The sequence below is a fragment of the Canis lupus genome, chromosome 13 (assembly GCF_011100685.1).
Source record: "Canis lupus familiaris isolate Mischka breed German Shepherd chromosome 13, alternate assembly UU_Cfam_GSD_1.0, whole genome shotgun sequence".
In the NCBI taxonomy this organism is placed as follows: Eukaryota; Metazoa; Chordata; class Mammalia; order Carnivora; family Canidae; genus Canis; species Canis lupus.
Genome location: NC_049234.1, coordinates 60,516,636 through 60,588,724, shown reverse-complemented (window position 1 = coordinate 60,588,724; position 72,089 = coordinate 60,516,636). Strand labels below are relative to the sequence as shown.

Genomic DNA, 72,089 nt, shown 5'->3' with positions numbered 1-72,089 from the left:
TTAAAGTCAGAGCAAATGGAATCTAATAGATAAGGAGAAAGGTATCAGAAAGAAGAAGAGTTCAGTAATTACTCTAGATTTTTGGCTTAATCATGGGGAATAATTTAGTTACCATTTTCTGAGATGAAAAAGAAGGAGACAAGGGCTGGTTTGTGGGAAACACATCAGGAGCTTAGTTTCACAAAAAGTTGTTTCAGATACCAATCATAAATTTAAGTTGGAATATCGATTAAACAGTGTACAGTTATGTTTAATTCCCTAATGTGATTGATGAAAATTACTAAAGGACCTACTGAATACAAGGCCCCTCTCAGTGTCAACTCTTTGAGGTTTCAACCTTTGCTGATGCTAACGTATAGCTAATAGGAGAATGGAAAGAAATGGAAGCTTTTACCATCAGAAATAAAAAGCTTACACTAGAGAAATTCAGTAGAATATAAGTAAACAGAGAGAAAGGAAAGTCCTATAGTAGAGTAGGATGTGCTGTATTATTTCACTGGGCATGTTTATGTACCTGTAATCATATGTTTTTGTATTTTTTTAAAGATTTTATTTATTTATTCATGAGAGACACAGAAAGAGAGAAGCAGAGACATAGGCAGAAGGAGAAGCAGGCTCCACGCAGGGAGCCTGATGTGGGACTTGATCCCAGATCCCAGGATTGTGTCCTAAGCCAAAGGCAGACACCCAACCACTGAACCACCCAGGCGTCCCCATATGTTTAATACATTACAGTGATTATATCTATAGTTCATCAAGACACTTCTATACAGAACGTCCTCAAATATAAGAATCAGGTTGTCCAGAATGAAAATAATTTGTGGAGGAGTTTGTGCAAATCAGTAAGAATAAAAAGGTGGGTCATGAGCAAACAAGCATAAAGGCCAACAGTCCTTTGAGAATGGAAGCCAAACTCAAACACAGGTTAAAAAGAGCTAGGAATGATTTAAAAAATGTTAATTATCATTAAAAATGTTAGTAATTGGTTAGCAAACATTGACTCATTGGAAATGAGTTGAAAACTTTCATTAATTTCTAAGTCTGAGAAGAAGTGGTCTCTGGTAGAAAAAAAAACATTAAATTATGTGATCTGTGAAGAATAATTTATGAGAAATATATATAGTCATTTCTATTTGTGTAAATGTTTAATTCAATACATTTTTGGTATGTTTTGAGAAACCCATAAATGCAATGTTGATGCCAACTCAAAACATGCTCATTGTCTCTCATTTTAAAATCAAAATGTTGCTTTCATACACAGAAAAAAAAAAAACACTTTTAAACTAAACACCTACTGCTCACTCCAATAGCTACATGCATGTGTAGTAAAAGTATAAAATAATGCCAGGGAAGGAAACAAATTTCAGAATCAGGCTTACTGCCAGGGAGCTTAGTGGGAAATGGACTTGAGTGGGGAAAACAAAACTTCAGTTGTATTGACAGCGATCTCTTCACTAACTAAGAGCTTTATAAAAATTAAGGTATAGTTTATGTTTTGTGGAATACACATATTTTGAGTCTATCAGTCAGTGGATTACCAGAGTGGAGGTATGTATCATTTCCATCACCCCATCATTTCCCCCCTTCCTTCCCCTCTTGATCATTCCTCTCAGAAACAATCACCTGAACTGATTGATAATCAGTTTGTCCTGTTTTAGAACATTATTTATATGTAATCATAGAATGTATACTCTGTGGTGTGTAGCTTTTTCCATATGGCAAAATGCTTTTAAGGTTTATCCATGTTGTTGCAATTATTGCTAAGTAATCTATTACAAGAATCCACAGTTTGTTTATCCATCTCCTGATGAAGGGCATTTCTAGTTTGGGGTTATCATGAAAAAAGATGTCACAATATGGTTTGTGCAAGGATTGTTGGAGATGTGTCTTTTTATTTCTCTTGGATATGACAGAGGAACAGTGTTGTTGAGTCATATAGTAGATGAATATTTAATATTTTTATGAACTGCTAGACAGTTTTCCAACATACCATTTGCAATCATTTTACACTCCTACCGGCAATATGTGAACATTCCTATCACTCTATGTCCTAGTCCACATTTAGTTTTTTAGTCACTCGGACTTTAACCATTCTAGCATGTGTATGGTAGTATATATCATGTTGGTTTTAATTTGCATTTTCCTGATAATTACAGAGGTTGAGCACTAATCCCTACGTCCTTTAGAATTTATTTCTCGGAAGCCACATGCCTCTTATTCTTTAATTATATTATTTTTGGACAAAATTTTGCCTATTTTCTTTAGTGTAGTTATTTTTCATCTACTTAACATATCTATTTGTAAGAAACCATTTGAATAGTTTCTGTATTCATTTGAAAGGGAAAGAGAGTGCACAAGTGAGGGGAGGAGTAAGGGAGAAGGAGAAGCAGACTCACCACTGAGCAGGGAGCCCAACAGGGTGGGATCCCAGGACCCCAGGATCATGACCTGAGCCAAGGCAGAAGCTTAACCACCCCACCACAGTAAGAAGACCCTTTTGAAGCCTTAACATTGATTGCTACACCCTATCAAAGTGTTATGAAGTATCAAATCACGTTACTGGAAAAAGTTAAAAGAAATGAAATTTATTAATAACATTGCATTATATATCTTATTCATTACAGTCCACTTAAATAATCAAAAATGTAAAAATTATATAAAATCCTATAAAAATGCACACTAAAAATGTATAGTACCTCAAATGTCTTTACAATCCTCAATTAGGCATATACCATACATAATAATATCAAAATCTCAGAATTTCTTCAGATGAATCCATTTATTTTTCTTGAAAATGGTGGGATTTAAAAGGGATAAATAGCTCCCTCAAGTTGGCATTTTTACAATGCCTATGCTGAAGATAAAATAAACGCTAAGTATCTTAGTGCAACATTATATATTCTATTTTCTCAGAGAATTCTTACAATGTAGTATCTATTTTTTATAATGATTTTTCTGTTGAAGTAGAGCATAAATATTTGAAAAAATACAGTGTAAATAGTTCCTGTGAATAAAAGGATCCTACCTCTTCAGATGAATTGTTAACTTTTATAGGAAGACACGGAGAAAAAAGATACCTTAATTTTATAATGTGGTTGAATGTAAAATTACAACTGACCCTGGGTCACTATAATGATTAAATATAGAATTGATGCAGATCATTGGATAATTTGTATACCAAACTAGCTGTTTCTATTTAAAGACTTTGTATAAAACTAGTAGTAAATATAGATTAAAGTAAAGATGTTTTCCAAGTTCGAATAACAAGAGTTTTTAAAAGTTAAATATTTAAAAAAAAAAAAAAAAGTTAAATATTTGTTTTGGAGGCTCCTGGGTTGCTCCATCAGTTAAGTGTCTGCCTTCAGCTTAGGTCCTGATCCTGGGGTCCTGGATCCAGTCCCAAGTCAGGCTCCCTGCTCAGCAGGGAGTCTGCTTCTCCCTCTACTCCTTACCTTCCCCCTGCTCGTTCTCTCTTTCGCTGTCTCTCTCAAATAAATAAAATCTTAAAGAATATATATGTGTTTTGGTTATAGGTTCAGTGTTCTGGCTTTTCCCCATTCTTTTCTGCTATGTTCTCTTTCCTCTCTCTCTTCGTTTTCTAATGCCATGTGAGGTGCTAACCTTTGGTTTCATAACTCATTTGTAATTTTAAATTCAGAATAGAGCATATGTTAGTATTTGGAATATTGTCTCTAATTATGCATGACTTTCCCAGGAACTAGATACAAGGAATACCTGAGGTAGAAGTCTCTTCTAGTTTTATCAGAAGCAGAATTGAGATCCGGAGAAGACATGTGATGGGCTTAAGGACACCATTGGACTCAGGTCAAGAAATACTGACTTTTATTCCAATGATTTTTACATTTAAAAGCTCTTTGTCCCATATGCTGGCAAATTGAATTTAAATAAAATTAAAAAAAATAAAAGCACTCTGTTTATTGAGCAATCTTTCAGTTTTGATTTTCAGCCAAATATATCTGTGTGTGTGTGTATAAATATATTTGGTCTTCTTCAGGAAATTTTTAAGCTAATTTGAGGACAAATTTGTGAAAAATATAATTTAATAAACATAGATAAAAACATAGTCCAGATCACAAATATATTAGGTACTGTTAACGTGATTAGTAAGAATTTCTCCTCTAAGTTTTCTCATGTAGCTATAGACATTGTAACCACCAGAACAAGAATAAAGGTAATAAACAGACACTTGGTTTTATTTGTTTCCTAATAAGTAGTTGTGATAAAGTGCTAACTCACTCATTCCTTAAACATGTATTGATCATTCTGTGTCCCAAAATGTTGTGAAACTAGTGATACAAACAAAATTAAGATTATATTCCCTGATTTCAAGGAGCTGAATTTCTCATGAATTTATACAAGATAGGTGAGCCAAAATGCTGTGGAGAAAATATAGTTAAAATTAAAAATGTTATGAGATTTTGAAATGTTCCTATCACCTAAACTAGTAAAGCAGGGGACATCTAGGTAAAGATTGGAGGAAATATTGTGCCCCATCCTACAATACGAGGACAATTACAGAAACAAGGATGTGAGGAAATGGGAGGTATTGGAACTCTGACATAAAAATGAGGAGACTGTAGTGTGGGAGAAGAGCAAAGAGCTGAGTTTGAGAGAAAGATTGGTGGGAGCTGAGGTACAGGCCCACAGGAGCTAAGAGTCTATCTATATCTCATTTGGGGTCAGCAGGCAGCATGGAAGACTTTAAGCTAACATGTGACATGAGAAGAATTGCATTTTAAATTAATCACCATGGCATCAACATAGAAAAGGACTGAAGGAGGGGAAAATAGCAGATGAGATAGCCATTGAAGACTGTGTGAATAGATTGGTATTTAAGTGTAGGGCTCATTTGTGGAGATGGCACTGGGGTGATGATTAAGAAAGAGATTGAAGAAATGTTTAAAGGAAGAAGTGGCAGACTGTCACCCACTCTCTCTCTGTCTCTCACTCTCTCTAATGAATAAATTCTAAAAAATATTATGATCTGAGAAAAAATACATAGTACTACTTTTCTTTGATATTATGTTTAAATTAGAATCAAGAAGAAAGTGACCTTTTCCTACCAAAAAATCTTATCTGCTGGCTTTTAAAAAACCTATTCCAGGGTAAAATTTTAAACATTAAAAAAAAAAAAAAAAAGAAAATGTCCCTTTTAAACAGTTAAGATGTTAAATGCAGAGATTGAATAAAACAAGAATGAGTAGTTAGTGTGTGCTATTAATAATGCAAAATAAAGGAAACTTTTTAACGATGCAAATGAAAATATAAAAGAGAGGTAAAACTTAGACATAAGAAGAAAATAACTTAGAAAAGTTCATGTCAAACTTTAAAACAATAATTAATTTTTCAAAAAGACCATTTATGTAAGCGAAGAGATAACATATTTTGAGGTTAAAAGTATAATTAATTATAACAGAATATATGTTAGGCTTTTAGGCAATAAGTAAACTTACAAGTACTCACAACAATAAATTAGCTGCTTATTCTCCCTATTGAAAAATGTTCTTTTTTTGGACCATAAAAATTAAAATTGATATCTGTATCTAAGGCAGCTAAATAAAATAAATTATTTTGCATTTGATTTCTAAGTACTGAAGCCAGAGGCTCCCTCTAAATAACTATTAAATCAGACTGAGTTTTAAAATATATATTATTTCGGTGTCTGGGTGGTGCAGTTGGTTAAGTGTCTGACTCTTGATTTCTGCTCAGTTCTGTAAATATCTGTGAAATCCATCTGGTCCAGTGTATCATTTAAAGCTCTTGTTTCTTTGGAGATGTTGCTTAGAATACATGTCAATTGTAGAAAGCGCTATATTCAAGTCACCAAGTGTAAGTGTATTATTACCTAAGTATGTCTTAACTTCGGTTATTAGTTGATTGATATACTTGGCAGCTCCCACATTCGGGGCATAAATATTCATGATTGTTAGGTCCTCTTTTTGGATAGATCCTTTAAGTATGATATAGTGTCCCTCTTCATCTCTTACTACAGTCTTTGGGATAAACTTTAATTTATTATATAAGGATGGCGACCCCTGCTTTCCTTTGAGGACCATTCGAATGGTAAATGGTTCTCCAACCTTTTATTTCCAGGCTGTTGGTGTCTTTATGTCTAAAATGAGTCTCTTGTAGACAGCAAATAGATGGGTCCTTGCTGTCCTGGGCCCTCCCCGCCTCCGCCTGTCCTGGGGGGAGCGCAGGATCCTGGGCTGTGTCCCCAGCGCCCTGGGCACTCTCCCTGGGGCACAGGTGCTCTGTTAGTGCCCCCGGGAGCCTGAGGGCATCCCCGCCCTCCTGGGGTCCTGCTCCAACTCCCTGAGAGCCTCTCCCTCCAGGAAGTTTGGTGCAGCTCCTGCTTCTCTGGGACGGGGCTCTCCTGTCCTGGGGGCTCTCTCTGCAGCCTCAGCCTGGCTCCTCGCGGGGCCCCTCCCCCTTGAATGCTTTTTTCTTTCTTTCTTTCTTCTTTCTTTCTTTCTTTCTTTCTTTCTTTCTTTCTTTCTTTCTTCTTTCTCTTTCTTTCTTTCTTTCTTTCTTTCTTTCTTTTTTCTTTCTTTCTTTCTTCTTTCTTTCTTTCTTTCTTTCTTTCTTTCTTTCTTTCTTTCTTTCTTCTTTCTTTCTTTCTTTCTTTCTTTCTTTCTTTCTTTCTTTCTTTCTTTCTTTCTTTCTTCTTTCGTCTTCCTACCTTGATAAGAGCGCAAACTTCTCACTATAGCATTCCAGCTGTTCTTTCTTTAAATCTCAACCCAAATTCGTAAGTTTTCAGGATGATTTGAAAGTTATCTAGGTAAGTTGGTGGGGACAGGTGACCTAGGGACCCTACTCCTCCACCGTCTTGCCCCGCCTTGACCCATAGCCTAGTTTTATAATGCATTTTCCTGTTTTATGTTTTTTGAATCTCCTCCAATGATCTTTAATTATCAGTTTACTAATGAGAGAAACCCAAAGCTGCAGAGTCTCTGACAAATTCTTCAAGTATATATTTAAGTCCCAAATAAGTTAGGTGTCTCATTCTCCTATAATATAGAAATGTGAGATGACAAATTTGAAACAATCTTTGAGTGCAGCTACATATAAAATATAGTTTTGAGTACAGGGAATTCAAATGTAAAGTTACTGACACTGCCCTCAAGATGCTTACCTACTAATCTGGGACATAAACAAATATACAGAGAAGTTTAGGAGACGTTAAATATATTTTGGGATAGTTTATGTGGGTAAGATGATACAGGGAAAATGCAATCAGATCAGGAGACTGAGGTCAGAAACTTATAGAACATTAATGTTATGTATGAGAAAAAGATGAGTACAGGAAAATACCTCAGAGAAATAACCAAATGAAGAGATTTATGAGATGTTCCAAGAAAAACCACTAACAGAACTGAATAAAAGAGACTTTCAAGTGCAAATTAATCTCTTTCAGTGTCGATTTTCTCATTTGCAAGATCTTATAATAATAGTGTTGAGAAAAATGGTGAAAATGTTTATAAGTCACAATGCACAGTAAAGTTGGCCAGTAAATTTTATTTATTTTTTTATTTTTTACTTTTTTTATAATAAATTTATTTTTTTAACAGACTTTTTAAAAAATTTTTATTTATTTATGATAGTCACACAGAGAGAGAGAGAGAGAGGGGCAGAGACACAGGCAGAGGGAGAAGCAGGCTCCATGCACCGGGAGCCCAACGTGGGATTCGATCCCGGGTCTCCAGGATCACGCCCTGGGCCAAAGGCAGGCGCTAAACCGCTGCACCACCCAGGGATCCCAATAAATTTATTTTTTATTGGTGTTCAATTTACCAACATACAGAATAACACCCAGTGCTCATCCTGTTAAGTGCCCCCCTCAGTGCCCGTCACCCATTCACCCCAGCTCCTTCCCTCCTCCCCTTCCACCACCCCTAGTTCATTTCCCAGAGTTAGGAGTCTTCATGTTCTGTCTCCCTTTCTGATATTTCCTACCCCTTTCTTCTCCCTTCCCTTCTATTCCCTTTCACTATTATTTATATTCCCCAAATGAATGAGAACATACACTGTTTGTCCTTCTCCGATTGACTTCTTCATTCAGCATAATACCCTCCAGTTCCATCCATGTTGAAGCAAATGGTGGGTATTTGTCGTTTCTAATGGCTGAGGAATATTCCATTGTATACATAAACCACATCTTCTTTATCCATTCATCTTTCGATGGACACCGAGGCTCCTTCCACAGTTTGGCTATTGTGGACATTGCTGCTAGAAACATCGGGGTGTAGGTGTCCCGGCATTTCATTGCATCTGAATCTTTGGGGTAAATTCCCAGCACTGCAATTGCTGGGTCGTAGGGCAGGTCTATTTAAACTCTTTGAGGAGCCTCCACACAGTTTTCCAGAGTGGCTGCACCAGTTCACATTCCCACCAACAGTGTAAGAGGGTTCCCCTTTCTCCACGTCCTCTCCAACATTTGTGGTTTCCTGCCTTGTTAATTTTCCCCATTCTCACTGGTGTGAGGTGGGATCTCATTGTGGTTTGGATTTGTATTTCCCTGATGGCAAGTGATGCAGAGCATTTTCTCACGTGTGTGTTGGCCATGTCTATGTCTTCCTCTGTGAGATTTCTCTTCATGTCTTTTGCCCATTTCATGATGGGATTGTTTGTTTCTTTGGTGTTGAGTTTAATAAGTTCTTTACAGATCTTGGATACTAGCCCTTTATCTGATACGTCATTTGCAAATATCTTCTCCCATTCTGTAGGTTGTCTTTGAGTTTTGTTGACTGTATCCTTTGCTGTGCAAAAGCTTCTTATCTTGATGAAGTCCCAATAGTTCATTTTTGCTTTTGTTTCTCTTGCCTTCATGGATGTATCTTGCAAGAACTTGTTGTGGCCAAGTTCAAAAAGGGTGTTGCCTGTGTTCTCCTCTAGAATTTTGATGGAATCTTGTCTCACATTTAGATCTTTCATCCATTTTGAGTTTATCTTTGTGTATGGTGCAAGAGAGTGGTCTAGTTTCATTCTTCTGCATGTGGATGTCCAATTTTCCCAGCACCATGTATTGAAGAGACTGTCTTTCTTCCAGTGGATAGTCTTTCCTCCTTTATAGAATATTAGTTGACCATAAAGTTCAGGGTCCACTTCTGGGTTCTCTATTCTGTTCCACTGATCTATGCGTCTGTTTTTGTGCCAGTACCACACTGTCTTGATGACCACAGCTTTGTAGTACAATCTGAAATCTGGCATCGTGATGCCCCCAGCTATGGTTTTCTTTTTTAAAATTCCCCTGGCTATTCGGGGTCTTTTCTGATTCCACACAAATCTTAGAATAATTTGTTCTAACTCTCTGAAGAAAGTCCATGGTATTTTGATAGGGATTGCATTAAAGTGTACATTGCCCTGGGTAACATGGACATTTTCACAATATTAATTCTGCCAATCCATGAGCATGGAATATTTTTCCATCTCTTTGTGTCTTCCTCAATTTCCTTCAGAAGTGTTCTATAGTTTTTAGGGTATAGATCCTTTACCTCTTTGGTTAGGTTTATTCCTAGGTATCTTATGCTTTTGGGTGCAATTGTAAATGGGATTGACTCCTTAGTTTCTCTTTCTTCAGTCTCATTGTTAGTGTATAGAAATGCCACTGACTTCTGGGCATTGATTTGTATCCTGCCATGCTACCAAATTGCAGTATGAGTTCTAGCAATCTTGGGGTGGAGACTTCTGGGTTTTCTATGTAGAGTATCATGTCATCGGCAAAGAGGGAGAGTTTAACTTCTTCTTTGCCAATTTGAATGCCTTTAATATCTTTTTGTTGTCTGATTGCTGAGGCTAGGACTTCCAGTACTATGTTGAATAGCAGTGGTGAGAGTGGACATCCCTGTCTTGTTCTTGATCTTAGGGGAAAGACTCCCACTGCTTCCCCATTGAGAATGATATTTGCTGTGGGCTTTTCGTAGATGGCTTTTAAGATGCTGAGGAATGTTCCCTCCATCCCTACACTCTGAAGAGTTTTGATCAGGAATGGATGCTGTATTTTGTCAAATGCTTTCTCTGCATCTAATGAGAGGATCATATGGTTCTTGTTTTTTCTCTTGCTGATATGATGAATCACATTGATCGTTTTATGGGTGTTGAACCAGCTTTGTGTCCCAGGGATAAATCCTACTTGGTCATGGTGAATAATTTTCTTAATGTGCTGTTGGATCCTATTGGCTAGTATCTTGTTGAGAATTTTTGCATCCATGTTCATCAGGGATATTGGTCTGTAATTCTCCTTTTTGGTGTGGTCTTTTTTAAAATTATAATTGTCTTTCTTACTTTTATCAATGTTACCATCATTAAGAAAATAGGTTGAGTAGGAAACAAAAAGGCAGAGAAGTTCCCTTTGAAGTAGATAACTTTGAGACTGGAAGGAAAAGCTAATATTCAGATTCAGTTTGAGTTATATAGAAGGGTCTGACTAAGCATTTGATGATCTAATGGCCTCAATATTTTCCACAAAGGAGGTCAACGAGAAAAACAGTGTTAGAATAAAGCAAGTGTAGAAATGAGTTGAAATGCTATATGTGTTTCTATAAAATACTATCTTTTATATTTTAAAACTTAAAGTGCAAGGTAGACATCCTTGTATCAAAAGGAAAATTCAAAATTTTATTAATTCCATTTTCTCATATTTGAAAATAAACATTGAAATAAGATTGGAGCCTTGTTATTTATTTTAGCTATTGAAATTAATATTTGACTATTGACCATACTTTTTTTGATTTATTAAATCAATATTTATTTTCTACTATTTTGTTTTCTATCAGCATTTTTTTTTTTTCCGGTTGAAAAATTTATTTTATTTTTTATTTTTATTTATTTTTATTTTTTTTTTAAACACACATTTTTTTTTTTATTGGTGTTCAATTTACTAACATACAGAATAACCCCCAGTGCCCGTCACCCATTCACTCTCTATCAGCATTTTATAATAAAATAAATTTAGCTCCTACCAAAACCCAATGTCCCAATAGATTTGCTTTGATAAATTTGTCTTCAACAAAGTATATGCCTTAGGTCAGAAATTTATTCATGTCACACTTAAGTTGAATCCTACCATGTGAAATTTAATCCACTCAGTTTGGGTGTTAGAAGGCTCATGTCCTTCAAGTGAGGCTGGTGACATATTTACTTGTGATAGAAAAATATCTATCACACCTTTAAACAAATTCATTTCCTTAATTTAATTCCTTTGGTTGGATGATTGAGTGTAGTGAAAACAGAATATTATTGCCATTTGTCTTGGTTAAATATGTTAGACTCATAAATATGCTATTTGCCTATTGGTTTGAACTCAAAATTAAACTTGAAGTTTGATTTTGTATCACAGGTTTTAAGGAAATGTTTCCAGAGTCGGACCAGAAATTATATCCCTTAATTCCTTTTCAGCTAATATAGAGAAAAAGGTCTATGTTTGAAGGAGGCAACTAGATAATTTATATCAAAAATTTTCACAAGATATCCCTATATGTTATAGATATATGTTTATCCCAATGAGTGTAATCTTTATTATACCCTTCATAAGAATTCATTAACCCTTCATAAATACTTTTTAAAGAAAACTGCACCCTGGACTAGTAATTTTGAAGTGGATTATGGTATGTTTGACCAGATTTCCTTTTTTTCTCTTACTTTTTCTTTCTTTCTATCTCTATTTTCATTCTTGCTTTTTCATTTAATCATGTGTACAACAGTTAGTTGTAAAGGCACTGGCAATATATGAGTTATGTGACCCTTTGGAGAGTAATATAAAAATGAAGAGACTATATATTTAAATATATATAAGACATTTGGAAATTGACAAGTAACTATTGTCAGTTAAATGAAGAAGTGTAAAAACTAAAGCTAAATGTAACTATATCCCTATTTTACCTTGGAACATTGAAATGTATAGGCATTATTGATTCTTCTTTTTAATTTAATGATATAGAAAGTGCACAAATTATGCTTAGCAGAAATAAGAGGAAATGATAAACACAAAAATAGTATTTTTATGTTAACTATAATCTCATACTCCACAAACAGGAGATGGTTTTAGAAGACTGATGAGGAAGAACATGTCGTACAACTTGGTAATAAAGAGAGAAATAAAGTACTTTTGTCTCCATTACTCAATTCCATGTCCTTGCAAATGAAAGGGTGTTTCATTTAGAAGGCATGTACTCAATGAAGAGCCAATGCAATTTCATTAAGAACGGTGTCCTAAGGATGTAGTACTTGCTGAGGTTTTATATTACCTTTTTCCACTTTAATTTTTTTTTTTAACTACTCCAGTTAGTAGGAAAAAGTCTTTCAGAGTTACCTTATCCAACTGAGAAAAGTTAAGAGTCCGGTGAGTCACAGGGGAGAGCTCAAATCCTAGAAGCCTATATAGTTATCTGCAAAAGTAGCTACATTATATAATATGTCCCTGTTTCATCTTAATATGACAAAAAAATAGAAACCTGATAAATTTGGACAAAATGTGAGTTCCAATAGATGCATTCTGTGGATAAGAGATTCAAGTGAACACATATTCACAAAGTTTACATTGCAATTTGGGAAATATAAAAATACAGAGATGTCTAGCATACAATTGGGTATGTCAGTCTAAATTTGGAGGCTGAAATGCAGGATCGTGTCTGAACATGGGGCACCGTCAGACAATAGATGGGAATTAAGTCCTCAGAGTGGCAAGATAATAGAGGAAGAAGGTGTACAGAAGAAAAAGAGGCAGAGGTCTGAACCCTGGAGAATATCAGCATTGATTCTGAGAAAAGGGAGTGGGCGTAGAATATATAGAAGTAGTTCAAGAAAGAGAAACAAAGAGGCTTCTGATCAGGAAGATTTAATTAACAGGACCAAATGCCTTTGGTTTGAGAAGAACAAAAAAGAAATTACAGCTAACTAACGCCAACAAAGAAATGTTTGATGAACAGTTCTGAGTGTCTAGTAAAGAATAGAAAACATAAGCTAAAAGGGGACAATTACATAGTTGGGAGATTTTTTTTTTATCCTTTATAATGTAGCTGCCAGGGAAAGGAGTGGCAAAAGTAGATTTTTAAAAAACGATTTTATTTATTTATTCATGAGAGACACACACAGAGAGAGAGAGGCAGAGACACAGGCAGAGGCAGAAACAGGCTCCGTTTAGGGAACCCGATGTGTGACTTGATCCCAGAATCCCAGGATCATGCCCTGAGCTGAAGGCAGACGCTCAACTACTGAGCCACCCAGGGGTCCCAAGAAGTAGATTTTTAAAGATTTTCCGGGGTTAGGCTTTTCCAGGTTGGATTGTCAAAGGCAGGGAGTCAATGTGATATGAAGAGAAAATTTGAAATGATCCAAGGTGAAGCCTAGGTGAGTGCGAAAGGAAGGAGGCCAAGGGGAAATAAACAGAATGGAATACTACAAGGGAAACTGCAATGACAGGATTCTTTGCAGTCAAACAAAAAGTAGTGCATTTGACTGGTATCTTCATAAGAAGAGAGACACACAGAAGGAGAAGATTGCTTGCAGACAAGAGAGGCAGAGATTGAAATAACACATTTACAAACCAGGGAATTCCAGGATTGCCAATAAATTGCTAGAAACTAGGTAGAGGTGAAGATTGAACCCTAGAACTGTCAGAAAGAGCAAGCCTCTGCCAACAGAACCGTGAGAGCATACATTTCTGTTGATTTTAGCCACCAGTTTTGATAATCTGTAATGGCTACCCCAGAAACAAATACAATGGGAGAACTTGTATATGCTTGATAATCAGTTTATTATGCATAAGGTTTTTAAACATTTTTATGATGTTATTAACACAGAGGAGAAAAGGAGATTTTCCAATAGTTCAGAGACTACTATTACTATTTTCAAAATATTGATCATTAATCTCTGGTGTGTGTTGTCCATGTAACATTATTTGATTAGATTTCTTTTTTCTTACGGAAAATCTAGAAATTATGATGGATCCAATTATTTTTAAATTGTGATATAACGCATAATATAATGCAATTTAAAAAATTAAATTCCAAAACATAATTTTACAAATACTTTGGGTGTATGTGGTGTATTGGGGCTAATAAGTGTTACTAGATGATTAAAGGATTTTTCTTTAGGAAGAATCATTTTGAGTAAGAAAGCAAATAGGACTTTCCACCAAGCCTGTGGAGAAAGAGAAATATTATTTTTATTAAATTTGAATTAAATATCAAACATTGCTAACACTTCTTTTCAAACTGCATCTAGATATCCTCTGAGACTGACTAAGTGTTCACAGACGCCTATTTGCCAAATTAAATATTTATCAGGCTTCTCTCCTTCCTTGAGCTCTGCTTTCCCCCAAGCCTGAACAAGCACTAAAGATGGAGTGTGCCCTTTATCAGATGTTCCAGAGAATGGGCTAGCCACAGTAGGCGCTTTGTGTCACACCCTATTGGCCATCTCTCATTGCTTGCTTAAGTTCCCCTCAAAAGTTTCTGCTGATCTTTGCTAAATTCTCTCTAGCCTGTAAAAGAAAAGCCATTTCTATTGGATTTTGAGAAACTTGCAGATTTCTGAGATTTAAGTGTTCTCCCAAAGCAAAGGACTTTGTCTAACGAAATTCTCTCCTTATTTACCTTTGGGTTTGTTTTGATGACAAAGGATCCCTGACCAAAACCTGCCATGGTTAAAATTATTCACAGTAAATAGCTTCACCAGTATCATTCTACACAACTTGCACAATCAGACTCTGTATTGCAGTAAATTGCTGCTATCCCTATTCTTTTTTTCCTCAAACTTTTATTTCTCATCCTAAATTAATTTGGTAGTTTCTCAATGGCCTTCATCATTGTTTAGATCTTTCTGCCTCCAGGTGCCATGGACCTGCTGGTATTGATAGGCCTGAGGAACCCATCCACTCACAACACTTCTTTGTGAAATGATATTCTGACTGATGCTTGCTTGTTTTTACATCCATCTTTAAAACTAGATAATAAGCTGTAGAGTGCAGGGACTCTGGCTTGGTACTTGTATCTCTAGGGGCTGTCTCACTGAGTGCTCATGATGTGGTCAAGTAACAGCTCATGAACACAAATTTGTTTGACCCTTATTTCCTTAAATGCATACAAGGAACTGTATTTATTTCCCAATATTTCATTCCACTCTCTTAACAAATTCCTTTATTTCCATGTCTTCAAATCTCCTAGCCAAATTAGTTACATATCAAGGGATTACTTTTATTACTACCTTGGAGAATTAAAAAATACCGAATCATTATAGAAAAATGGATTGAATGAACTTCTATTGTCTTCTTTTTCTCCCCTGGTCACTTTTCAATTTAACTGCTATTGTCTTTCAAACTTAACATAGCCAGAGTATTTTTAACATCCCTACTGAAACCTAGCAAAACATGCACTAAGCCGAACTTCCTGAAGAATGACAACAGATCCAGCAAACAAATGGGCAACAACAGAGCACTGTCACATATTGCTCAGCACTTTTACTTGCTAATCCAATTCTGATAACTTGCATCTGTTTTTCCCCCCTCCTTCCCTGATTTAGTGTCTCATCCAACCCAGCATCAAATCTATTGATTGCCTTTTCGTAGGGTCTCTCTCTCATATTTCTCCAGAGTCTATCACCAAGACATCAGTTCCACCACTTCTCTGCTCAACTATACTCTATTCATTTCATCCAAATTAATTTTTGCCAAATAATAGTTTTAGTATATTCCTCCTCCTTGCTCTAATATACTCAGCGATACATAATGCTTATGGAATCAAGTTTAGATTCTTTGTTCTGTCATTAATGGCAACAGGGAATTCAAGGTGAATGAATTCTCCATGTGCAATTAAAAATAATGGAATCCTCTAGAACAGTTTCATCTCTGAATTGCAAGACAGTCTTCTTTTAGTTCCAAAAAAACTGCTTTAGTTTTCAGTGAAATAATGAAACTTGCATAGAATTTGGAACATCTAATATTGTTTTAGGTAAAATTGACATTTTAAAATCAAATTGGAAATACTTCCATTTCTTATTATTGGTATTATATTAGAGCAGCTGTCCCCATTCTCATTGCTTGTCGGAATCCCCTAGGAAGTTTCAAAGTTTATTGCGTTATGACCATACAGAGATCTTATTAAAATGTAGATTCTGATGTTGTGTAGGTCAAGGTGAGGTTTTAGACTCTACATTTCTGACAATTTCCCAGATATTATTGATGCAGTGGCTCCAAAGATTACATTTTTAGAAGATAAAGTTTTAAATAATATTGGGCACAGATTTAGAGGCAGGGCAGGCTGCAGCTGTAAATTACAGCAATTCCAACTAAGTTTTTTATGTAATATACCTTTTAATAGCTACAGATTCTATGAATTAATGAAGTGTCATCATATGCCTGTTTTGTCCATGAGAAAGAAGTTTTAAAAAAAAGAAGGAATAGTTCAAGGTCATGCGAAAGTAATCCTCAGAACCAGAACACAAACAAAAGTGTTCCCAGCCCAAATCCTTGCTCCTTCATCACACCAGGACATTTTCCTTTGGAAACATTGAGATAAATAACCACACTTTAGGAGAACTACACCAGGCTCCAATCCTAAACTGGGGCTGCTTTCATTCTTTCTTTCTTTTTTTTTTTTTTTTAAGATTTTATTTATTTATTCATGAGACACACACACACACACACACACACAGACACTCACACATACACACTCAGAGGCAGAGACACAGGCCAAGGGAGAAGCAGGCTCCCTGCAAGGGGCCCAGTGTGGATTCTATCCCCACCCTGCGATTATGCCCTGAGCAGAAGGCAGACTCTCAACCCCTGAGACACCCAGGCATCCCTGCTTTTGTTTTAATATCTTGTTTTTGTTTTCTCTAGTTTTAACACCACCATTGATACATCTGAAGAATAAAATGTCACTAGTTCCAGCTTACCGCCATAATCATGTCCTAGGGTTACTAATATTCAAAATGATGGCTAAGAAGAAGGAGGGTATTGTTCTGGGGCCTACAAACAAAAGGAAAGAGACAATGGATGAGAATTGAGACAATTGCTGTGCAAATATTTCACTTTAACTTCTATTAAGAATTTAGGTTGTTAAACTTGGTAGGAACTTACATATCGGCTACATGATTGTTTTTTCTAACTTTTGGTTATGTTTTCAGTTTTTTAAGAGAAATGTTTAAAAGAAGGTAAAATGATAAAGCATTTATGCTTTACTGTTTGTTGACAGTTTCATCATTTTATAATACATGAAGGATTAATTATAGCCAACCATTTATAAAAGATTTACGTATTCTTTATAATACCACCTCCAAGCTCCTACTTTGCCCATCCTTGAATATTCCAGGGAGAAGGAAAATTGCTAATTCCAGGTTAGGTGGAATTTCTACTTTGACTCTTGACTTATAATAAGCTTACTAACTCTTAGAAATCCCATATTCCTTAATATTAGCTTCTGTTAATCCAAATTTTCCTCCTCTTTCCTTCTGATTATTTGATGCCATTTTAAATCAATAATTTACTGTATGACTAGGAATTTTTTAGACCTTATCACACTGAAATAATAATAAAGGATATCAATGGTACATTTCATTAAGAAAAATGTTAAATAAATGAAGTTTCCCATCTTATTTAACATGATCAATAAACTTAGCCTAATGACTTCATCACCCTCCAAAAGAATCAGAAGGTGAAGACTTACCAACTCCTATGTGTTTTAGTAGCCTCTATGCTCCAATAGGCATATATTATACTTAATAGAATTGGAATTTCAACTATTCTTTTTGGCCAAGGCAATTATTTGCCAGACAGAGATACTTGAGTTTCAAGAGAATAGTTGGCTTCTTCAGGTTGGCCTTATGAATTTCCATATAATTGTTACTAGCGCTAAGACTTGGGGTCTTTTACTAGTGTATCATAATTAAGTACAATCAATCAAGGTGTCCTTTAACAATTACACATAGATGTGATTTAAATTTTTTTTAATTTTTTTTAAATTTTATTTATTCGTGATAGTCACACAGAGAGAGAGAGAGAGAGGCAGAGACACAAGCAGAGGGAGAAGCAGACTCCATGCACCGGGAGCCCAACGTGGGACTCGATCCCGGGTCTCCAGGATCGCGCCCTGGGCCAAAGGCAGGCGGTAAACCGCTGTGCCACCAAGGGTTCCCTAGATATGATTTAGAGATAAGTATTGATTCTTCTTATAGAATAAATACTCAGGGACAATATATGTTTGTACTATACCACAATATCAGGAGAACACTTACATTGTAAGGATAAACTGGTTGATATGGCTGCTAAAATAAGAACAGAATAAAATTTTAATACAGGCATCATTATCAAGTTTATCAGTGAATGAAAATGTCTTATCTCTCCAGATAAATAGCCTCCCTGGGGAAAAAAGTAAAAAATAATAATCAGCATCTTCATTTTATAGCTCCAAATTGAGTATAAAAATCCACCAAGCTGCCACAAATATGATTAAACAAAATGAAGACAAAGGCCTCATAACTGATATGCTGAACTAGTTTATTTTTGTTTATTGACATGTTTAAAATGAGTGAAGAGTAGGTTTTTGCTAAAAAGAATTTGCTACATTAAATTTTTTGTACGTGTGAAAGGAAGGAAAATCATATGTGAATGAGAGAGATACTAAAAAGCTAAGTTTTGGATTCCTTCAAAACAAACATTTTTTACATATTCAATCAAGTTCGTAGCCACCTTGACTCTTATAATAAGCTTACTGATCTCAAAAGCTCCATATTCTTTAGTATTAGCTTCTGTTAATCCAAATATCCCTCATTATTCCTATTGATCCTTCTTATTTGGTGCCATTTAAACTCATCAATTTACTATATGACTACGAATTTTGGAGGCCTATCTCTGATAGGACTTGTCAAAATAATAAGAGATATCATTGGTACATTTCACTAGGATAAATGTTATGAGCATTTAACAATTTAACACATAGATAAGATTCAGAGAGAAGTATTGATTCTTCTTATAGAATAAATACTCAGGGACAAAATATGTTTGTACTATACCACAATATCAGGAGAACACTTACAGGGTAAGGATAAACTGGTGGATATAGCTGTTAAAATAAGAACAGATTAAAATATTAATAAAGGCATCATTATCAAGTTTATCAGTGAATGAAAATGTATTATCTCTCTAGATAAATAGCCTCTCTGGAGAAAAAAGTAAAAAATAATAATCAGCACTTCATTTTATAACTCCAAATTGAGTATAAAAATGCACCCAGCTGCCATAATTATGATTAAACAAAATGAAGACAAAGTCTTCATAACTGATATGCTGAACTAGTTTATTTTTGTTTATTGACATGTTTAAAATGAAGAGTAGATTTTTGCTAAAAAGAATTTGCTACATTAAATTTTTTGTACGTGTGAAAGGAAGGAAAATCATAAGTGAATGGGAGACATACTGAAAAGCTAAGTTTGGATTCCTTCAAAACACATTTTTTTACATAGTCAAGGTCGTAGCTACCTTGACTCTTTTTTTTTTTTTTTTGACTCTTGACTTATAATAAGCTTACTGATTCTCAAAAATTCCATATTCTTTAGTATTAGCTTCTGTTAATCCAAATATCCCTCATCTATCCTACTGATCCTTCTTTATTGGTGCCATCTAAACTCATCAATTTACTATTCGACTAAGAATTCTGGAGGCCTTATCTCTGATTGGACTTGTCAACATAATAAGAGATATCATTGGTACATTTCATTAGAATAAATGTTATGAGCATTTAACAATTTAACACATAGATAAGATTCAGAGAGAAGTATTGATTCTTCTTGTAGAATAAATACTCAGGGACAAAATATGTTTGTACTATACCACAATATCAGGAGAACACTTACAGGGTAAGGATAAACTGGTGGATATGGCTGTTAAAATAAGAACAGATTAAAATATTAATAAAGGCATCATTATCAAGTTTATCAGTGAATGAAAATGTATTATCTCTCTAGATAAATAGCCTCTCTGGAGAAAAAAGTAAAAAATAATAATCAGCACTTCATTTTATAACTCCAAATTGAGTATAAAAATGCACCAAGCTGCCATAATTATGGCATATGGCATTATGGCATTATGGACATAATGATGTCTATAATTATGATTAAACAAAATGAAGACAAAGTCTTCACTACTGATATGCTGAACTAGTTTTTTTTTTCTTTGTTTACTGACATGTTAAAATGAGTGAGGAGTAGGTTGTTGCTAAAAAGAATTTGCTACATTAAATTTTTTGTACGTGTGAAAGGAAGGAAAATCATATGTGAATGAGAGAGATACTGAAAAGCTAAGTTTGGATTCCTTCAAAACAAGTTTTTATACATAGTCAAGGTCGTAGCTACCTTGACTCTTGACTTATAATAAGCTTACTGATTCTCAAAAGTTCCATATTCTTTAGTATTAGCTTCTGTTAATCCAAATATCCCTCATCTATCCTTCTGATTCTTCTTATTTGGTGCCATTTAAACTCATCAATTTACTATATGACTAAGAATTCTGGAGGCCTTATCTCTGATTGGACTTGTCAAAATAATAAGAGATATCATTGGTACATTTCACTAGGATAAATGTTTTGAGCATTTAACAATTTAATACATAGATATGATTCAGAGAGAAGTATTGATTTTTCTTATAGAGTAAATACTCAGGACAATATATGTTTGTACTATAGCACAATACCAAGAGAAAACTTACACGGTAAAGAAGATTCTGTGGATAAAATAAGAACAGATTAAAATATTAATACAGGCATCATTATCAAGTTTATCAGTGAATGAAAAGGTCTAATCTCTCCAGATAAATAGCCTCCCTGGGGAAAAAAGTAAAAAATAATAATCAGCATCTTCATTTTATAACTCCAAATTGAGTATAAACATGCACCAAGCTGCCATAATTATGATTAAACAAAATGAAGACAAAGTCTTCATAACTGATATGCTGAACTATTTTTTTTTGTTTACTAACATGTTTAAAATGAGTGAAGAGTAGGTTTTTGTCAAAAAGAATTTGCTACATTAAATTTTTTGTATGTATGAAAGGAAGGAAAATCATATGTGAATGGGAGAGATACTAAAAAGCTAAGTTTTGGATTCCTTCAAAATAAATTTTTTTTACATAGTCAAAGTCATAGCCATCTTTACTCTTGACTCATAATAAGCTTACTGATTCTCAAAAGTTCCATATTCTTTAGTATTAGCTTCTGTTAATCCAAATATCCCTCATCTATCCTACTGATCCTTCTTATTTGGTGCCATTTAAACTCATCAATTTACTATACGACTAAGAATTTTGGAGGCCTTATCTCTGATAGGATATGTCAAAATAATAAGAGATATCACTGGTGCATTTCATTCGGATAAATGTTATGAGTATTTAACAATTTAACACATAGATATGATTCAGAGAGAAGTATTGATTCTTCTTATAGAATAAATAGGAACAAAATATGTTTGTAGTATATGACCTTATCAGGGGAAAACTTTTATGGTAAGGAAAAAAATGTTTCTGTTAAAATAAAAACAGATTAAAATCTTAGTACAAGCTTCATTATCAAATGAAGTGAATGAAAATGCGCTATCTGTTCAGATGAATCAGCTCCCTGAAGTGAATGAAAATGTCTTACCTCTTCAGATGAATCAGCTCCCTGGGAAAAAAGTAAAAAATAATAATGAGCATCTTCATTTTATAACTTCAAATTGAGTACAAAAATGCACCAAGCTGCCATAATTATGATTAAACAGAATGAGGACAAATTCTTCATAACTGATATGCTAAATAGTTTTTATTGCTGTTGTTTAATGACATGTTTAAAATTAGCAAAGAGTAGGTTTTTGCTATAAATAATTTGCTACATTCCAGTATCAAATCACTCTGGTTCAATTTTTTTTGCATGTGTGAAAGGAAGGAAAATCTATCATGTGTGAACAGAGAGATACTGAAAAGCTAAGCTTTGGGTTTCTTCAAAACAAATTTTTTTTTAACATGGCTATGTTTTATATAGTTTAAGAGATACTGATGTTCAAATATTTTTTGTGCTAATAGAGTCTGGTATTATGTTTTTCTTTGTTCTTATATTTTTATTTTTTGCAATTCTGTTCTTTTATTAGAAAACTAAGTATTATACTGTGATATCATAAACAATTTGTTTTGATAACATCCACTAGAACTTGTTGGATTGATTGAAGAAGTATTATTTCTTGATGAATATGTCAGTAACTAGACACAAAGAATACCCAGAAAAGAACATTATTTGAACAGAATAAGAAACAAAGGTAGGAAGAGGCAACAAGAAGGAGGTGAAAGAAGAGGGGAGAATAAAGGGAAGGTTGAGGGGAAGGACAGAAGCAGGAAGTTGAGAGGGAGGACAGGAGAGGAGGGAAGAGATCAGGAAGTGGAGGAGAAAGAGAAGGAAGGTAAAAAGGAGAGGGAAGGAGGAAGTGGAATAGGAGAGGAGGAGGACGCAGAGGAAGAGGAGGATGAAGAGGAGAAGAAGGAGGTAAGAAGGTGGAGGAGGAGGAAGTGGAGGAGGAAGAAAGTTTCAGATAGGTCAAGTTTTACCTAGTGACATACAAGGAAATGATTTAATAGAGGCAGGAACTCCTGACATTTGGTTGGTCTAGACCTTGTAATATTTAAATGTCTTTTATTAGCTTCTTACCTGCACAGCTGCATGGAGCTCATTTAAAACTGTTGCTTTTATATTAAGCTAATTACACCTGAGTGTCCACGTGTATTTAACGTGTGTGTGTCTGTGCATGTGTATGTGAGTGTGTGCACCCAAGATTTATTCTAAACCCCTAATGAATGTCTAGCTTAATTCAAAGAAATGGCTAATAAAAAATATTAAAATCTATAAAGCTGTTATCAGGAAAATGCAAACAATGACCAGAACACAAGAAATAAGGAGACTCCTTGGAGAACTACTGAGAATATATTGTTCAAAATTTCCGGATATACTTACAATCATGGCAATCATGAGGGCCATGACAAAGGCAAAGACAAAGATCTTCATATTTGGCTGATTCCTGTGAAAGCATATGTGAAAATCAGTAGCATATTCACTCCTGCATTTGCAAGTCAAACATTTATTGACTGACTATTCTCCAAAGCCTTGGGAAACACACTGGAAACACAAAGACAGTGGAAGCACATTGCCTGACATGAGGGAACTTAGAGGTTGGCAGGGGACATTGCTAAATCAATATAGGTGCCACGATTTGGAAATAGGAACGTGCTATAGAAACACCCAAAAGGGACATCTTGAAGAGACCAAGAGGATGAGGACATTAAAATAAAGCAAAAGCTAGGCTTTTTTTGTGCTAGGCTATATAGAAGAAAGGAGAGGTGTTGGGAGCCAGCTGAAGAACACAAAAGAAGGAGAGGGTAGCATGCTAGAAGGGACATCATTCAGCATGTAAGGAGGACAATGATGGGATCAGGCCAAGCCCTTAGATTGTTGTGAGATTATGGTGGCCACAGAATGGCATGAGTGTAAAGAAATGTTTAGAAGACAGAATGACAAGCAACAGGGACTGGTTTCTTAACAGAGTGAGTGAAAAGGAACCAGGTTCCTGGCTGAGAAGGGTGTAGATGGTGTGACCCTGGTATTGGAAAATGAATGATACTTGGCAGAGAAACATCAAATTGAAAAGAATTTTCAGGGATTAGGATTCCTGGGTGGCTCAGTGGTTTAGTGCCTGACTTCAGCCCAGGGCGTGATCCTGGAGTCCTGGGATCAAGTCCCACATTGGGCTCCCTGCATGGAGCCTGCTTCTCCCTCTGCCTGTGTCTCTGCCTCTCTCTCCGTGTCTCTCATGAATAAATAAATAAAATCTTAAAAAAAAAAAGAATTTCCAGGGACAATATCTGTAGATACTTTGACAAATAGAATTGTTGAAAATAATGTATTCTCCATATTAACCACTTCAACTAAATTAACATGATATGGGATTAATTGACATGTATTTGTAATTCTCTATATGTAAGCGAATCCAATTTTATTGCTGTAGAAAAAGAAATTCTTTCTTTCTTTCTTTCTTTCTTTCTTTCTTTCTTTCTTTCTTTCTTCTCTTTCTTAGATTTTAGATTTTATTCATGAGTGATGCAGAGACCTAGGCAGAGGGGAAGCAGGCTCTCTGCGAGGAGCCCCATACAGGACTCAAACCCAGAACCCCTGGAATACTACCAGATCCAAAGGCAGATGCTCAACCAGTAGAACCACCCAGAAATCCTGATTATTTATTTCTTAATTGAAGACATATAAATAAAAATTTTTCAAAATATAAGATAAATAATAGGTCAAATCTTTTTTTCTCAACCACCAGTTTTGATAGAACATTAGAGTAACGACTTATGTCTATAGGGAGAAGCAACTGTTCTTCTGCTAATAACTCTAAATCTTTAACATACAAAGCAGACCTCGGGGCTAATGACATTTTCCTTGTTCTTTATCTGCTAATTTGCCCCAATAGTTTGAACTCAGATCTGTGGCATTAGACAATTAATGAGAATTAAATATTTCTTGGTGAAATTTTTCTATCATCTACTTGCTAAGCAAAATATTCAGTCATGTTATGATACAGAATAGGATGTTTCTAGCTGGCATTTTGTTAAAAGTAGAAGATTGGGAGAAATTAACAGAAAGTGATCATAGATAGATAGATAGATAAATGATAGATTATTAAGGGCTTTGAAATAATAGTTCCCAAGGAACAGAATGATAAAAGTCTGAGATACTACAAGTTTTTTTTTTCCCAGCCAAATTAAAATAAAATTAAAATGGGTTAAATGAAATGAATTATTAAAATGAAAAAGTGCCTTTATACATTATTAATTATGCAGAAACAAACTATTTAGAATGATGAAAAGAGCATGGAAAGATTATGGAAAATGATTAGTGCTGGGAATAAAGTAACTTTTTAAAAAGGTGACTTAAAACTTTTGAATACATGTGTTTCCTAAAAGAGATCTGATCTATTCAGATACCATTTTCTTCTAAATTTAAACTTTAAGTTAAAGGTAAAAATAATTCTTAACAAAGCTGATGTCACATACGTAATCAAGGAACTAAAAAAGCTTTTAGAAAATCCCACCAGCAGAGATGATGGAGCACATCTCCTCCATTTGACACATCCGTCTCTCTGTCCAATGATCACTGTCAATTCAGAGGCACTGAAATCCTGAACTCACCTTCAGATCCTCACATCAGGTCATTATGTCTTTAAATTGTTTCTTCATGAGAAATTACTAGGCAGTAATATACATTTTCTAAGTAGTTTTCAACTTATTCCAAAAAACACAAAGGATTAAAATATAACCTCATACTTGATTGTACATGAACATATTACCTGTTAGCAGAGAGAAGACTCAGGAGTCAGAGGCCAAAGTTCTGAAGCCCTAAGAGATGATGTGCTTTACCAGAGGACCGAGGTATTTAAATACACTGAAATCCTCCATTTGTTTTTCTAAATCATGTCAAATATGAGAACATATTATTAAACTGAAAATGATGCCCCAAACCTGTCCCCAGAAATCAAGATAAACTGAACATGGTGATTTTACAATAGGAGATTGTAAAGCAGATGACTAGGAAACAAATGGACCCATCAAATATTAATCCCAGTCTTAGTCTAGGCATCTGTGAATAAAACAAAGGGGAAAGAAAATTGCAAGAAACCAAGCATAGAAATAAATGATTGAAAGAGTAAAAATGTTTCTGAAACAAAGCATCTCCCTATTTCAACAAATGCATGTCCAAGACGGAAGTACTCTATGCCAAAAATGATACCATTTTATTAAAATTCTACTTGTGTCTAATAACTGGTGACAACTGTCATAACAAAATTGGAGTCTTCATTCATCTCGTGTGTTTCCTCCAAACTATTAAAATGTGTTTTCTTCAATTGGCTTTGGCATGCTTTAAGTCTTGATGTATATCCAAAATTGGCCAAAATTCAGTCATCTATTGAGTACTGTATGATAAAATAATTCTTATTTTCAAATCAAATGACCATAGATGCTTAGTCTACATACCTCACAAGTAACTGGAAACATATGTTTTGGAATTGAATTTACTTGAGCCTTTAAGGGGGCTCATGTTCCTCAGTGGAAGCCATGTGTACATTTTACACTAGAAAGGAGGAAATTTATTTTTGTTTAGTCTCCAGGTAAATTTGTATAAAAAGTCACTGCTTTGCTACTGGTTAAGTAATTCAAAGTGGTCAGAACTGAATATCAGAAAATCATTTTTAGAGGTTGTAAATGTTACATGATAGTCCACTGTTACTGAAAGTGATACATGAGACCATCAGAATCAGAATAACCTGAGAACTTCTGGAAATGGAAATTCATAGGCCCTCTTTCAAGATGCACTGCATCAGAAGCTTAGAGATGCACTAGGAATCTCATTTAAACAGTATCTTCAGGCAATTATGTGTGTAGCATAAAGACTGAGAAACCAAATGATAGACTCAATAATGTATTATTTATCTAGAAATTAGGTCCTGTAAATAAAACTGAAAGTTTAATTTTTTATCAGGTGTTTCAAGACAATATTTACCTAATGGTAAATAATCTATGATATATTTGAACCAGACATTAGAAATTATTTATATTAAGGAACATACTTCATTTATTTATAAGCCTAAAAGATATATAGTCTTTTCTCAAGTGCAAAGCAAAGCTAATCTTTAGTTTAGTAAGTATTGAAATAAACCTGATTTTTAAAAACAAGCCCTGCTTTTTCATTTAGAATTATCATATGACTTCCTTTCTTTTTAAGTAGTTTCTGTCTGTCTCCCTCCACCTCTCGCCTAATTTCTTCCTTCACTTAATTTTTGATTGATTTATGTAAGCAATGTTAGTAGGCACAATTGTAATAGATCTAGGAGATTCATAACCTCATGAAGAAGTGAACTAACTCTCTACGGGCAATACCGAACAGTATCTGCAACAAAACCAAACTGCCAGGTAATAAAAATAGAGAGACGTGAATATACACATTTACAATCTACAATTAAACTTCACTCACCCATATTTTACGTTGGACATCAAAATGTCAACTTGATTCCACTCATTACTTTCTGCTTTAACATAATAAAAGCATGGGGTTGGCCTGAGAGTATGGGAAACAAGGTGAAATCTAAGCAGTGGAATAACCTTCTTGTGTTTATTCTCTTGCCATCTTCCAGGACAATAGGTCATTATAGAATATTGACGGACCAGAACATGTCCTGATATTTTACTCTTAAGTAAAACAGATATCATTTCCTCTTTAACTAACCAGTGTTCTGTTTGAAAATGCGATTACAAGGGAAACATCAATAAAGTGCTATTGCTGTATCATAAGTCTGACATTACATTGTGGCATAAGTGTGCAAACAGTGAATGGGTATTTTTGTTGGATTTTCTTTCTTCTCTTCCTCCTCTTTTTCTTTTTTCTCCTTTCCTTATTTGTCTGACAATGAAATAGTTTATAGTCTGTGATAGGTTCTGCAATGATGATTTATTCAACTAAAAAACCATTTGGTGTCTAGTCTCCTGTGAATTACTAAAATGAAGTGGGAATCAACAGTAGACTGGGAGATGTTGAAGAATGTATCAATGATCTGGAAAACAGGCTAATGAAAAGTACCCAAGCTAACTAGCAAAAAGTGTAAAGAGTTTTTACAAAGGAAGATAGGTTAAGAGATCTCTTGGACAACATTAAGAAAATGAACATTTGCATTATAAATTTCCCAGAAGAGGAAGAGAAGGGCATTAAATAATTTGAAAAATTAGTACCTGTGAATATCCCTAACTTGGGGTAAGAAATGGACATCAGGTTTAACTGTACAGACTTCCAAATGAGACGAACCCATCCTGGTCCACACCAGGACACATAATAATTAAAATGTCAGATATTAAATATAAGAGAGAATTTTAAAAGCACCAAGAGAGAAGCAACTGTTACATACAAGAGAAACCCTAAAGGCTATTTTTCATCTGATTTTTCAGCAGAAACTTTGTAGACCACAAAGGAGTTACACGACACAAGTGATGAAAGGAGAAAACTTACAATCAACCCTACAAGGTTATCATTCACAATGAAGGAGAGATAGTTTCCGAAACAAGCATAAGGTAAAGAAGTTTATCAGCACTAAACTAACCTTACAAGAAGTATTAAAGGGACTTCTTTGGTGCAAAAGAAATGGCCATAATTAGATGTAAAAAAATATGAATCACAAATATGAAACATGCAAAATATGACAACATATACATAAAAAGCAGAGTAGGGAGCTAAAGTTTTTTACAATGAGTTTGAACTTAAATGATCATTAAGTTATTTTATTTTTTATTTTTGTTTATAGGAGCTTTGTTCATAACTGCTAAAATTTGTAAGTAAACAAGATGGCTTTCAATAGGTGGAGGATAAAGTGTGGTGCATCCATACAATGAAATATGATTTAGTGCTAAAAAGAAATAAGCTATCTAGATTGGAAGTCAGCAAAGTATAGTGTATCAGCTAAATCTGTCCCTCCCCGCCTGTTTTATAAAGCTCTAAGGACACTGTCATAAAAAAAAAAAAAAAAAGATGAAATTAGGTGTGAACCTCTAAAATCACATGAAGGAAACTTAAATGGATATTGCTAAGTGCAAGAAGCCAATCTGAAAACTCTACATTCTGTATGACTCCAACTATATAACTTCTGAAAAAGGCAAAATATTGTCTCTCCTGATTTCCTGAAATCAATCCAGAAAATAATACCACTTGTCCTACTTATAGTCATAAGCTCATCATTGAAACTGTCACAGGGGTCAGTAGAACAAGATATACGCTGGCCAAGTTTGAATACAGACCCACCACTGTGGCTTGGGGAGGGATAGGATTGGCATAGCTGGGTGCTCCATGCTGTAGCCTCCCCTGAGTCACCTATTGAGACCAAGAGCTCTATAAAAGGCGGGGGGGGGGACAGAAGGGAGTGGTGCTTTTATCAGGAGGAGGAGGAAAGGGTGCTAGGTAGAATAGCAGAACAATGGCTACTCTCTGTGTTACATATATTTTTAAAGTTCTCCTTTCATTGTTTTGTAAAAGAAAAGGATATTTATCCCTTAGCAGTTATAAAACGTGGTACCATTTCATTTTTTAAATATTTTATTGAAACTCAATTTCCCAATATATAGTATAAAACCCAGTATTCATCACATCACGTGCCCTTCTTAATGCCCATCACCCAGTTACCCCATCCTCCCCCCTTCCCTTCAGCAACCTTCAGTTTCTTTCCCAGAGTTCAGAGTCTCTCATGGTTTGTCTTCCTCTCTAATTTTTCCCCATTCTGTTTCCCCTCCTTCCCTTACGGTCCCTTTCACTATTTCTTATATTACACATATGAGTGAAACCATATAATTGTCTTTCTGCAATTGACTTCTTTCACTCAGCAAAATACTCCCCAGTTCCATCCTCATCGAAGTAAATGGTGGGTATTCATCCTTTCTGTTGGCTGAGTAATAGTCCATTGTATATATAGACTACTTCTGTATCCACTCATCTGTTGAAGGACAACGAGGCTCCTTCCACAGCTTGGCTATTGTGGATTTTGCTGCTGTGAACATTGGGGTACAGGTGTCCTGGCTTTTCACTACATCTGTATCTTTGGGGTAAATACCCAATAGCACATTAGCTGGGTCATAGGGTAGGTCTATTTTTAATTTCTTGAGGAAATGCCACACTGTTTTCCAGAGTGGCTCTGCCAGCTTGCATTCTCATTCCCACCATCAGTGCAAGAGGGTTCCCCTTTCTCCACATCCTCCCTAACACTTGTTGTTGCCTGTCTTCTCATTTTAACCATTCTCACTGATGTAAGTGGTATCTCCTTGTGGTTTTCATCTGTATTTCCCTGATGGCAAGTCATGTGGAGCATTTTTTGTTGTTGTTGACCATGTCTAAGTCTTCTTTGGAGAAATGTCTATTCATGTCTTTTGCCCATTTCATGACTAGATTGTTTTTTGGGTGTTGAGTTTGATAAGCTCCTTACAGATCTTCGATACTAGCCCTTTATCTGATATGTCATTTGCAAGTATCTTCTCCCATTCTGTAGGTTGTCGTTGAGTTTTGTTGACTGTTTCTTTGCTGTGCAAAAGCTTTTTATCTTTATGAAGTCCCAATAGTTCACTTTTCCTTTTGTTTCCCTTGCTGTTAGAGATGTGTCTTGCAAGAAGGTGCTGTGGCCAAGTTCAAAACGGTTGTTGCCTGTATCCTCCTCTAAGATTTTGATAGATTATTGTCTCACATTTAGATCTTTGAACCATTTTCGGTTTATCTTTGTGTATGGTATAACAGAATGGTCTAGTTTTATTCTTCTGCATGTATGTCCTATATTCCCAAATCCATTTCTTGAAGAGACTGCCTTTTTCTATTGTATATTATTTTCTACCTTGTCCAAGATGAGTTATTCATAGAGCTTAGGGTCCATTTCTGGGCTCTTATTCTATTCCATTGATCTATGTGTCTATTTTTGTGCCAATACCATACCATCTTAATGGTCACAGCTTTGTAATATAGCTTGAAATCTGGCATTGTGATGCCCCCAGATTTGTTTTTTTCCCACATTCCTCTGGCTATTTAGGATCTTTTCTGGTTTCATACAAATCTGATGATTATTTGTTCTAACTCTGTGAAGGAAGTCCATGGTATTTTGATAGAGATTTCATTGAATGTGTAAATTGCCCTGGGTAGCATAGACACTTTCACAATATATATTCTTTCAATCCAGGAGTATGGAATGTTTTTCCATATCTTTGTGTCTTCCTGGATTTAAAAAGTGTCCTTCGTCCTTAGAGTATAGGTCCTTTATCTCTTTGGTTAGGTTTATTCCTAGGTATCTTATGCTTTTGGGTGCAATTGTAGATGGGATTGATTCCTTAATTTCTCTTTCTTCAGTCTCATTGTTAGTGTATAGAAGTGCCGCTGATTTCTGGGTATTTGATTTTGTGGCAATCCTGCCACATTGCTGAATTGCTGTATGAGTTCTAGCAATCTTGGGGTGGATTCTTTTGGTTTTCTATATACAGTATCATGTCATCTGCGAAGAGGGAGAGTTTGACTTCTTGCCAAATTGAATGCCTTTTATTTCTTGTTGTTGTCTGATTGCTGAGGCTAGGACTTCTAGTACTCTGTTGAATAGCAGTGGTGAGAGTGGACATCTCTGTCATGTTCCTGATCTTAAGAGACAAGCTCTCAGTTTTTCCTAAGATTTTATTTATTTGAGAGATAGAGAGAGAGAGAGAGAGAATAATGGAGGTGGCAGAGGGAGAAGCAGACTCTCTGTGGGGCATGAAGCCCAATGTGGGGCTTGATCGCAGGGTCCTGGGATCATGAACTGAGTAGAAGGCAGACATTTACAGACCGAGCTACCCAGGAGCCCCCCCAAATTCCTTTTTAATAACTATTGGTAAGGACAGAAATATTGTGGGTCACAGACTGCTTTATCTTCAGAGTCCTAAAATGAGTCTGACATGTAATACATACGCGATAAATATTAGTTAGATACGTTTAGAAGACAATTTTAGGTAGTATATAAATAGAAGAATTAAAAAATTTTGTTTATATTCATGTGTATCAGAAAACTGTACATATAACTACAGGATAAAGCTGTGGCTGCGGTTATCATATAAAATTTCTTCTTAAACTAAAGTGTTAAGCAGTATAAATTAAAGATGTTCATTAAATATAGCCTGGATAAGAATTGTATTTGACAAATATTTGAAATACCATGTTGGGGAAACACAAGCTTATGGTAATGGAAGACACTCAATAGCAAGATCTCCGTTATTTAAAAATTTCAAGAAGTTTGATAGTAGTGTAGCTAAGCAAGAATAAATCTCCCTTAATTGATTCACTCAAAAAATAAAACTAACACAGATATTTTGTGCATAGCTAGAAAATGAACATGTTTTAAGTTTGTCCCTATTATTTAGACAGCAGACTAACTTTTCCAAATGTTAGAATAGTATTAGAACACAAGCCCTTACATATGTTAGACCTCTGTAGAGTTCTCATGAACATTGGTTTTTCTCCTAGGAAAAAATGCAGATTTTTTACATAGAATAAAATATCTAACTGTGTAAGACAACACATTTTGCCTAACAAGGAAGGATGTCCACATTCTTCAGCCATGCACATTTCTATAAAATAAATTATGTGTAATAAAATAACTCTAATGGTTTGGAAAAAATAATTTTCAATGCTTATGTAACATAAAAATGCTGTGACTTACTTCCTGAGAGATTCTGGCAGATTCCTTAGGTGAAAATAATATTTTTTGATGACTTACTTTTTCATTATTTTCCACATTTCCAAAAGAAATATAGAACCACAACCGTTATCTGAGTCTACAAATCCTCCAAGCCTATTCAGTTACCGGCAGAGCAACTAGAGTCAATAATATATTCCTGTTTCATTTTATTATAATAAAAAACAGACTTGACAAACTTAGAAGAAAAAATGAGCTCACATGGATGCATTCTATGGACAGGAGACCAAAGAGAAAACATACTCACCGTGCTTATATTGTAACTAAGGAAATACAAAAATAAGCAGAGAAGACCAGGAGACAACTGGGTATGTCAGTTTACATTGGAGGCAGAAATTCAGGATCGTATTGAAATATTTGGGCAATTATTGGGGTAATTAAGGTTCTTAAACTGGCAAGATGATAGAGGAAAGAATATAGTGAGGAAAGAGGTTGAGGTCGAAACCCTACTGATCATCGATGTTAAGTCTGAGAAAACGCAGTTGATGCAAAGAAGTAGTGAGAGGAAGGGAATCACACAGACACTTACAGAGCAGTAAGACTGAATCAACAGGACCAAATTCAGTAGTGCCTTTGGGAGCAAGCTCCAATTATCTCTGTGCAGTCATTAAACATTGTGAGATTGAGACAATGCATATAATCATATTGCGCATAATGGATGCTCAGTACATTTTTCATGTTATAGTCATTATTACTACTTCACCACAACCATTCCTATTGAAAACAAAAGCTTTGGTAGGGAGTAAAAAAGGAGAGAAAGAGAAATTGGCTCTGGAACACAAGATCAGCATACCTTTGAAACTAGAAGGGAAACGTCAGTGTCCAGATTAAGATCATGGTAGAAGGATACACTGGGAGGTGGGTGTTTATGACGAATTGGTTGGGTATTCAATTGATGGAGAAAGGAAAAGGCTCTTCTAAGAATGGAGGGGAGGAGGTAGAGATCATTGAAGCCTTGAGGAGAATAATGAAACTACTAAAAGTTTGAGGGGAACAAAAGGAAAATATAGCTAATTCTAACTCCAGAAGGAAGGTTTTGAAAGCAGTTTTATAATATAGAGTATAGAAAACATAAATTGACAAAAGGAAAAATTATATGGTCAGGAGTCATTTTTGGTTTTCTTTTTCTTTTTCTTTCTTTCTTTTTTTCTTATCCTTTGGAATTTAACTGCCAGGGTAAAAGTGTAGTAGAAGTAGATTTTCAGAGATTTTCCAGGATTAGGCTTTTCCAGGTAGGACTGTCAAAGGCAAGGAGTCAATGTGAACTTTAAGGAGAATATTTAAATGATCAAGAGTGAAGCCCAGGTGAGTGGGAAAGGAAGGAGGCCAAGGGGAAATAAAAGGAATGGAATACTACAAGGGAACCTTAAATGACAAGAGGATTCTTGGAAGTCAAACAAAAAGTCCCCTACATTTACTCATTCACCCTTCTCAAATATGCATCACATAGTGACTCTCTTAACATACATTGTAAGGCCATTATGGCCTTTGCTGGCCAGGACGTGCTCTCCCATTGCACAGGCACCTACATCAGTGCATTTGCTTTTACTGTCTCTTCTATGCAACTGGGTTCCTTCACTACTCTCACATTCTTTTTGTTTCAGGAGGTAAAAGTTGAACTTGCCAGAATGGCCTTCTTCTTCTGTAGTGCGCTTATCAGCACTTGGTGTAGATCCTATTGTTTCTTTTCTGGCTTGTTTTCTTCCTCTAATGATTAGAATGTGAGTGCCATAAGCCGGGAAATTTGTTTTCTGCCCTCTGACGACATCTAGAAAAAATATCTGGCATGACAAAAGTGCTTGACACTTGTTGGAAAAACTGTCTAGCCACTAATGGAAGGCCTTAGAATGTTTAGGTTCCCAATATTAGATTCTTATGAGGGTTATGTTCTGGGCTCTTCTCTGGGCCAGCAGGGACTGTGACTTGAGAATCTGGATGAGAGTTTTTTTCGGAGAGACACATGGGAACAGGAACAAATCACAGATTTGTTACAATGAGGTCAAAATTGTGCTGAGGGACAGCTGTAGTGAGGCCCATAGCCTGAAGCTTCCCAGACATTGGGTCTGAGAGGCACACTTGAGATTGAAGGCCCTATGTGTACACAGAGTTCCTTCAGTGACGTCCAGATGGCCTCACTTAGCTGTTAGAGAACTAGCTATTCTAGTCAACAGTGGCCTGGTCTCTACCTATGAGGGATGGAAATAAAAAGACCACACGGCTAGAAATGCATCTGAAATTTTAATGTTTTGCAAGAGATGTGTGATTCTGTGTCTCAGCAGTTGTGCTACAGAGACTTCAGCTGATCATCAATACAGTTAATGTGGTACTACAATCCCGATCTGACATGTCCAACACGATCAAAAGGAAGAGTACAAACTATACAGACAGTACTTCACACAATCTTGCTTTGGCTCAGGATTGTTGCCTTTTCAACAAACAGTCAAACATATATTAGGTGATGTGATAGACGTGGAAACTGTAGAAATGATTTTTCTAGTCAAATCTATGAATCAGGAGAAAATATTGGATTAGCAATAAAATTTATATTTCAAAATATACATATATATTTATGTACATATGCATGTATATGATGCATATGGGCATAATACGTATCAACAGGCAAATCTACATTCTGGCCTTGCAAAAATATAATTATATATATTTATTGCTAATTAATATCCTAGTGCTGACATAATAGGCTGTTAGCATGTATTTGTTGTGCAAATGACTAAAGGTTGGTTAGATAATAGCCAGATTCTGCAAGGTTCATCTTATTTATTTATTTATTTATTTATTTATTTATTTATTTAAAAGATTTATAATTTATTTATTCATGAGAGAGAGAGAGAGAGAGAGAGGCAGAGACACAGGCAGAGGCAGAAGCAGGCTCCCTGCAGGGAGCCCGACGTGGGACTCGATCCTGGCTCTCCAGGATCATGCCCTGGGTTGAAGGCGGCGCTAAACCGTTGAGCCACCCAGGCTGCCCTGCAAGGTTCTATTTAATCCTCCATTAAATGAGAAATATTTATATCTTTGACAACATTTCAAGAAATATTTTAATTTCCTAGTAGTTTATTAGCCATAAAATATATTACTACTTCTTAAATGACAATACCTTGTTTTAATTTGAATGTCTATTTTTCAAACACTTGTATTAAGTAAAATATCCCTTGAAAATTTGAGTGTCTTTAAAAACAACTCCCTCACAATTATTCTGCCAGATTTCATTTTTTTAAAAAGATTATTCTGGAGACAGAGTAGGGTGGGGAGCGGAGGGAGAGAATCTTCAAGGAGACTCCCAAATTAGCACAAAGCCCAACGTGAAGCAAGATCTCACAACCCATGAGATTAGGACCTGAGCCGAAACCAAGAGTTGGACACTTGACTGACTGAGCCACCCAGGGCCCCCGAGATGTATTTATTGTAGGTGTATTTTGTAAATATTCTGTCAATTTCATTTACTTCCACCTTAGTTGTCCTTTTGATATTTCTTGCTTTGTCTGAATTTCCTAGAGGTCATATGAGGCCTTTGTCTAGGTATCAATTGGCCTCTCCATACTACTCCTTCATTGTGCTTGGAATTCTAATTTAGCACTTAGTAAATGTCTCTATAAATTTGTTTCTCCTTCTAAAGATGAATTTCAGGATATGTGAGTCAGTAACTCATTTCTATCAAGTCTCTCAGTTAAGGGATTCAAGATCCGCAATTGCAAAACAGAGAACTAAGGAGTGACCACAAAGCGAATGGTCCTGTTCTGAAAACACAGCCCAGCTTTTATTCACACCAGTAATGTTATTCGTCTCACATAGAGTTAGTTGGGAATGTTGTCTGATCCTTTTCCATCACTCAGGACGACCAAACTGGAGAAGAAAACCAAGCTGTGGACCAATGCCATGAAAGGTAAAATCCCCTCCTCAACTTAATCTCCAAGTGGTATGTGTGTGCAGCGTAGCCTCAGACGTGGAATGTTTCAGAGGAAGGGTCCTAGGGCTTAACTCCTGGGTGGGATTTGTGCCTCTTTCATTATTACATGCACTGTGATCACCACGGGCAATTACTTAGCCTCCCTGTGCCTGTTGGTACCACCCATACAGGGGCTGATAATGTTAACAGCCTCACAGGTATATATGAACATGAACCTAGTTAACATTGAAGGTGTAGAACTGTGGCTGACACATGTCAATGCTCAGTAAATATCAGCAATTCTCTTGGATTCACTGTTGCATATTTTTCATTTTGACCCATTTATTATTTTAATAGATATAAAACATACATATATGGTTTTGACTAGAAATTCAATTTGAAGATGTAAATTAAGATAGTTGATCCTAACAGTTCTCATCAGAGGAAAATTTTCTTTTTATATTTTTGAATCTTTGTGTGATTTTGGATGCTAACCGAACTTTTTATGGATATTCCACTTCTTCTAGTTTCAGACTGTTTTGTAAATTAATCTGATATATATCTTCTCATCTCAAGGAATTGCTGCAGAAATGGAGCAATATTATATGCCAGTGTTTAGGAAATTAGAATCCAATATAAATGAAATTCTTATCACTATTATTATGATCTTATATTGCTATACTTAACTACATGTTTTGTTCTAATTACTGGCTTTGAGATTTTAATTTAAATTCGATTTAATTTCTATGTGTGACCTTGGGATTTTTTCTTTATTTGATATCTTTATATATATATATATATATATATATATTTTAACAAAAGGCCAATATACTTTTTTAAAATATCAAACATACCAAAGTGGGAATAAATGGGTAGGTGATTTCCTAAGGCTATACCAAGGGTTCATAGCTACCTGCTGAGAATGAACAGCCTGGAAATATTGGGGGAAGGTGAACTTCTGGTGAAATTGGTGGATTTTGACCTACAGAGAGACAAAATTATTAAAAAGTCCTTATGTAATCTCCTCCAGGTTCAAAAGAGAGAGTGATAGGAGTTATAACTTCACCTATTTAGATAATTTCTAAAGTATTCTAACTAGACCTGACAAAAGGAGAGTGAAATTATATGGCAATCACTGTAAACAATATTATAGCATGAACTGCAAAATTGAAGAAATCTTCTAATTAATTCAGTGACTCAGGCAAAAATATCTAAAAGAAAAAGAAAATTTGTACGTTATAAAGTAAAAGAAGAATTTTCAAGAAGAACCAAGATAAGTATCTCAGCTTATAATTTCTCTTTCCATTTCTGATCTTGAGAGTCCAATAAACTCAGTAGGATTTCTCATGATTTTATTCATTGAAATCTAGGATTCTGCAGTCAGACAAACATATCTGATGTTTCTATCAAAGAGCCCCAATGTACACTGTGGGGTTTATAGCCAGCTCTTAATATCCCCAAAACAACATTGAGTTTGGGAAAATGATTTCTCCATTGCTTACCCTATACATGCCTTTAACAAATTAAGACACACTTTGCTGGAAATCTGGTATTTCTCGATGAACTTGCTATTTGATGCTAAAAGAAAAGGTTTTTTACTTCACTAGATTACCTGCTAGAATATTCCTTGAAAAATAATAATAATAAAGATCAAAATCTAGCCACCATATGAAATCCTCAGTATTATTCTTGAATGTTAGTGGTTGGGGGATATTTCTCACATTACCTACGTAATCATTAGAAGGATTGAAATTACATCAATAAAACCAGGTTCTTGGCTGCTTATTATTAATCACCTTTAGAAAACAAGTAGAAGAGATAAAAATGATCTTGTAATTAAATGGAAGTGTCTCAGGAGAATATGGACCAATTTAGGTGGCTACTACTAAGGTGAATGGGGAAACATAGTCATTTTTATAAATCTTATAAATCTCTTTCCTCTTTACTAGAAGAGGAAACTTACAGATGTTCCCCTATCCCATTATTATTCTAATATTACAAATTGGTGATATGAATAAAAAATTGTTTAAATAAATACAATTTTCTCACCAATTCATCTATGTTCCTTGTGTTTTCCTTGAAGAGAGATGAACAAGAATTTTATCTTTTATCTCCACAGCATTGTTTATAAATATCTTCTCCTGAATGAAAGGGAGAAATCCTCTTCCATAAAGAGAAGTGTTAGAATAGATTCATTTTCATTCTATGGGTTTTGTTTGATTTATATTAGAATTTCCCATTTGGTGATAAACATACAATCAGTAATATTTATTATCATATTTATTGTATATATTGTTGTATCTGCAGAGACTGTTATATTTATTATTGTATCCCTAGAGACCAAGATAGTGTTTGGGACATACTTCTTAATAAATGTTTGCCAAATGAATGAATGAATACAAAAGATTAATTTAGGCAATGCATATATACACTTTTTCATTTTGGTAGTCACTATCCTATTGTGAATTATAAAAAATATACCACTTTGCCAACTAACATATGTTTTGGAAGTAAATATATATTGCTTCTAAGATAAATTGGCTTAAGTTTAAATGAATCAATTTTAAGAAAAATATTACAATAGAAAACAACTTTTAAACAAGAAAATGTTAAGTTTGAAGGATTTAGGAATGAAAATCACTAAAAGATACGTCTTCCATTCCTCAGATAATCTGGAAATCAGATGTATTAGCCGATTCATGCAAAATATATTTTCTCCAATTGAATTATTTATAGAATTAGGTTAAGAGGGTACAATTTCAGTGTCATTCTTTAAAAAAAGAAATCTTGATCTTCAAATTTGATTGACTTGGAATATGTTTTCCAAATCCAGATTAATTTCAATGTTTTTTTTCAAAGTAATATAATATATTAACTTCACATTTGTAGTAAAATGTGAAGGATGTGGGACCAATGTCCCCCCAAAAGAAAATAATACCAAGAGAGATTTGGCATTTATTGAAATGCAAATATAATATTCTTGGTCCTTAAAGAGATAGCACGGAAAATACGACTTTGTGAACAAAAGTGTACAGAACTAGGGAAGAAAAGTGAAGATGATAGACCATTAAAAAGAAACTCAAAGGTATTCTGCTTTAACAGCATGCCTTCAAAGTGTCTCGCAAATCTTTTCCCACAATCCCTTTTATGTTAGTCCACAGCATTTTGGCAAAGCAATGAAAGACTTCACTATTTTCATAATGTTAGCTAAAAATAATACATATTTTGAGTGAATGAGAAAATGACCTATGTTTGATAGAAAAAGATACCTCATCAATCAAGGATTAACACATTGAAAAGATTAACCTCTACCTTTCTGGGATAAATGACCACATTCTTTTCTTGCTTAAATTTCTATAGAACAAATATTTTCTTTTATAATCTTCATTAAATAAAAAGTTAAATTACAAGTAATTTAAGAAGTTAGGACTTACTTTTTGGGAGATGCTGACAGATTCCTTAGAAAAAAAAGAAAAACAAGATCACTTAATTGATTTTATTCATATTAGCAATCAAGTGTCCATCTACAACCATTATCCATTGTGTAGATAACATTTAGTCTCTGTCTGAGTTAAAGAACAAGGTTGAGGGATCCCTGAGTGCCTGCCTTCAGGCCCAGGTGGTGATCAAGTACATCCAGCTCCCTGCATGGAGCCTGCTTCTCCCTCTGCCTGTGTCTCTGCCTCTCTCCTTGTGTCTCTCATGAATAAATAAATAAAATCTTAAAAAAAAAAAGAACAAGGTTGATCAAAGTTTCACTCTCTTTATACAATTCACTTACTATATTCCAGTTAATGAACTCGTTCCACACTATTTTGAGTTATCAATAACTGGATCAAATAGTTTTCCCAAATATCATCCGCAGAGAATAGAGAAATTTTCTATTTCCGCTGAACCATTTCCAATTTTCTTTTATTTTCATTACTACCTGTTTCTGTTGGTATTTTTTTAAGAAGTGAAGTACACCACAGGAAGTATGAAAATCTTTCCCTAACATTGAAGATATCTTTGGGCAACTGTTATGCACCCATGGCCAGAAAGTCATTTGGAAATTAGCATTTAATTTGGATCCAGAAACACAGGAGTCCTTATTGCAGAAACATAGAATGGATTGACAAAATATATAGTGTTCATCATGACTTCTAATATCATTAATATTAAGAGATCTTTAGGAAAAAAAACCATACAAATTTAATCTTGGTAATTTGGATGCATTGGTCTTTATTTTTTTATAGTTGTACTTCTAATTTTTTTCTGATACTATAGTTCTAATCTTATTGGTGAAAAAAAACTATTGTAAAGACTCATTAGTCAAGCACATCTTATGTTTTTGCTAGATGAAAGGATTTTATGTTTTATTAAATTGTCTTATCTCACTGGAGGAGTGATATTTCACCTTCTGTATTTAAAAAAAAAAAAAAAAATTTCAGTTTTACCGGTTTTTAAAAATGCAAATCTGCCATGTTGTCATTGTTTTGGTGACATGGATCTTTTAGAAATCTGTTTCCGGGAATGTTTAGGGTTTAGCAGAGTGTTTCCCATAATATTCATATACAAATCATTCTATACTTCAAATAAATCCTTATTTGGCTTAATATTTTTACTTTTAGGAAGTGACTGGTTTCTTGGTTTTTAAGTATTAATCCTGCCATGGTTTAAAATATAAATGTAGGTGTGCTACAGAATCTTAAAATTTATAATACCATGGCATTATATTTTATTTAGCTTATGGTGATATTTGGATTTAATCTTAAAGGAAAGATTGAAGACAATTACTGATTTAGAGAGAAAAGGAGATGAGTGATTAATTCTGGTAGATTATATCAGGGTGTCTGAGTAGCTCAGTCAGTTAAGTGCCAACTCTTGATTTTACCTCAGGTCATGATCTCAGGTGTGAAACAGAGCCCTGCCTCTGGTTCCATGCTGAGAATGACTCTTGCTTAAGAGTTTCTTTTTCCCTTTCCCTCTGCTCTTTGCCCCAACCCCTTGGCCTTATTCTCTCTCTCTTAAAACAAAACAAAACAAAACAAAACAAAGCAACAACAACAAAAAACCTAGTAGATTATAAGCAAAAGAAACAAAGTTAGTGTAAAATTGATCACTAAAGTGTTTTTATGATTATTTTTTTCCATTTCTCTAAGTGGAATTCTTACTCTAGTTTTGCTTTTGAATTGACTCTACATTGAAGAAATAATAAACTTTTCAAGATTTATGTGCCAGATATGGAAACACAGAGAAAACAGAATTCTGATCACCTCAGGGATGTGGTGCAGTTGTGCGCAAGGAGATAGTGGATGTAGGTGAGGGACTGACAGTGAGAGCTGCAAGGAGAGGAAAAAAAATCAGTTACTTCTGAGGAAATTAGTAGATTATAGGTGTGTCTTTTCAAAGCACTTCACACGACCCATCTAGTCCACCTTATCATGTTGTGATGTAATATTTACTATAGTCTCACTAGAAGAATATGAAGCTATGGAAGTTAGGGGATTATTTTGCAATAAGTTATTTTGCAAAACATTTTTAAAGTTAACCACTCTTCATCACATTGTTTCCTGTGTAAACATCATGGATTCAGAGCTACCATCACCACTTCCAAAAGTAAATATATTTCTTACTTTTAGAAAGCGGTTCCTGGGATTAAAACAAAATTTCCCCGGTACATTCAAGCAGATATGGAAGGTAGTGTATGCCTTTTAACCTATAGCTAATGTCTCTTCAATCCTACAAGGAGAAAACTTTATAAAAAGTGTTTTTGTCAACTTTGTTATTTTATATAAGACAAGGCCAAAGATATCTGTAATTATAGGTTTTAAAGGTCATACACTTGTCTCTGTTCTTTGTTGCCTACCTCTGCCATCTATATAAAAGCTTTACTCATATTTAAATAAGAATAGATACTCATAAACATCTTATTAGACTTAGCTGCTTTGCAAGAGCAACAGCCAAAAGGCAGGTAAAAATTAAGAACTTCGTATTTACTTAGTCCTGTAATATAGGTATATAGCAAATTAATAATAGTTTCACTCTTCTTAAAAATCACACATTTTCCCGTTAATCACCTATTAATTTATCTTTGTTCCAGACAATTAGGAAAGTCCAATGAAAATTTTGATAAAAGCATATTCACTTGAGAGACACATGGATATGAATTTGACAAGTTCTTTGTAAGGAGGAGTTTTATTAATAGACTATAATGCAAAATCTTGGTTTCTAAAATGTGGAAGTTTTCAGGTATAGCAAGTTAGTTGGTTATCTGCCCTATATGTAACTGGTTAATTAATTTACTGGGCAGCCCCCATGACCTAGCGTTAGGCGTTGGCCCCCTGCATGGAGCCTGCTTCTCCCTCCTCCTGTGTCTCTGCCTCTCTCTTTCACTCTGTGTCTGTCATGAATAAATAAATAAAATTTTTAAAAAATTACTAATTTATGTGGGACCCAGGAAATTTGACAAAAATCCCCTACCCCTGGACAAGCAGAGCAGGACTGACTTCATTTTGCGCTGCACCCGCCTTGTGCAGACCTGCTTATTGCTTAGGGCGCTGCCCCACCCTAGTGGAGCCCCAGGGCACACCCTAATCGGAAATCGGCTCAGTGATAGGCCAGTTCAAATGGATACTATAGGTAAAATGTAATTCAGTGGGCCACCTGCGTGTGGACCGACATGACTGTGCAACTTTCTGCCTATCCCATTGGCCACTGGCCCCTATAAAGCTGCTGAGCCTCAGTCTCAGGTCCAAGTCCCAGCTCTGCTGCGTCGGGTGCACTTGGACCCAAGCTCCAGCTTGTAAATAAACCCTCGTGTGTTTGCATCGGTGTCGGCTCCTGGGTGGTTTCTCGGATTGCAATCTCGGGCACAACAATTTACTCATTCAATGAAGAGCTGTTATGACATATCAGGTACTATACCAGACGTGAAGATACAGTGATGAAACAACAAGTATACTCTATTAGGCCATTTATTTATGAGTCTTCTTCAATCTTTCAGACAATGACTATCAGAAATGCAAAATAGAGGAGAAACTCATTTTTAAAAAATGTTTTGTTTATTTATGTCACACACACACACACACACACACACACACACACACACACACAGTGAGCAAGAGAGTGGACGCCCATGCAGGGAGAAGGGCAGCCAGAGCCAGAGGCTGACTCCCCCCTGAGCAGGGAGCCCATCGGGGCTCCATCCCAGGACTCTGGATCACTACCTGAGATGAAGGCAGAAGCTTAACCAGCGGAGCCACCAGGCGCCCAAAGCTCATTTCTAAATCCGTATTAGTTGAACCCATACATGCAGTCTGACTCCCTCATGAAAAGCAGCAGGTGGAAATAGAACTGTTGGGTGCAAGGAGGTCTAAGGAGGTCTGGGTGCAGCTCAACCTGAGCCAGGCTGCTGAAGCTTGAGCAAGTCACTGAGCATCACTGCACCTCATCGCATATGTGTAGCAAAAGAAAGACTACTAAGGAGACAGAGTTCTAAAATCTTTTCCAGTTTAGTCTCTAATACTGTGACGGTGTATTAGTCCACAAGGTTTGCTGACTGTGTATCAACTTAACTTTCCCAGTGGTTAAACAAAGAACTGAAAAGTAAAATAGGTATTCTAATGCATTTTTGATCTATAACAGTGCCTTACCACCTGGATCCAGAAATATTAAATTCATTATTTTTAAAGGGTAAAATTTTGTTTTACTCCAATAGTATTAAATTTGCTGGTGATCCTTACCTACGCACTTCTGGGGAATGTGTACATATAGGCATTATTCTGTCTTAATATTTGCATGCCTACATTTGTTATTAATTTCTCATTTTTACCAAAAATCTCAGGTATATTTGTTTACTCTTATAGGACGATGCATAGGGTATTCATTTTAGGAGCATTTAATACTGACAATACTTTAAAGTACTATTATAAACATGTTATTGCATCTTAAAATATGAAATAAATGTATTATATATAGCAGTGTACCTCAATTTTACTTAGACAGTTTGTTCTCCTTGTATAAAAGAAACTGGAACATAGACAAATGTTAACTGAGTTAAAGAAATGGTTTTAGCCTGTTAATAAACAAGAATCAGAAATAGTTGCAGTTATTAAGCACCTGCTATACACCAAATATTGTGTCAGATATGTTATAAATATTATTTCATCTCCAGAACAATTGTTAGGTGAATATCTCAGTAATAGATGAAAGAAATGATCCAGGAGTCCACACCTTAAATACACAGTACCCTGGATTTCCAAAAACCTAATTATGGTGACTTAGCTCTTAAAATAAGACTTTGGCATTTCATAATAAAATAGAGTAGTAAAATAAACATTTTACAGTTTCTAAAACATTAATTGTATCCAGAAGTACTAAAAAGGAGATAAATCAGTAGCTTATGTTATAGAACAATTTCTAAAAGCACATTAAAGTATACAGACATTAGTTTCTTTAAAAATATTTTTAAAAGAATGCTATTAGGTTTTTCAATATTACAATGCATACAAAATAACAAAAGGATAAATAAAAATATTACCTTGCTTCTTAATTGAAAGGTAAGAATTCCAGGCAGTGGGAGGTCTGAGTTGGGTTATCATAGCATTATTTAAACTTAGTTCTTCCATAATATGGTAATTCTGTGGTTTAAAATACCTAAAAAGGATTTGAATTCTAAGAAGCCATGATGATTAGAAATAGTTTCTCCATTCCATTTTGTACCACATATTCCAAGGATTTAGGAACGTGATACTATAGGTTGATTTAGAACGTGATAACAGGAAATGAGGATGGTATCAGGTGGAGTGATTATCTATATTCTGAGTTTGTGTGGCTTCCCTCTGCCATATGTGGCTCACAATAAGGTTTTATTTTTTCCTAGAGGTACCTCAGTGTGTCTTCTAGTCTAAAACATCTTGAATAAATATTTAAAGTGACATTTTGGATATGTTAATTAAAATTTCATTAGTATATGAAAAATAATATTCCCCATATTCATTGCTTACCATTTGCCACCACTAAACATATGGTTATCCGAGGCAAGTTGAGGTGACATAGTGGTTACTGACTAGCAGTAACTTTCATAAGGATTGAAATTCTTAACTTCTCTTGATAGTTTCTCAATCTGTAAAATAATATGTCATATTTCATCTGATTTCTAAAATTTAATGATTAACCACAATTTATGCAAAGTGAGTTGGTATCTACAAGGCACCTACTTTTTCAGAAGTCACAAAATGAAAAGGCTATGGTAACCAGGCAGGTAGCACAAATGCTGAAAACAGCTCCAGGTTTAAGGAAAATAAGGTATTGTGGGGACCCTGGACTCCCTGAAAGTGCAAGCCTGGTCTGAAGGAAAAAGTTAAAACTCAGCCCCAGTCAATTTTGACATGTAATATATACGCTCCATTGTTACCACAGCTTCCTTTTTTTAAAGATAAGCTAAATGTGTCATTATTTATTCAGATCTTTTTGTGTATTGATTGTCAACGAATTAAAATTCTTTAAAAATATTGCATCTGCTGACAACTCAAGCATAACTGGATCTCGTTTCAAGGGCTGCCAATCTGAGATATCTGGAAAAATGCTCATTTCTAGGCTCACGTAATTGTTGGAAACCAAATTATTTGGAAAACCGGGTCTTCTGGTTAGCTGCAGCATTGATATTTATGCATCGAGTTGTTAAAATTCCTACTAATTTTGTGTAAAACTGTTTGTATAATTTTCCACACATGTGAATATACCCTCAATCCTAGGAAAGACCAATTGTTATACATGGTATTTAATCACTTAAATCAGTTTCCCCCTGCAAGATTATGTTTCATGCAATTGCTATCTTTTTCATGTTTCAGAATTTTATGACTCCTTTGCTGCTTCCTATCAACCATATATATATATATATATATATATATATTTTTTTTTTTTTTTTTAATCATTTAAGTAACTTTGTCCTCCGGAGGAGAAGAAATTGAATTTTACATTGTCGCTTATCTGCCACTTAGGTTGGCCTGACACTGGTTGATATTTAGTAAATGCTTTCATTTCACTTAACAGTCAAGACTACCTGCCTTTAGCAGCAACAGCTTCTGCTTTTACCTATTGCTTTTAATTTCTGAGAGCATGAAAACCAGATAGCTGTTGACTTCTGTGACTCCAGTTAATGTTCTATGGGTTACTTCTCTATAAGGAGTCCATCTGCACCTCTCCCACCACCTAAGAACTTACCTATATGTTTACCCCCTTTTCCTCGTACCGTTTTACTTACATTGTTTATACTGGGCTCCTTTTCTTTGTCTAGGGTGTCTTCAATTCTTCAGGCTACAGGTACCATACATCTAATCATTCTGCTCCACCACACTAGCTACGTTACACATTCCTCCTTTCACTCTTTTACCAAACTTCTTGGAGGACTTCATACTTGTGGCTTTTCCTTCTAATCTCTTCAATCCATTGCTTCTACACCAGTTTATCTTCCATTGGTTACATCATTGTAATGGGCTTCCTAATAGATCCTCTATTTTCTTGTTATCTCTAAAATGCATTTTCTACACCTTCTTCACAAATATTTTCTTTCTAAATGTTTCGGTTAGAAAGACATTTGTATGGTTTCTTATACTGTCTAGGGTAATGTTCAAGATACTGAACATAGAATTTAAGGTCATTCAGAATCTTCTCAGGAGACATTTCTGGTCCTACTTCGTGACACGTCTTATGCCTCATCACAATCTTTCCAGAGCATAGTATGAAATGTCCCACGATCCTTCCAACTGGGAATGCTTCTCCACCACATTTTCTGCCTTGTAATACCCATGTGTTTATGAAGCTCCAGTTAAAATTTGAACCATGTGTGAAAAGGTCTCCAAAATCTTTGATGTACTTTGAACTTTTCATATCTACTATGAACAAATTATCTGGATAGATACTGAAGTTGACTCACTATTTGGTGAAGAATTCTTGAGTACCTAGTACGTGCTGGATATTACCCTAGGCATCTGGAAGAAAGCTGTGAACAAAAGAAAACTTGTTTTTTGTACAGTTTGTATTTTAACCGGTTGAGATATTAATGCATGATAAATAATAAATCGTTGGTTCAATTACGATGCATGCTCTGGGGAAAGAAGAAAGAGGATAAGACATATTGGTAGGGATGAGGTGTTCACTATTTGGTGAGGGGTCAGGAAGTGCCGCCTTGAGCAGAGGAGTAAAAACTTGAAGGAAATAAGGAAGTAAACCTTGCGTATAGCTCAAGAGGAATTCAGCTGCAAATGCCCTGGTGTATGAGTATACCTGGCAAGTTTCAGAAATATTGACTAGACCAGTGTGGGTTAAAATTAGTGCATTTGGTGGAAATGAAGGCAAAGAGGAAATAAGGCCATAATTCATGGTGTTGCCAGGATTTCAGGAAAACAATTACACTGAATGGAAACTGATGTCAAGCACAAGATGACTTGGGGAAAAATAGACTGAAAAATTGAGAGAAGAGATAGGAGTTTAGAGGCTATTGTAATATTCCAGGCACATGATCATGGCAACAGTGGGGATGATGGGAAATTGTCATATTCTTAATATACTTTAAAGTCAGAGCAAATGGAATCTAATAGATAAGGAGAAAGGTATCAGAAAGAAGAAGAGTTCAGTAATTACTCTAGATTTTTGGCTTAATCATGGGGAATAATTTAGTTACCATTTTCTGAGATGAAAAAGAAGGAGACAAGGGCTGGTTTGTGGGAAACACATCAGGAGCTTAGTTTCACAAAAAGTTGTTTCAGATACCAATCATAAATATAAGTTGGAATATCGATTAAACAGTGTACAGTTATGTTTAATTCCCTAATGCGATTGATGAAAATTACTAAAGGACCTACTGAATACAAGGCCCCTCTCAGTGTCAACTCTTTGAGGTTTCAACCTTTGCTGATGCTAATGTATAGCTAATAGGAGAATGGAAAGAAATGGAAGCTTTTACCATCAGAAATAAAAAGCTTACAGTAGAGAAATTCAGTAGAATATAAGTAAACAGAGAGAAAGGAAAGTCCTATAGTAGAGTAGGATGTCCTGTATTATTTCACTGGGCATGTTTATGTACCTGTAATCATATGTTTTTGTATTTTTTTAAAGATTTTATTTATTTATTCATGAGAGACACAGGAAGAGAGAAGCAGAGACATAGGCAGAAGGAGAAGCAGGCTCCACGCAGGGAGCCTGATGTGGGACTTGATCCCAGATCCCAGGATTGTGTCCTGAGCCAAAGGCAGACACCCAACCACTGAACCACCCAGGCGTCCCCATTTGTTTAATACATTACAGTGATTATATCTATAGTTCATCAAGACACTTCTATACAGAACGTCCTCAAATATAAGAATCAGGTTGTCCAGAATGAAAATAATTTGTGGAGGAGTTTGTGCAAATCCGTAAGAATAAAAAGGTGGGTCATGAGCAAACAAGCATAAAGGCCAACAGTCCTTTGAGAATGGAAGCCAAACTCAAACACAGGTTAAAAAGAGCTAGGAATGATTTAAAAAATGTCAATTATCATTAAAAATGTTAGTAATTGGTTATCAAACATTGACTCATTGGAAATGAGTTGAAAACTTTCATTAATTTCTAAGTCTGAGAAGAAGTGGTCTCTGGTAGAAAAAAAAAGCATTAAATTATGTGATCTGTGAAGAATAATTTATGAGAAATATATATAATCATTTCTATTTGTGTAAATGTTTAATTCAATACATTTTTGGTATGTTTTGAGAAACCCATAAATGCAATGTTGATGCCAACTCAAACCATGCTCATTGTCTCTCATTTTAAAATCAAAATGTTGCTTTCATACACAAAAAAAAAAAAAAAAAACACTTTTAAACTAAACACCTACTGCTCACTCCAATAGCTACATGCATGTGTAGTAAAAGTATAAAATAATGCCAGGGAAGGAAACAAATTTCAGAATCAGGCTTACTGCCAGGGAGCTTAGTGGGAAATGGACTTGAGTGGGGAAAACAAAACTTCAGTTGTATTGACAGCGATCTCTTCACTAACTAAGAGCTTTATAAAAATTAAGGTATAGTTTATGTTTTGTGGAATACACATATTTTGAGTCTATCGGTCAGTGGATTACCAGAGTGGAGGTATGTATCATTTCCATCACCCCATCATTTCCCCCCTTCCTTCCCCTCTTGATCATTCCTCTCAGAAACAATCACCTGAATTGATTGATAATTAGTTTGTCCTGTTTTAGAACATTATTTATATGTAATCATAGAATGTATACTCTGTGGTGTGTAGCTTTTTCCATATGGCAAAATGCTTTTAAGGCTTATCCATGTTGTTGCAATTATTGCTAAGTAATCTATTACAAGAATCCACATAGTTTTTTTATCCATCTCCTGATGAAGGACATCCTAGCTATTTCTAGTTTGGGGTTATCATGAAAAAAGATGTCACAATATGGTTTGTGCAAGGATTGTTGGAGATGTGTCTTTTTATTTCTCTTGGATACGACAGAGGAACAGTATTGTTGAGTCATATAGTAGATGAATATTTAATATTTTTATGAACTGCTAGACAGTTTTTCAACATACCATTTGCAATCATTTTACACTCCTACCGGCAATATGTGAACATTCCTATCACTCTATGTCCTAGTCCACATTTAGTTTTTTAGTCACTCGGACTTTAACCATTATAGCATGTGTATGGTAGTATATATCATGTTGATTTTAATTTGCATTTTCCTGATAATTACAGAGGTTGAGCACTAATCCCTACGTCCTTTAGAATTTATTTCTCGGAAGCCACATGCCTCTTATTCTTTAATTATATTATTTTTGGACAAAATTTTGCCTATTTTCTTTAGCGTAGTTATTTTTCATCTACTTAACATATCTATTTGTAAGAAACCATTTGAAAAGATAGTTTCTGTATTCATTTGAGAGGGAAAGAGAGTGCACAAGTGAGGGGAGGAGTAAGGGAGAAGGAGAAGCAGACTCACCACTGAGCAGGGAGCCCAACAGGGTGGGATCCCAGGACCCCAGGATCATGACCTGAGCCAAGGCAGAAGCTTAACCACCCCACCACAGTAAGAAGACCCTTTTGAAGCCTTAACATTGATTGCTACACCCTATCAAAGTGTTATGAAGTATCAAATCACGTTACTGGAAAAAGTTATAAGAAATGAAATTTATTAATAACATTGCATTATATATCTTATTCATTACAGTCCACTTAAATAATCAAAAATGTAAAAATTATATAAAATCCTATAAAAATGCACACTAAAAATGTATAGTACCTCAAATGTCTTTACAATCCTCAATTAGGCATATACCATACATAATAATATCAAAATCTCAGAATTTCTTCAGATGAATCCATTTATTTTTCTTGAAAATGGTGGGATATAAAAGGGATAAATAGCTCCCTCAAGTTGGCATTTTTACAATGCCTATGCTGAAGATAAAATAAACGCTAAGTATCTTAGACAGTGCAAGATTATATATTCTATTTTCTCAGAGAATTCTTACAATGTAGTATCTATTTTTTATAATGATTTTTCTGTTGAAGTAGAGCATAAATATTTGAAAAAATAGACTGTAAATAGTTCCTGTGAATAAAAAGATCCTACCTCTTCAGATGAATTGTTAACTTTTATAGGAAGACAAGGAGAAAAACGATACCTTAATTTTACAATGTGGTTGAATGTAAAATTACAACTGACCCTGAGTCACTATAATGATTAAATATAGATTTGATGCAGATCATTGGATAATTTGTATACCAAACTAGCTGTTTCTATTTAAAGACTTTGTATAAAACTAGTAGTAAATATAGATTAAAGTAAAGATGTTTTCCAAGTTCGAATAACAAGAGTTATTCTCTCTCTCAAGAGGTAGAAGTCTCTTCTAGTTTTATCAGAAGCAGAATTGAGATCCGGAGAAGACATGTGATGGGCTTAAGGACACCATTGGACTCAGGTCAAGAAATACTGACTTTTATTCCAATGATTTTTACATTTAAAAGCTCTCTTTGTCCCATATGCTGGCAAATTGAATTTAAATAAAATTTTAAAAAATAAAAGTACTCTGTCTTTATTGAGCAATCTTTCAGTTTTGATTTTCAGCCAAATATATCTGTGTGTGTGTGTAAAAATATATTTGGTCTTCTTCAGGAAATTTTTAAGCTAATTTGAGGACAAATTTGTGAAAAATATAATTTAATAAACATAGATAAAAACATAGTCCAGATCACAAATATATTAGGTACTGTTAACGTGATTAGTAAGAATTTCTCCTCTAAGTTTTCTCATGTAGCTATAGACATTGTAACCACCAGAACAAGAATAAAGGTAATAAACAGACACTTGGTTTTATTTGCTTCCTAATAAGTAGCTGTGATAAAGTGCTAACTCACTCATTCCTTAAACATGTATTGATCATTCTGTGTCCCAAAATGTTGTGAAACTAGTGATACAAACAAAATTAAGATTATATTCCCTGATTTCAAGGAGCTGAATTTCTCATGAATTTATACAAGATAGGTGAGCCAAAATGCTGTGGAGAAAATATAGTTAAAATTAAAAATGTTATGAGATTTTGAAATGTTCCTATCACCTAAACTAGTAAAGCAGGGGACATCTAGGTAAAGATTGGAGGAAATGTTGTGCCCCATCCTACAATATGAGGATAATTACAGAAACAAGGATGTGAGGAAATGGGAGGTATTGGAACTCTGACATAAAAATGAGGGAGGCTGTAGTGTGGGAGAAGAGCAAAGAGCTGAGTTCGAGAGAAAGATTGGTGGGAGCTGAGGTACAGGCCCACAGGAGCTAAGAGTCTATCTATATCTCATTTTGGAGTCAGCAGGCAGCATGGAAGACATTAAGCTGAGAATAATTGTATTTTAAATTATTCACCATGGGATCAACATAGAAAAGGACTGAAGGAGGGGAAAATAGCAGATGGGATAGCCATTGAAGACTGTGTGAATAGATTGGTAGTAAGAGTAAGCGCTCATTTGTAGAGATGGCATGGGGTGATGATTGAGAAACAGATTGAAGGGCAGCCGGGAGGCTCAGCAGTTTAGTGTCTCCCTTCGGCCCAGGGCCTGATTCTGGACACCTGGGATCGAGTCCCACGTCAGGTCCCCTGCATGGAGCCTGCTTCTCCCTCTGCCTGTGTCTCTGCCTCTCTCTCTGTGTTTCTCATGAATGAATAAATAAATAAAATTATTTAAAAAAAACAGATTGAAGAAATATTTAAAGGAAGAAGTGGCAAACTATCACGCAATCAAAAATTGTAGAATAATGTTTCTCTACTGTGAGAAATAGGATTGGAGAAAATCGTTAACTTCTTTCTACTAGTTTATGAAAAAGAAGGTAAAACCTTAATATGGGATCATTTGCTATAGTTCTGTAGCTCAATTGTAAGCAAGTGAATTTAGATCTACTATCTGTGAAAATGAACCACATTTGAATTGGACACATGAAAATTAAAAAGATAATGTGAGGGATATTCTGTAATTATAAAACTTACAAAATTCTCATTATTTCTTCTAATTAAAAATGCCAGAGAATAAGAAATGGGTTTCTTCTGATATTGTTATGTCAATAATGATAAAAGAGTATAGAAACATAGTGCACCTAAAAATGGAAGTATTACATTTCTGCTAACAGGCTCCCGTCCTGCCATTTTTAAGAGATATTCATAAAGAGAAAAATGTATGTACCATTCACAGGTTTAAAATGGGAAAACTTTTATATATGTGTTTACCTGGGTAACCTCCACTTAGGTCAAGATACAGAACCTTTCCAGCACCTCCGAGGCTCACTTCTAACCCCTTTCAATAATCCATCCAAAAGATGACTACTGTCATAATTTCTAAATCATGGTAGTTTCACCTGATTTTGAACTTCACGCAAATGGTATTATACAGTATGTATTTTCTTTTGTACTTGGTTTCTTTCACTCATGTCTGTAAGAGTCATCCATGTTATTACATGAGGTGATAATTGCTTTATTTCCATTGTCTAAATAACCTATTGTTTGAGTAACTGTAAATCAGCTATTTTCCTGCAGATAGACATTTGTTTGTTTGCTTTTTTTTTCTTTTATGAATAGCACTGCTATGAACTTTCTTGAACATGTCTCTTGGTGGGCAATAGCACTTACTCCTTTTGGTTATTAAAAAATTTTAATCATCAAACACATGAAGAAATAATAATGACCCATCCATTATTTTAGTTTGTTCTTCTCTGCCAGTTTTCATCATTTACTTATATTAAGAGCATTGGGTACTATTCAGGATAGAAATATTAAGACTATCTTAATGAAGGGGCCCCTGGGTAGCTCAGTTGGTTAAGGATCTGACTCTTGATTTTAGCTCAGGTCATGATCTCAGGGTCATGAGATCAAGTCCCATGTCTAATGGTGTGCTGGGTGTGGAGCCTGCTTTTGATTCTCTCTCTCTCTCTCTCTCTGTCTCTCAAGTAAATAGGTCTTTTTAAAAAAGGAATATCGTAATGAAGTTTTCCAAAATACAGGCACTGTACAGAATCTTCAGCAATGTCATGATGTAAGAAAAAAATACAAACATAGTACTACTTTTCATTGATATTATATTTAAATTAGAATCAAGAAGAAAGTGATCTTTTCCTACCAAAAAATCTTATTTGCTGGCTTTCAAAAAACCTATTGCAGGATAAAATTTTAAACATAAAAAAAATGAAAATGCCCCTTTTAAACAATTAAATCAGTTAAATACAGTGATTGAATAAAACAAGAATGAGTAGCTAGTGTGTGCTATTAATAATGCAAAAAAGGAAACTATAATGCTGAAAATAAAAATATAGAGAAGAGGTAAAACTTAGATATAAGAATAAAATAATTTAGAAAAGTTCATGTCAAACTTTAAAACAATAGTTAGTTTTTCAAAAAGACCATTTATGTAAGCCAAGAGATAATATATTTTGAGGTTAAAAATATAATAATTATAACAGAATATATATTAGACTTTTTAGACAATAAATAAGCTTACAAGTACTCACAACAATACATTAGCAGCTTATTCTCCCTTTTGGCAAGTATCCTTTGTTTGGATCATAAAAAATAAAATCGATATCAATATCTAAGGCAGCTAAATAATTCAAATAAATTATTTTGCATTTGACTTCTAAGTACTGTAGCTAGATAGGCTCCCTCTAAATACCTATTAAATCAGACTGAGTTTTCAAATATATATTATTCGGGTGCCTGGCAGGTATAGTTGGTTAAGTGTCTGACTCTTGATTTCTACTCAGCTCATAATCTCAGGGTTGTAAGATCAAGCCCTGCCTTGGCTTCTCAGGCAGAGTCTACTTGAGTTTCTCTCTCCCTTTCCCTCTACCCTTCCCCACTTCTCTCTCTTTCTAAAATAAATAAATAAATGTGCATTACTAAGTCATGTTCAAGGTTTATTGCAATATGTTTGATTATATTCTTTTTCTTTTAAGTTTTTCTTCATTCTTTTCTCTCTCTCTTCCTTTTTGTATTTCTTCCTCTATTCTTTCAAACAACAGATATTAAGCACTGTTACAGACTCTGAGATCACATTACCGAGATCAGAAGGAACATATGAATAAAGTGAACATAAGGAATTTGGAATTAAAATTCAAATCCTACTTTCATATAAATAGAAATGTTTATAAACCACATTGAGATTTAACACATTCTACATTTTAGATTGGAATACTAAATTATAGTGTCATTATTCTGTAAGGTATACTTGAATTATATTTAACAAGATAGGAATTATGTGGATAATGTTTGACATTAAGAAATCATATCTGGCAATTGTAAGTAGAGAAATGGTGTTCTTATTTTATCTATGATCTTATGTGCCATGACCAGTGGATGATTTTATAAAAGTCATAGGTCAGAATTTGTGTTGCTATCCTCAAATAAAGAAGGGATGATTCATTTTCCTCTAAGACGAAATGCTATGCTCTTGAAAATGTCAAGGTGTTGCATTCAGAAAGCTCAACAAAGAGATGTTGATATCTCAAAGAAACCTTAAGGATGTAACCCATAGCCTAGTTTTATAATGCATTTTCCTGTTTTATGTTTTTTAAATCTCCTCCAATGATCTTTAATTATCAGTTCATACTAATGAGAGAAACCCAAAGCTGCAGAGTCTCTGACAAATTCTTCAAGTATATTTTTAAGCCCCAAATAAGTTAGGTGTCTCATTCTCCTACAATATAGAGATGTGAAATGACAAATTTGAAACAATCTTTGAGTGCAGCTAGATATAAAATATAGTTTAGAGTACAGGGAATTCAAATGGAAAGTTACTGACACTGCCCTCAAGATGCTTACCTACTATTCTGGGACATAAGCAAATATGCAGAGCTGTTTAGGAGACAGTTGAGTATATTTTGGGAGTCCTAAGATATACACGGTATTCATGTGGGTAAGATGATATAGGGAAAATGCAATCAGATCAAGAGACTGAGGTCAGAAACTTATAGAACATTAATGTTATGTATGAGAAAAAGAAGATGAGTACAGGAAAGTACCTCAGAGAAATAACTAAATGAAGAGATTTATGAGGAGAATTTCCAAGAAAAACCACTAACAGAACTGAATAAAAGAGACTTTCAAGTGCAAATTACTTAATCTCTTTCAGTGTCATTTTTCTCATTTGCAAGATCTTATAGTAATAGTGTTGAGAAAAAATGGTGAAAAATGCATATAAATCACACTGCACAGTAAAGTTGGCCAGTAAATTTTAGAATTTATAATTGTCTTTCTTACTTTTATCATTGTTACCATCATTAAGAAAAAAAATAGGTTGAGTAGGAAACAAAAAGGCAGAGAAGTTCCTTTTGAAGTAGAGGAAAATCCAGATATCTTTGAGACTGGAGGGAAGGCTAATATTCAGATTTAGGCTGAGTTATATAGAAGGGTCTAACTAAGCGTTTGATGATCTAATGGTCTCAATATTTTCCACAAAGGAGGTCAATGAGAGAAAACACTGTTAGAATAAAGCAAGTGTAGATATGAATTGAAATGCTATATGTGTTTCTATAAAATATTATCTTTAATATTTTAAAAACCTCATGTGCAAGGTGGACATCCTTGTATGAAAAGGAAAATCCAAACTTTTATTAACTCCATTTTCTCATATTTGGAGGTAAATATTGAAATAAGATTGGAGCCTTGTTACTTATTTTAGCTATTGAAATTAATATTTGACTATTGACCATATTTATTTTGACTTATTAAATTAATACTTATTTCCTGCTATTTCGTCTTTGTCTTAGCATTTTATAACAATAAAATAAATATAGCTCCTACCAAAATCTAATGTCTTGAGAGATTTGATTTGATAAATTTGTCTTCAACAAAATATATGCCTTGAGGTCAGAACTTTATTCATGTCACACTTAACAAATTGAATCCTACCATGTGAAATTTAATCCACTCAGTTTGGGTGTTGGAAGGCTCATGTCCTTCAAGGGAGGCTGGTGACATATTTGCTTGTGATAGAAAAATAACTCTTGTCACCACCTCTTTAAACAAATTCATTTCCTTAATTTAATTCCTTTTGGTTGGATGATTAAGTATAATGAAAACAGAATATTATTTCTACTTATTCTTGATTAAATATGCTAGACTCAATAATATGCTATTTGCCTATTGGTTTGAACTCAAAATTAAATTTGAAATTTGATTTTGTATCACATATTTTAAGGAAATGTTTCCAGAGTCGGACCAGAAATTATATCCCTTAGTCCCTTTTCAGCTAATAGAGAGAAAAGGGTCTATGTCTGAAGAGGGCAACTAGATAATTTATATCAATAATCTTCACAAGCTATTCCTAAACATTATAGATATATAGGTTTATCCCAATGAGCATAATCTTTATTACACCCTTCATAACTATTCATTAACCCTTCAAAAATACTTTTTAAAGAAAACTACACCCTGTACTAGTTATTTTGAAATGGATTATGGTATGTTTGACCAGATTTCCTTTTTTTTCTTTTACTTTTTCTTTCCTTCTATCTCTATTTCCTTTCTTTCTTTTTTTTTTTTTTCCATTTAACCATCTGAACAGCAGTTAGTTGTAAAGGCACTGGGAATATATGAGTTATGTGACCCTTTGGAGAGTAATATAGAAATGAAGAGACTATATCTTTAAATATATATAAGACATTTGGAAATTGACAAGTAGCTATTGTCAGTTAAATGAAGAAGTGTAAAAAATAAAGCTAAATGTAACTGTATCCCTATTTTACCTTGGAAAATTGAAATGTATAGGCATTATTGATTCTTCCTTTTAATTTAATGATATAGGAAGGGCACAAATTATGCTTAACAGAAGTAAGAAGAAATGATAAAAGCAAAAATAGTATTTTTATGTTAACTATATTCTCATACTCTACGAACAGGAGATGGTTTTAGAAGACTAATGAGCAAGAACATGTCCTACAACTTGGGAATAAAGAGAGAAATAAAGTACATTGTCTCCATTACTCAATTCCATGTCCTTGAAAATGAAAGGGTGTTTCATTTAGAAGGCATGTACTCAATGAAGAGCCAATGCAATTTCATTAAGAACGGTGTCCTAAGGATGTAGTACTTGCTGAGGTTTTATATTACCTTTTTCCACTTTAATTTTTTTTTTTTTAACTACTCCAGTTAGTAGGAAAAAGTCTCTAATAATTAACTTATCCAAATGAGAAAAGTTAGAGTCCGGTGAGTCCCAGGGGAGAGCTCAAATCCTAGAAGCCTATATAGTTACCTGCAAAAGCAGCTACATTAAATAATAATGTTCCTGTTTCATCTTAATATAACAAAAAAATAGAGACCTGATAAATTTGCTACAAAATGTGAGTTCCAAAGGATACATTCTGTGGATAAGAGATTCAAGTGAACACATATTCACAAAGTCTACATTGTAATTTGGGAAATATAAAAATACAGAGATGTCTAGCATACAATTGGGTATGTCAGTCTAAATTTGGAGGCTGAAATACAGGATCGTGTCTGACCATTGGGCACCATCAGACAATAGATGGGAATTAAGTCCTCAGAGTGGCAAGATAATAGAGGAAGAAGGTGTACAGAAGAAAAAGAGGCAGAGATCTGAACCCTGGAGAATATCAGCATTAATTCTGAGAAAAGGGAGTCAGTGTAGAATATATAGAAGTAGTTCAAGAAAGAGAAACAAAGAGGCTTCTGATCAGGAAGATTTAATTAACAGGACCAAATGCCTTTGGTTTGAGAAGAACAAAAAAGAAATTACAGCTAACTAACGCCAACAAAGAAATGTTTGATGAACAGTTCTGAGTGTCTAGTAAAGAATAGAAAACATAAGCTAAAAGGGGACAATTACATAGTTGGGAGATTTTTTTTTTATCCTTTATAATGTAGCTGCCAGGGAAAGGAGTGGCAAAAGTAGATTTTTTAAAAAACGATTTTATTTATTTATTCATGAGAGACACACACACAGAGAGAGAGGCAGAGACACAGGCAGAGGCAGAAACAGGCTCCGTTTAGGGAACCCGATGTGTGACTTGATCCCAGAATCCCAGGATCATGCCCTGAGCTGAAGGCAGACGCTCAACTACTGAGCCACCCAGGGGTCCCAAGAAGTAGATTTTTAAAGATTTTCCGGGGTTAGGCTTTTCCAGGTCGGATTGTCAAAGGCAGGGAGTCAATGTGATATGAAGAGAAAATTTGAAATGATCCAAGGTGAAGCCTAGGTGAGTGCGAAAGGAAGGAGGCCAAGGGGAAATAAACAGAATGGAATACTACAAGGGAAACTGCAATGACAGGATTCTTTGCAGTCAAACAAAAAGTAGTGCATTTGACTGGTATCTTCATAAGAAGAGAGACACACAGAAGGAGAAGATTGCTTGCAGACAAGAGAGGCAGAGATTGAAATAACACATTTACAAACCAGGGAATTCCAGGATTGCCAATAAATTGCTAGAAACTAGGTAGAGGTGAAGCTTGAACCCTAGAACTGTCAGAAAGAGCAAGCCTCTGCCAACAGAACCGTGAGAGCATACATTTCTGTTGATTTTAGCCACCAGTTTTGATAATCTGTAATGGCTACCCCAGAAACAAATACAATGGGAGAACTTGTATATGCTTGATAATCAATTTATTTTGCATAAAGTTTTTAAACATTTTTATGATGTTATTAACACAGAGGAGAAAAGGAGATTTTCCAATAGTTCAGAGACTACTATTACTATTTTCAAAATATTGATCATTAATCTCTGGTGTGTGTTGTCCATGTAACATTATTTGATTAGATTTCTTTTTTCTTACGGAAAATCTAGAAATTATGATCGATCCAATTATTTTTAAATTGTGATATAGCGCATAATATAATGCAATTTAAAAAATTAAATTCCAAAACATAATTTTACAAATACTTTGGGTGTATGTGGTGTATTGGGGCTAATAAGTGTTACTAGATGATTAAAGGATTTTTCTTTAGGAAGAATCATTTTGAGTAAGAAAGCAAATAGGACTTTCCACCAAGCCTGTGGAGAAAGAGAAATATTATTTTTATTAAATTTGAATTAAATATCAAACATTGCTAACACTTCTTTTCAAACTGCATCTAGATATCCTCTGAGACTGACTAAGTGTTCACAGACGCCTATTTGCCAAATTAAATATTTATCAGGCTTCTCTCCTTCCTTGAGCTCTGCTTTCCCCCAAGCCTGAACAAGCACTAAAGATGGAGTGTGCCCTTTATCAGATGTTCCAGAGAATGGGCTAGCCACAGTAGGCGCTTTGTGTCACACCCTATTGGCCATCTCTCATTGCTTGCTTAAGTTCCCCTCAAAAGTTTCTGCTGATCTTTGCTAAATTCTCTCTAGCCTGTAAAAGAAAAGCCATTTCTATTGGATTTTGAGAAACTTGCAGATTTCTGAGATTTAAGTGTTCTCCCAAAGCAATGGACTTTGTCTAACGAAATTCTCTCCTTATTTACCTTTGGGTTTGTTTTGATGACAAAGGATCCCTGACCAAAACCTGCCATGGTTAAAATCATTCACAGTAAATAGCTTCACCAGTATCATTCTATACAACTTGCACAATCAGACTCTGTATTGCAGTAAATTGCTGCTATCCCTATTCTTTTTTTCCTCAAACTTTTATTTCTCATCCTAAATTAATTTGGTAGTTCCTCAATGGCCTTCTTCATTGTTTAGATCCTTCTCCCTCCAGGTGCCATGGACCTGCTGGTATTGATAGGCCTGAGGAACCCATCCACTCACAACACTTCTTTGTGAAATGATATTCTGACTGATGCTTGCTTGTTTTTACATCCATCTTTAAAACTAGATAATAAGCTGTAGAGTGCAGGGACTCTGGCTTGGTACTTGTATCTCTAGGGGCTGTCTCACTGAGTGCTCATGATGTGGTCAAGTAACAGCTCATGAACACAAATTTGTTTGACCCTTATTTCCTTAAATGCATACAAGGAACTGTATTTATTTCCCAATATTTCATTCCACTCTCTTAACAAATTCCTTTATTTCCATGTCTTCAAATCTCCTAGCCAAATTAATTACATATCAAGGGATTACTTTTATTACTACTTTGGAGAATTAAAAAATACCGAATCATTATAGAAAAATGGATTGAATGAACTTCTATTGTCTTCTTTTTCTCCCCTGGTCACTTTTCAATTTAACTGCTATTGTCTTTCAAACTTAACATAGCTAGAGTATCTTTAACATCCCTACTGAAACCTAGCAAAACATGCACTAAGCCGAACTTCCTGAAGAATGACAACAGATCCAGCAAACAAATGGGCAACAACAGAGCACTGTCACATACTGCTCAGCACTTTTACTTGCTAATCCAATTCTGATAACTTGCATCTGTTTTCCCCCCTCCTTCCCTGATTTAGTGTCTCATCCAACCCAGCATCAAATCTATCGATTGCCTTTTCGTAGGGTCTCTCTCTCATATTTCTCCAGAGTCTATCACCAAGACATCAGTTCCACCACTTCTCTGCTTAACTATACTCTATTCATTTCATCCAAATTAATTTTTGCCAAATAATAGTTTTAGTATATTCCTCCTCCTTGCTCTAATATACTCAGCGATACATAATGCTTATGGAATCAAGTTTAGATTCTTTGTTCTGTCATTAATGGCAACAGGGAATTCAAGGTGAATGAATTCTCCATGTGCAATTAAAAATAATGGAATCCTCTAGAACAGTTTCATCTCTGAATTGCAAGACAGTCTTCTTTTAGTTCCAAAAAAACTGCTTTAGTTTTCAGTGAAATATTGAAACTTGCATAGAATTTAGAACATCTAATATTGTTTTAGGTAAAATTGACATTTTAAAATCAAATTGGAAATACTTCCATTTCTTATTATTGGTATTATATTAGAGCAGCTGTCCCCATTCTCATTGCTTGTCGGAATCCCCTAGGAAGTTTCAAAGTTTATTGCGTTATGACCATACAGAGATCTTATTAAAATGTAGATTCTGATGTTGTGTAGGTCAAGGTGAGGTTTTAGACTCTACATTTCTGACAATTTCCCAGATATTATTGATGCAGTGGCTCCAAAGATTACATTTTTAGAAGATAAAGTTTTAAATAATATTGGGCACAGATTTAGAGGCAGGGCAGGCTGCAGCTGTAAATTACAGCAATTTTAATTAATTTTTAATGTAATATATCTTTTAATAGCTCACAGATTCTATGAATTGATGAAGTGTCATCATATACCCGTTTTGTCCTTGAGAAAAAGAAGTTTAAAAAAATAAAAGAAGGAATAGTTCAAGGTCATGTGAATGTAATCCTCAGAACCAGAACACAAACAAAAGTGTTCCAAGCCAAATCCTTGCTCCCTTCATCATACCAGGACATTTTCCTTTTGGAAACATTGAGATAAATAACCACACTTTAGGAGAGTTACACCAGGCTCCAATCCTAAACTGGGGCTGCTTTCATTTTTTTTTTTTTTAAGATTTTATTTATTTATTTATGAGACACACACACACACACACACACACACACACACACACACACACATACACACAGAGGCAGAGACATAGGCCAAGGGAGAAGCAGGCTCCCTGCAAGGAGCCCAGTGCGACTCTATCCCTACTCTGGGATCGTGCCCTGAGCAGAAGGCAGACTCTCAACCCCTGAGACACCCAGGCATCCCTGCTTTTTTGTTTTAATATCTTGTTTTTGTTTTCTCTAGTTTTAACACCACCATTGATACCTCTGAAGACTATAAAATGTCACTAGTTCCAGCTTACCTCCATAATCATGTCCTAGGGTTCTTAATATTCAAAATGATGGCTATGAAGAAGGAGGGTATTGTGCTGGGGCCTACAAACAAAAGGAAAGAGACAATGGCTGACAATTGAGAAGATTGCTATGCAAATATTCACCTTAACTTCTATTAAGAATTTAGGTTGTTAAACTTGGTAGGAACTTACATATCAGCTACATGATTGTTTTTTCTAACTTTTGGTTATGTTTTCATTTTTTTTAGAGAAATGTTTAAAAGAAGGTAAAATGATAAAGCATTTATGCTCTACTGTTTGTTGACAGTTTCATCATTTTATAATACATGAGGGATTAATGATAGCCAACCATTTATAAAAGATTTACATATCCTTTATAATACTACCTCCAAGCTCCTACTTTGCCCATCCTTGAATATTCCAGGGAGAAGGAAAATTGCTACTTCCAGGTTAGGTGGAATTTCTACTTTGACTCTTGACTGATAATAAGCTTGCTATGTCTTAGAAATTCCATATTCCTTAATATTAGCTTCTGTTAATCCAAATTTTCCTCCTCTTTCCTTCTGATTCTTATTTGATGCCATTTTATTTTATTTTATTTTATTTTTTTTTTTTTTTTTTTTTTTTTAAATATTTTCTTTTTTTTTTTTTAATTTTTTATTTATTTATGATAGTCACAGAGAGAGAGAGAGAGAGGCAGAGACATAGGCAGAGGGAGAAGCAGGCTCCATGCACCGGGAGCCTGACGTGGGATTCGATCCCGGGTCTCCAGGATCGCGCCCTGGGCCAAAGGCAGGCGCTAAACCGCTGCGCCACCCAGGGATCCCTGATGCCATTTTAAATCATTAATTTGCTCTATGACTAAGAATTTTTTAGACCTTATCACACTGAAATAATAATAAAGGATATCAATGGTACATTTCATTAAGAAAAATGTTAAATAAATGAAGTTTCCTAACTTATTTAGCATGGTCAATTAACTTAGCCGATTAACTTCATCACCCTCCAAAAGAATCAGAAGGTGAAGACTTACCATCTCCTATGTGTTTTAGTAGCCTCTATACTGCATTAGTCATATATTATACTTAATAGAATTAGAATTTCAACTATTCTTTTTGGCCAAGGCAATTATTTGCCACACAGAGATACTTGAGTCTCAAGAGATTAGTTGGCTTCTTCAGGTTGGCCTTATGAATTTCCATATAATTGTTACTAGTGCCAAGACTTGGGTCTTTTACCAGTGTATCATAATTAAGTACAATCAATCAAGGTGTCCGTTAACCATTCAACACATAGATATGATTCAGAGAGAAGTATTGATTCTTCTTATAAAATAAATACTCAGGGACCAAATATGTTTGTACTATACCACAGTATCAGGAGAACACTTACAGGGTAAGGATAAACGGGTGGATATGGCTGTTAAAATAAGGAAAGATTAAAATTTTAATACAGGTATCATTATCAAGTTTATCAGTGAATGAAAATGTCTTATTGCTCCAGATAAATAGTCTCCCTGGAGAAAAAAGTAAAAAATAATAATCAGCATCTTCATTTTATAACCCCAAATTAAGTATAAAGGTGCACCAAGCTGCCATAATTATGATTTAACAAAATAAAGACAACGTCTTCATAACTGAGATGCTGAACTAGTTTTTGTTTACTGACATGTTTAAAATGAGTGAAGAGTAGGTTTTTGCTAAAAAGAATTTGCTACATTAAGTTTTTTGTACATGTGAAAGGAAGGAAAATCATATGTGAATGGGAGAGGTACTGAAAAGTTAAGTTTTGGATTCCTTCAAAACAAATTTTTTTTTTTTACGTCATCAAGGTCGTAGCCACCTTGACTCTTGACTTATAATAAGATTACTGATTCTCAAAAGTTCCATATTCTTTAGCTTGTGTTAATCCAAATATCCTTCATCTATCCTTCTGATCCTTCTTATTTGATGCCATCTAAACTCTTCAATTTACTATATGACTAAGAATTTTGGAGGCCTTATCTCTGATAGGACATGTCAAAATAATAAGAGATATCATTGGTACATTTCATTAGGATAAATGTTATGAGCATTTAACAATGTAACACATAGATATGATTCAGAGAGGAGTATTGATTCTTCTTAAAGAATAAATACGGACAAAATATATTTGTATTATACCACAATATCAGGGGAATACTTACAGGGAAGGGATAAAACCGTGGATATCGCTGTTAAAATAAGAACAGATAAAAATTTTAATACAGGCATCATTATCAAGTTTATCAGTGAATGAAAATGTCTTATCTTCCAGATAAATAGCCTCCCTGGAGAAAAAAAGTAAAAGCTAATTAATCAGCATCTTCATTTTATGAATGAGTAATAATTCTTAAGGCCTTATCTTTGATAGGACATGTCAAAATAATAAGAGATATCATTGGTACATTTCATTAGGATAAATGTTATGAGCATTTAACAATCTAACACATAGATATGATTCAGAGAGGAGTATTGATTCTTCTTAAAGAATAAATACGGACAAAATATATTTGTATTATACCACAATATCAGGGGAATACTTACAGGGTAGGGATAAAACCGTGGATATCGCTGTTAAAATAAGAACAGATAAAAATTTTAATACAGGCATCATTATCAAGTTTATCAGTGAATGAAAATGTCTTATCTCTCCAGATAAATAGCCTCCCTGGAGAAAAAAGTAAAAAATAATCATCAGCATCTTCATTTTATGAATGACTAATAATTTTTGAGGCCTTATCATTAATAGGACATGTCAAAATAATAAGAGATATCATTGGTACATTTCATTAAGATAAATGTTATGAGCATTTAACAATTTAACACATAGGTATGATTCAGAGAGAAGTTTTGATTCTTCTTATAGAGTAAATACTCAGGGACAAAATATGTTTGCACTATACCACCTTATCAGGGGAAAACTTATATGGTAAGGAAAAAACTATCTCCTTTAAAATAGAGACAGATTAAAATCTCATTACAGTCTTCATTATCAAATGAAGTGAATGAGAATGTCTTATCTCTTCAGATGAATCTGCTCCCTGAAGTGAATGAAAATGTTTACCTCTTCAGAGGAATCAGCTCCCTGGGAAAAAAGTAAAAAATACTAATCAGCATCTTCATTTTATAACTTCAAATTGAGTACAAAAATGCACCAAGCTGCCATAATTATGATTAAACAGAATGAGGACAAACTCTTTGTAACTAATATGCTAAATTAGTTTTTATTGTTGTTGTTTAATGACATGTTTAAAATGAGTAAGGAGTAGGTTTTTGCTATAAATAACTTGCTACATTCCAGTATCAAATCACTCTGGTGCAAGTTTTTTGCATGTGTGAAAGGAAGGAAAATCTATCATGTGTGAACAGAGAGATACTGAAAAGCTAAGCTTTGGGTTTCTTCAAAACAAATTTTTTTTAACATGGCTATGTTTTATATAGTTTAAGAGATACTGATGTTCAAATATTTTTTGTGCTAATAGAGTCTGGTATTATGTTTTTCTTTGTTCTTATATTTTTATTTTTTGCACTTCTGTTCTTTTATTAGAAAACTAAGTATTATATACTGTGATATCATAAACAATTTGTTTTGATAACATCCACTAGAACTTGTTGGATTGACTGAAGAAGTATTATTTCTTGATGAATATGTCAGTAACTAGACACAAAGAATACCCAGAAAAGAACATTATTTGAACAGAATAAGAAACAAAGGTAGGAAGAGTCAACAAGAAGGAGGTGAAAGAAGAGGGGAGAATAAAGGGAAGGTTGAGGGGAAGGACAGAAACAGGAAGTTGAGTGGGGGGACAGGAGAGGAGGGAAGAGATCAGGAAGTGGAGGAGAAAGAGAAGGAAGGTAAAAAGGAGAGGGAAGGAGGAAGTGGAATAGGAGAGGAGGAGGACGCAGAGGAAGAAGAGGATGAAGAAGAGGAGAAGAAGGAGGTAAGAAGGTGGAGGAGGAGGAAGTGGAGGAGGAAGAAAGTTTCAGATAGGTCAAGTTTTACCTAGTGACATACAAGTAAATGACAATACAGGCAGGAACTCCTGACATTTGGTTGGTCTAGACCTTGTAATATTTAGCTTCTTACCTGCACAGCTGCATGGAGCTCATTTAAAAATGTTGCTTTTATGTTAAGCTAATTACACTTGTGTGTCCATGTGTATTTAACGTGTGTGTGTGTGCATGTGTATGTGAGTGTGTGCACCCAAGATTTATTCTAAACCCCTAATGAATGTCTAGGTTAATTCAAAGAAATGGCTAATAAAAATATTAAAATCTATAAAGCTGTTATCAGGAAAATACAAACAATGACCAGAACACAAGAAATAAGGAGACTCCTTGGAGAACTACTGAGAATATATTGTTCAAAATTTCCGGATATACTTACAATCATGGCAATCATGAGGGCCATGACAAAGGCAAAGACAAAGATCTTCATATTTGGCTGATTCCTGTGAAAGCATATGTGAAAATCAGTAGCATATTCACTCCTGCATTTGCAAGTCAAACATTTATTGACTGACTATTCTCCAAAGCCTTGGGAAACACACTGGAAAGACAAAGACAATGGAAGCACATTGCCTGACATGAGGGAACTTAGAGATTGGCAGGGGACATTGCTAAATCAAGATAGGTGCCACGATTTGGAAATAGAAACGTGCTATAGAAACACCCAAAAGGGACATCTTGAAGAGACCAAGAGGATGAGGACATTAAAATAAAGCAAAAGCTACAGTTGTACTAGGCTATATAGAAGAAAGAGGTGTTGGGAGCCAGCTGAAGAACACAAAGGAAGGAGAGGGTAGCATGCTAGAAGGGACATCATTCAGCATGTAAAGACAATGATGGGATCAGGCCAGCCCTTAGATTGTTGTGAGATTATGGTGGCCACAGAATGGCATGAGGAGAATCAAGGCAGAGTGAAATGTTTAGAAGATAGAATGACAAGCAACAGGGACTGGTTTCCTAACAAAGTGAGTGAAAGGAACCAGATTCCTGGCTTGAGAAGAGTGTAGATGGTGTGACCTTGGTATTGGATAATGAATGATACTTGGCAGAGAAGCATCAAATTGAAAAGAATTTTCAGGGACTGGGATCCCTGGGTGGCTCAGTGGTTTAGTGCCTGACTTCAGCCCAGGGCATGATCCTGGAGTCCTGGGATCGAGTCCCACATTGGGCTCCCTGCATGGAGCCTGCTTCTTCCTCTGCCTGTGTCTCTGTCTGTCTCTGTGTGTCTCTCATGAATAAATAAATAAAACCTTAAAAAAAAATTCCAGGGACAATATCTATAGATACTTTGGCAAACTGAATGCGTGAAAATAATGTATTCTCCATATTAATTGCTTCAACTAAATTGACATGATCTGGGATTAATTGACATGTATTTGTAATTCTCTATATGTAAGTGAATCCAATTTTATTGTAGAAAAATAGTTTCTTTCTTTCTTTCTTTCTTTCTTTCTTTCTTTCTTTCTTTCTTTCTTTCTTTCTTTCTTCTTCCTTCCTTTCTTTCTTTCTTTCCTTCAATTTTAGTTTTTTATTCATGAGTGACACAGAGACCGAGGCAGAGGGGAAGCAGGCTCCCTGCTGGGAGCCTCATACAGGACTCAATCCCAGAACCCCTGGAATACTACCGGATCCAAAGGCAGATGCTCAACAAATAGAACCACCCAGAAACCCTGATTTATTATTTCTTAATTGAAGACATATAAATAAAAATTTTTCTTTTTTTTTTTTTTAAATTTATTTATTCATGATAGTCACATAGAGAGAGAGAGAGAGAGAGAGGCAGAGACACAGGCAGAGGGAGAAGCAGGCTCCATGCACAGGGAGCCCGATGTGGGATTCGATCCCGGGTCTCCAGGATCGCACCCTGGGCCAAAGGCAGGCACCTAACCACTGCGCCACCCAGGGATCCCAAATTTTTCAAATATAAGATAAATAATAGGTCAAATCTTTTTTCTCTTAACCCCTGGTTTTGATAGAACATTAGAGTAACGACTACAGGGAGAAGCAACTGTTCTTCTGCTAATAACTCTAAATCTTTAACATATAAAGCAGACCTCAGGGCTAATGGCACTTTCCTTGTTCTTTATCTGTTATTTTGCCCCATTAGTTTAAACTCAGGACTGTGGCATTTGACAATTCATAAGAATTAAATATTTCTTGGTGAAATTTTTCTATCATCTACTTGTGAAATCCAATATTCAGTCATGTTACGATACAAAATAGGAAGTTTCTAGCTGGCATTTTGTTGAAAGTAGAAGATTGGGAGAAATTCACAGGAAGTGATCATAGATAGATAGACAGATAGATAGATGATACATTATTAAGGGCTTTGAAATAATAGTTCCCAAGGAACAGAATGATAAAAGTCTGAAACACTACAGGTTTTTTTTTTTTCCCAGCCAAATTAAATTAAAATTAAAATGGGTTAAATGAAATGAATTATTAAAATGAAAAAGTCCCTTATACATTATTATTATGCAGAAAAACAAACTATTTCGAATGATGAAAAGAGCATGGAAAGATTATGGAAAATGATTAGTTCTGGGAATAAAGTAACTTTTTATAAAGGTGACTTAATACTATTGAATACACGTGTTTGCCAAAAGGGATCTGATCTATTCAGATACCATTTTCTTTTAAACTTAAACTTTAAAATAAAGGTAGAAGTAATTCTTAACAAAGCCGATGTCACATACTTAATCAAGAAACTAAAAAAGCTTTTAGAAAATCCCACCAGCAGAGATGATGGAGCACATCTCCTCCATTTGACATATCCATCTCTCTGTCCAATGATCACTGTCAATTCAGAGGCACTGAAATCCTGAACTCACCTTCAGATCCTCACATCAGGTCATTATGTCTTTAAATTGTTTTTTCATTAGAAAACACTAGGCAGTAATATACGTTTTCTAAATAGTTTTCAACTTATTCCAAAAAACACAAAGGATTAAAATATAACCTCATACTTGATTGTACATGAACATATTACCTGTTAGCAGAGAGAAGACTCAGGAGTCAGAGGCCAAAGTTCTGAAGCCCTAAGAGATGATGTGCTTTCCCAGAGGACCGAGGTATTTAAATACACTGAAATCCTCCATTTGTTTTTCTAAATCATGTCAAATATGAGAACATATTATTAAACTGAAAATGATGCCCAAACCTGTCCCCAGAAATCAAGATAAACTGAACATGGTGATTTTACAATAGGAGATTGTAAAGCAGATGACTAGGAAACAAATGGACCCATCAAATATTAATCCCAGTCTTAGTCTAGGCATCTGTGAATAAAACAAAGGGGAAAGAAAATCGCAGGAAACCAAGCATAGAAATAAATGATTGAAAGAGTAAAAATGTTTCTGAAGCAAAGCATCTCCCTATTTCAACAAATGCATGTCCAAGACGGAAGTACTCTATGCCAAAAATGATACCATTTTATTAAAATTCTACTTGTGTCTAATAACTGGTGACAACTGTCATAACAAAATTGGAGTCTTCATTCATCTCGTGTGTTTCCTCCAAACTATTAAAATGTGTTTTCTTCAATTGGCTTTGGCATGCTTTAAGTCTTGATGTATATCCAAATTTGGCCAAAATTCAGTCATCTATTGAGTACTGTATGATAAAATAATTCTTATTTTCAAATCAAATGACCATAGATGCTTAGTCTACATACCTCACAAGTAACTGGAAACATATGTTTTGGAATTGAATTTACTTGAGCCTTTAAGGGGGCTCATGTTCCTCAGTGGAAGCCATGTGTACATTTTACACTAGAAAGGAGGAAATTTATTTTTGTTTAGTCTCCAGGTAAATTTGTATAAAAAGTCACTGCTTTGCTACTGGTTAAGTAATTCAAAGTGGTCAGAACTGAATATCAGAAAATCATTTTTAGAGGTTGTAAATGTTACATGATAGTCCACTGTTACTGAAAGTGATACATGAGACCATCAGAATCAGAATAACCTGAGAACTTCTGGAAATGGAAATTCATAGGCCCTCTTTCAAGATGCACTGCATCAGAAGCTTAGAGATGCACTAGGAATCTCATTTTAACAGTGTCTTCAGGCAATTATGTGTGTAGCATAAAGACTGAGAAACCAAATGATAGACTCAATAATGTATTATTTGTCTAGAAATTAGGTCCTATAAATAAACTGAAGGTTTAATTTTTATCAGGTGTTTCAAGACAATATTTACCTAATGGTAAATAATCTATGATATATTTGAACCAGACATTAGAAATTATTTAAATTATTGAACATAACTTCATTGATTTCTAAGCCTTGAAGATATATAGTCTTTTCTCAAGTGCAAAGCAAAATTAATCTTTAGTATATTGTCAATGGACAAAAGATATGAAGGGTTTAGTAGGTATTGAAATAAGCCTGAGTTTTAAAAACCAGCCCTGCTTTTTCATTTAGAATTATCATATGACTTCCTTTCTTTTTAAGTAGTTTCTATCTATCTCCCTCTACCTCTCACCTAATTTCTTCCCTCCCTTAATTTTTCATTGATTTATGTAAGCAATGTTAGTAGGCACACTTGTAATAGATCTATGAGATTCATAACCTCATGAAGAAGTGAACTAACTCTCTACGGGCAATACCGAACAGTATCTGCAACAAAACCAAACTGCCAGGTAATAAAAATAGAGAGACGTGAATATACACATTTACAATCTACAATTAAACTTCACTCACCCATATTTTAGGTTGGACACCAAAATGTCAACATGATCCCACTCATTACTTTCTGCTTTAACATGATAAAAGCATGGGGATGGCCTGAGAGTATGGGAAACAAGAAGGTGAAATCTAAGCACTGGAATAACCTTCTTGTGTTTATTCTCTTGCCATCTTCCAGGGACAGTAGGTCATTTTAGAATATTGATGGACCAGAACATGTCCTGATATTTTACACTTAAGTAAAACAGATATCATTTCCTCTTTAACTAACCAGTGTTCTGTTTGAAAATGCAATTACAAGGGAAACATCAATAAAGTGCTATTGCTGTATCATAAGTCTGACATTACATTGTGGCATAAGTGTGCAAACAGTGAATGGGTATTTCTGTTGGTATTTTTGCTGGATTTTCTTTCTTCTCTTCCTCCTCTTTTTCTTTTTTCTCCTTTCCTTATTTGTCTCACAATGAAATAGTTTATAGTCTGTGATAGGTTCTGCAATGATGATTATTTTAACTAAAAAACTATTTGGTGTCTATTCTCCTGTGAATTACTAAAATGAAGTGGGAATCAACAGTAGACTGGGAGATGTTGAAGAATGTATCAATGATCTGGAAAACAGGCTAATGAAAAGTACCCAAACTATCTAGCAAAAGTGTAAAGAGTTTTTACAAAGGAAGATAGGTTAAGAGATCTCTTGGACAACATTAAGGAAATGAACATTTACTTGCATTATAAATTTCCCAGAAGAAGAGAGGGGCATTAAACTAATTTGAAAAATTAGTACCTGTGAACATCCCTAACCTGGGGTAAGAAATGGACATCAGGTTTAACTGTACAGACTTCCAAATGAGACTAACCCATCCTGGTCCACACCAGGACACATAATAATTAAAATGT

The 72,089-nt window shown here is 34.8% G+C and overlaps 1 long non-coding RNA gene and 1 other non-coding gene across 3 annotated transcripts; one reads left to right on the top strand and one right to left on the bottom strand.

The window, feature by feature from the left end:
• Positions 1-13,758: 13,758 nt before the first annotated feature.
• On the bottom strand, positions 13,759-25,453 carry LOC607475. The gene is made up of 9 exons (XR_005369075.1): positions 25,375-25,453; positions 22,989-23,052; positions 21,651-21,671; positions 20,723-20,737; positions 19,873-19,899; positions 19,056-19,082; positions 18,256-18,285; positions 16,918-16,990; positions 13,759-14,163 (listed from the first exon to the last, which is right to left on the bottom strand). It is a non-coding gene; the product is annotated as an uncharacterized LOC607475 (transcript).
• On the top strand, positions 25,361-51,237 carry LOC119876948. Of its 2 annotated transcripts, XR_005369076.1 has the most exons (4): positions 25,361-25,456; positions 28,022-28,144; positions 36,168-36,217; positions 51,085-51,237. It is a non-coding gene; the product is annotated as an uncharacterized LOC119876948 (long non-coding RNA). The 2 variants fall into 2 exon arrangements; XR_005369077.1 differs by lacking the exon at positions 36,168-36,217.
• Positions 51,238-72,089: the final 20,852 nt, after the last annotated feature.